Genomic DNA, 63,737 nt, shown 5'->3' on the forward strand with positions numbered 1-63,737 from the left:
AGAGAGATTCTTCTAGAGAGGCCATGGAATTTTCTAGTCTTTGCAGGTCCTCATCGATGACAGCCTGTAGGTGGGTTAGGCCCTTTTGTTGGGATACCAAGGAAGCCGCTCCTGTTGCTGTACCGGCTATTCCCAGACCGAGTAGAGCTGCTATTGTCACTGCTGTTAGAATCTCCCTTTTTTGACGTTTGTCGTTGTCTTCTCCCCAGTAGTAGAACATCTCGTCTTCTGGATGGTATTGGACCCTGGGAACATTTACAATCTGAACACAAAGATCAGCAGAGGTATTAAAGCGTTCAAGGGATACACAAGGTGTTACTCCTAACTGATGGCAAATCCACATTGCAGGTGCAGCTGGGATAGCCCATTTGTACCTTTTATTGACCCTGATGGTTTTTGTGCAAACTTCCTTTCCCCATTCGAATAGTGAGGTGTTACCAAAACATACTCCCTGACCCCTTACCTGAGTTAGGGTAATTCCTTTCTGCGGTGTGTTCCACCGGCATTGTGTTGGATTATTGCTTAAAGAATAGCCAAAAGAGGCATTGAGGGCAACACCCTCATAAAAAGGAGGATTCTTATCATAGCATAACCAACAATTTTCTGTGAGATTTGGGCTTGACTGATTCAGGGACGTAAAGGATGCATTTAGCACATCGAGGAACAATTGCTCCGATGGGTGGTCAAAGTTTACATCTGGTTTATTTGTGGGGCTCACGTGTTTTATTGTTTGGGGCTTTTTGGGAGGAGGCACGCTTTCCTTTTTCTGCTGATTGTCACTCTTAATTGATGCATTAGGGCAAATTGCTGTACTGCTCTTTACTTCCTGCTTTTTGATAAAGAATAGTCCTCCCCTATCCTGGCCTGGCTCCCAAAATCTTAGGCCCCAAGTTTTGCCAATGATCCATCCTGGGTCGTCCTCTCTGGTCACATTTAATGTGTGGTACTTACACCAGTTTTTGGGTCCGCCATAGACTGACGCAACTCTCCACCTTTTGTTGCAAAGTTTAGGAGGAGGGGTGCATCCATGAGGTCCTCGGCCCATTTTCAAAAATCTATCCGATCCTGATCCTGGTGCCCAATCTGTAGCTATAGTCTCACACCCCCAATGACCGCAAAAGTGATGCTTGGGAAGATTACAGTAGGGTTTTCCTGGATTAGAGCTGGGGCAAACGTAGAAGCTCGTCTCTTGGTGATGTGGTTTGACTGGGATTAATTCACACAAGTTAACATGAAATGTAGGGGGTCCTGTGGTAATCCTCTTCTGTATTACCTTTTGATCCTCCCACCTCATCAGCACCCATTCCCACGGTTGGTGTTTGTATGTGGCATTGGACAGTCTTACCATACCCAAAATCAGAATCACACAGAGACACTGTAACCCTCCCTTTCGAGGGCCTCCTTGCTGTTGCCTGGATCTTGCTGGTGTGACTCTTTCCAGCACAGGTGGTGGTGAAGTGTTTTTCGGGTTGTCATCATCCTCTGCCACCGGGAAGTACACGTTACGAGGGCATCCAATCAAGAGGTCCTTGCCGCTCGGCGCCATCTTTATGCAAGTACGGAGGTGGAGGCTTTGTCCAGGTCTCTTCCGAACCCCCCACCGCCGCCACATTCCTCGCCTCCCGAATCAGCTCGTCCCAGGGGGATTTCGCTGGCACCTGTTCCTCCGTCGGTGGGTCCGGAGGTTTGGGAGGGTTTGCGGAGGGACATTTCCCTCCTGATCTTTTGTCTCAGCGGGACCGCTCCCCCCCGGGGGGTCCGGAGTCTGCTTGACGTCCCCGACTCCCGCTCTTGGAGTGACTAACAGATATTCCTTAGCCACCTTCCAAGTTTCTTTTTCCTGCATAGCTGTTTTCAGAGCCTGCTCGACTCTGCCCCAAGCCTTTAGATGTTTTGCACACCCAGCAGATTTCGTTTCCTCTGCTAGTGCTCAGGTGCACTTATCCCACACCTCTGGGTGGAGAATCCCCACCGGCTGGTCAATGACCCCAATTTGTAAAAGTCTTGCAATAGCAAGAGTAAAATCCCTAACCTTACAATTTATATGCCACTGATTACGCAACTGCAATACGACCTTCACAAGAGCCTCCATGGTCCTGGGGTCCCTGGGGAGCATCCCCCCCTCTTCGTAAACTCCGCCTGCCAAGCGGATCCCGCAGCTCTGACAGCCGTTCCTGGAGCACAGGTGTTCTCCTGGGTTTCGGCACCACTTGTTGCCCTTGTGGGGGCAAGCAGTGACCTGGTTCAGGAACGAGACGGTGACCTGTTCCTGGCCACTCGTGACCACAGCTCACACACACCGATGCGGTGGAGAACAAATGGCGTTTATTCGTGTACAGTGCTGGATTATATAGTGTGAAGATAAACATCATTTCTGTCTGCTTACATCACCACTAAACATTATGGGTTATAGCAGTAAGGAGAGGGGGCCCTGTCTTTCCGTACATCCCGTTATCTTCCGGACGCCAGACCCTAGCTGCCCACACACCTTCTCAACAGACAACTGAGAAGGCAGAGGTTCTGGTGGTGGACGAGGAGCAGGTGGCAGAATAGGGAAGAGATCCTCTACAGGATGAATGCCATTCACTACAACCACTGCCTGATTAGGAGCGTCCATCCTCAGCACTGCCTCACCGGCCAGAGGATCCGCTACCGTCAGGGCACCCTTGCAGCTCGCCCTGCCGCTTGAGCTCGGCACCAGAGCTGCCGCTGCCGCTAGTCCTGGCTGGCTACCCTGTGCAGAACCAGGCAGTGTGCTCGGGAAGCAGGGCAAACCCCCTCCCCCTCCCATGCTCGGTACCGCCACTTCCGCCACCGTAAAGTTCAGGCTGACTCGCAGCGGGGGATGGGAGTCCCCATCGCCGCTCTCCGCATCCTCCCCAGCAGGACACACTCCAAATGCAGGCTCTCTATCTACAGCCTCAGCCTGCCCGTACACACTGCCCGTGCTGGGACACCAAAGCACGGCCGTTCCTTCCGCAGCCGCCAGCTCATCCCCCACATAGGGAGCGGCTGCGCTCAGCCAGAGGGTGGCCCCCACGGCCTCAGCCCACCACGGGGGGCAGCGCTGCCTCCGCCTGGCGCCACCTTCGAAACGCTGCCTGGAGCCACGGGTGCAGGGGAGGCCACCGGCACGGCCGGAGCCGGCTGCGTTTCCACCGCCCGCGGATTCCCATCAAGAGGGGAACACTCACACGGCTGTGCCTGCTCCGCTCTCCCCCACCCCTCCAGCTCGCCCCAGGCAGGGCCGCTCGGCACCGAGCTGTGGGTCAGCTCGAGGCGTGGCCGCTTCAGGGGCGGGAGTCCCATAGCATCTTCAGCCACCTCAGAAACTTGCTTCTCGCCGCTTCCTTCTCCCCACTCCGCCACCCAGGAGGGGAGCGGCTCACTTCCCCAAGCCTTCCAACTCTCCATGCCAGCTTCACTAAGAAGCACCATTTCCCCTAAGCTCTAATTCTGTATTTTTCTCCAATTCAGTCCATGCACAATCAACCATCTCGTTCCCCGTACGGGCCACCAAAATGCTGTCGTGGTTCTTTTAAAAAGAGACGACAGAGATTAAACTCTCAAAATCAAATTGGAGAGAAAATACAGAATTATATTTAGAGAGAGAAAACAGCAATGGACATTACAAAAGCAATTACGATAGCAAACCCCCTTGAGGTTTCCCCCACCCCCAAAAAACTAAATCTACACTCCCCAGTGCTCCAATCCCTGCCCCCACAAAGCCTCCGCCATCCAAGAGGCTTCCTGCTTACATGTTCCGGATAAATTGGCTCCTGCCACACACTCAGGGCAGGAGGAGGAGGAAAGGAGAACGAACTGACCTTGTTGTCAGTCTATAAAGAGATAGCAGAATTATGGCATTGAATAACAATCTTCTAGTCCCAGAAAAAAAAATTTTAAACCTATAGCCTCAACCTGGGACAGCCTGCTGCAAGTGCTCCTGGCAACAACCTGAGTGCAGGCAAATCCATCTATCCAGCTGAACACAATTATTCTTTTGGAAAGGTCAAGTGCTGCAAGAGACAACAAAAGGCAGACTGCAAGCAGCACTTGGATGCTTCTCACAGTTACCTGTGCTGGGCTTCCAGCTTCTGCCGGCACCGGACAGCTGCTTCCTTTGGACAGTCTGCTCAAAGCCTGCCTTGGCCTGCTGTCTTGGGATCTAATTCAAATTCCCAGAGACTCTAATAAATTTGATAGACCAAATAACAATTTGTAAAGTGCCCTCCCCTTTTCCCACTCCTTTCCCAAAGACAGGGATTAGAAATAGGGAGAGAGAGAGATAAACACACCCGAATAAAATCAATATCACTCGATTTGGAAGTTAAAAGGAAAAGTTTAACAATAACTTAGAAAGGTATTGGGGGGAGGGAAGTTTACAAAGGATAGAGAAGGGAAAACAGCAAAATACAAAAAGGGATAAATACAACCTGAGTGTGTGATGGTGGTTTTGTCTGCCTTGTGGCTGCCACGTAGTGTGCTGTATGCAGGCAGAGCTGTGTGTAGTGTGGTGTGCGTCAAAAGAGCGAGCAAAGAGAGAAGAGAGGAACAGGAAGCCCCTCTCCTTTGTAGGACAGGGAGTGGGGGGGAGTGGGCTAACCATCACCTGGAGTGTGGCCCACCCCTGGGGAGGGGCCAAGACCCCTAGGGTCAGGTTCAGGGTTACTCCCCCTGACGTGCTAACCCTATACACCTGCACAGCACCATCACCGCACACCACTGAGGGCTTGTACTCTCCAAGCACCTGAAGAGGACCAAGAGAAAGAGAATGAACCATTTCTTGGTAATCTAGCCCTGTGACTCACCGCCTCTCTCCCCTCCCTGTAGGCAGTGACCAAGCCCAGGCAACACAAGAGATTGGGGTGCCCGTGCCCCAGCAGGTGCCCTTGCCCGGGGGTGCCTCTGCATGCAGTGGCTGCGGCTGTGCAGGGTGGGCGCTGGGCTGCGCAACCTGGGGTTCAGTGCCTGACCCACACGGCACCGTTCGCCAGCTACCTGCTCTGCGGGAAGCACGGCAGCAGCTGTGAGTGGGGCTCAGCAGGGGGCACTGCTGGGCTGGCAGTGCCAGGGTGGCAGTGCCCATGGGCAGCAGGAGCCGCCTGCCCGCCCTGCTGCCTGCGCTGTGCTCGGCACCTGTGCGCGTGGCCCTGGCAGGGGCTGCGAGCATTGGGCTGTGCCCTGTCTGCTCCCTGCTGCCCCCAGCAGAGGCTGTTGCTGTGTTCTGGCCCTAGCAGTGCTGCTGAGTTGGGGCCAAGGGCAGCACACAGGGCTCACAACCCTGTCTGCAGGGCTCTACTGGCATCTGCCCCTCCGGGCCAACCTCTGGGCTCCTCCAGGGAGTGCCTGTGGCCTGCTTCCCATCCACATGGCTGCTGTCTCCTCTGGGGGGTTGCAGTGGTGCTGTGAGTGGGATGGCATCTGGCAGGGTGATGTGTGCTGGTCCCTGTGTACCCAGGGTGCCCCAGAGCTGTGCTGCAGCACAGAGCTCATAGGGAGCACTGAGCGTGGCAGAGCTGTGTGGGAGCAGAAATCCCTCCCGTGCTCTGTCCTGCTTTCACCTCTGCTGGCCTTGTCCCTGACTTCCTGTCCTCTGCTCTCCTGCTCCAGGTCACCGAGAAGGCTTCTGCATGCTCTGCACTATGCAGACCCACGTGGGGCAGGCCTTTGCCAGCAGCGGCCAGGCCATAAAGCCAGAGGCCATCATCCGGAACCTCAGGAGTAAGGGTGGCTGCCCTGCCTTGCCCTGCTCTGCCCTACCTTGCCTTGCCTTACCCTGCCATGCTCTGCTCTGCCCTGCCCTGCAGCAGCCACGCAGGGGACCAGGGACCGCTGCTGGAGCAGACCCTTTGGGATGGGGCAGACCTTGGCAGAGAGGTCTGCTGAGGTGACTCAGAGCCTACCGGGGGCTGGGGGCTCCATGGGCTGTGGAAGGGCTTCTCCCGTGGCCAGCATGGGCCTGAGCCCAGGGTTGGGCTGAGGGGGCTCAGAGCCTGGAGCCCAGCTTGAGGGGGCAGGAGCTGCATCTGTTGCAGCAGCTGCTGAGGCTGCCTCTCCTGCAGACATTGCCCAGCACTTCAGCCTCCGGAGGCAGGAGGATGCCCACGAGTTCCTGCACTGCGCCATCAATGCCATGCAGCAGGCCTGCAGGAACGGCTGTGCCCAGTATGTGGGGCCCTGCTGCTCTGCGCCCTCACCAGTGCCCTGTGCCCGTGGGAGGGGTGAAGGTGTTCCCCAGGCTGAACTGCTAGGGGGAGGCACTGGCTGCAGGGGCCTCATTGCACAGCCCAGCTCTCTGCCCCTCTGAGCCACAGGCCACCTTCTCCCTTTTGCTGGCCTCTGCGCCCCAGCAGAGCTGTGGTGCTGTCCCCACGTCCTGAGGCTGCTCTGGCTCTGGCTCCTGTGCCAGCTGCCCAGGAAGCCAGGGCTGCAGCTGGCTCAGGTCCAGCTCTGGGGCTGTGGGGGAGCAGCTTTCCTCTGGGCGCTGTGCTGCCTCTGCCAAGGCCAGCTCTGAGCTGCAGCCAGCAGCTTCTGCTCCTTCTGGGAGCCTGGTGCCAGCCCTTGAGCGATGGCCCTGGCATAGCAGCCTGGCCTTTCCCTCTGCCTCTGGAGCTCTGCAGCTGTCTGCTGGCCAGAGCACACCAGGGAGCTGTGCTGAGGACACGGAGGGGTGGCTGCTGTGGAGGGGCTGTGTGAGACCTGCTGCTCCTGTCCCTAGGCTGGATGGGCAGAGCCAGGCCCCGATGCTGGTCCAGCAGATCTTTAGTGGTTCCCTGCGGTCCCGTGGTAAGTGCTGGTGCCAGCTGCTGGGCCTGTGGCTCTCAGGGCTGCCTCTCTTCTGGGAGCGCTGCTGAGTGTGTGCAAACCATCCCCAGCTGCAGCTGCTGGCTCTGGTGGTCCCTGCAGACCCTGAGCCCTGCTGTGGGGATGGAAACATCTGTTGGCTGTGGCTCCCCACTTCACTGCCAGCAGCAAAGCAGCCCCTGCTGCCAGCTGCCTAGCAGCACTGCCTGTGCCAGGGCATGGTGGAGTTGGCAGCCTTCCTCCTGGCCAGGCTGTGAACCCTGGTGCTGATGTCCCAGAGCCCAAACGCAGAGAGGGGGTAGCCTGCAGCCGCCTGGGCTGTACTGTGCTGTGCTGGGGAGGGTGCGTGCAGAGGCCATGCCAGGCTGTGGCCACTGCTCTTTCTTTTGCAGTGGTGTGCTTGCAGTGCCAGAACACCTCAGACACCTACGAGCCTTACCTGGACCTGGCGCTGGAGACTGGGGTAGGGCGGCAGGGTGGGGGCTGGGCAGGGGCTCTGCTGGGGCTGCTCCTGCAGCTGGACCATGGCTACTCTCAGGGCTCCTGCAGCTGCCAGTGCCAAGGCACAGCACGGGCGAGAGGGAAGCAGCTGCCACTGTTGCACTGCCTTCTCTGCCTGGTGGGGCAGTGGCAGCTGGGGGCCCTGCAGCCGCCCCTCGTGGGGCTGGGCAGTGCCCAGCTGGTGGCACTCAGGGTTTTGCTGCACTCTGTGGCCCTGTGCCTGTGCTCTGCATGATCTCTTGGGACTGTGGCGTGGGCAGGCAGCCAGTGCCCTGAGCTCTGCTCTGCCCTTGCAGGAGGCCACAAGCATGGTGCAGGCGCTGGAGCAGTTTGTGCAGCCAGAGCGGCTGTGCAGGGAGAATGCCTACATGTGTGCCAGGTGAGTGCGGGGCTGCGGGCACCAGGGGCCCAGCTGTGCTGCTGGCAGGCAGCTGAGGGGTGGCACAGCTTGCAGAGCTGGAGCTCTCCCTGTGCAGGTGCCGGCAGAAGGTGTCTGCCAGCAAAGGCTTCAGCATCCACCAAGCTGCCAAGGTCCTCACAGTGGCACTAAAGCGCTTTGCCCCTTTTCGGGGAGGGAAGATCACAAAGGTGAGTGCTTGGCAAGCCAGGGCTGAGGCTGTCTCCTGGCCCAAGCTCCTGCTGCCCAGAGCAGGCTGGCAGGGCTCCTGTGCCCAGCCTGAGCTCTGCCACAGTCCTGCAGCCCTTGCCCAGCTGTGCGGTGCAGGGGCAGTTTGGCTTCTCCTGCCACCTTCCTCAGCACCACCTCTGCCCAAAGAGGGTGCGTGCCCTTCCCCTGGGAGGTGGCACTGCTAGGCCAGCTGAGCTGCTCTGTCTGCACTGAGGCCATGCCCTGTGCAGGCTCCTGAGCCAGCCTCTCCCTGCAGGCTGTGGCGTACCCCATGCTGCTGAACATCCGCCCCTACCTGTCTGTGCCGCGCGGGGACCCCCTCCTCTACAGCCTCTATGCAGTGCTGGTGCACTCTGGGCACAGCTGCCATGCAGGGCACTACTACTGCTACATGAAGGTGAGCCCAGGCTGCTGTCATGGCACCCCTCAGGGCTGGGGGGTGCTGGTGGGTCCCTGGAGGGCACAGCAAGGAGGCTGCTCAGCAGAGGTGCGTGGCGGGGGGCACAGGCCGTGCCCTGCCGCAGGAAGCGTGGAGGTGCCACTCTGGCAGAGCCCCCTTGCCTGGCCTGGGCCTCCTCTGGGCTCTGGGCAGAGGAGCTCTGCCCGTGCTTGCTGCCACGAAGGTCCCCGGGCACAGCCCAGCCCCCTTCTCTCTGCTCCTCCCGCAGGCCAGCAGTGGGCAGTGGTACCCGCAAGCAGCCCTACCTGCTCTTCTACCAGAGGTGAGAGTGCCTCTGCCTGCTGCCCCTCTGTCTCCTGCTGCCAGCAGCTGGGACAGGGCTGGCGGGACAGGGCTGGTAGCACAGGGCTGCTTGCGGGAAAGAGCTTAGCCCAGGTAGCCCCAATGCCCTCTGCATGCCCTGGCTCGGAGGAGGGTGGCAGGGAGAGGGCCAGCCCCTTGGCATGGCTTTACTCTGCACCAAGACCACCTCACCCCTGCAGCTTCTGGCTCCTCTTTCTCCTGCCCGTCTCTGGCAGTGGCTCAAGCCCTGGCACTTAACACCAGCCCTTCTCTGCCTTCCCCAGGGTGCCCAGCCCCAGGAGGAGCTGGCAGGGGCCCACTGCCAAGGCTGCCTCCAGCCTGCCCAGCTGCACTGGCAGTGTCCACAGCAAGGACAGGAAATCTATCACCAAGGAGCCCCTGTCCTCAGCAGGGATGGGCCAGATGAGTCCTGAAGGCTGCTCTTGGCCGGTGCCCCCGGGTGCTGGGACCTGCTGCCCCTCTGCCTGCTGTGTCAGTGAGGGGCTGGGCAGGCCAGGGTTGCCATGCCCTTGGCTCCTGCACTTCTCCATCAACCTCTTCCTTTGTCTAGGGCCCAGGGCTGCTGCCGGGGAGAATCCGCCTGGGCTGGAGGAGGCTGGAGTCCCTGTGGCCCACAGCCTGTTTGGGATGGAGCCAGAGCTGTGCAGTGGAAGCACCACCCTGCCAAAGCTGCCTGCTGGGTCACCAGCACCCAGCAGAGAGGGCTCAGGAGCTGTGTGCCAGGACTACTGGGCACAGCTGCAGGGCCTGACACGCAGCAGCAAATCCTCCATCGCCAGGCTGACCCTTCTGGCACAGCAGAACGTGGCCTTGGCCAGCAGCATCATGTCCCTGGTGGAGGCACGAGTGGCCAAGGTTTGGACCTTCCACTGCCTGCTGCTGGGGGAGCAGCTGGACAGCAACCTGGGGTGGCCTCGAGGGCCAGCAGGGGCTGGGGAGATGTCGTGCTGAGAGCAGAGCAGGGCAGAGCAGGGCAGCAGTGGCTGAGGGGTGGCTTCCAGCCTGCCCTGAGCTGTGCGGTGTCAGAGCTGTCTGCAAGCCTGTCCCAGGGGCTGGCTCTGCCTGCAAGAGAAAACCTCAACGGTCCAGCTGCACTGCAGTGCTGACTCTGTGCTGCCTGAGGAGCTGAGCTCTGCAGCAGGGAGCAGTGCTGAGATCCTCTTCCTGTGCCGTGGCTGCCAGCAGCTTCCTTCCCAGGCTCTGCTGCTTCCCTGCCTGACTGCTGCGCAGGCTGAGGCACAGTGGCAGTGACACCTGGCACAGAGCCTTGGCTGCTCCAGGGTCCCCTTCTGCTCTGAGCTGAGCTTCCCTCTGCCAGATCGCCTTTTGGCACCAGCAGGAAACCCAAGGCCAGCGACTTGGTGTTTGTAGTGGAACCCAAAAGAGGGCTCTGGGCCTGCCACTCTCTCTCTTTAAAATTCTTCAGCTGTGCCTCTGCTGTGCTAAACCTCTCCCTTTCTTCTCCCTGCAGGCTCCCCCAGCACAGAAGCTCCCTGCTCTCTACCTGATGGATTCCATCCTCAAGAACGTGGGAGGAGAATACCTGAAGGCCTTTGCACCAAATCTGGTGGAAACCTTTGTGTCTGCCTTCCAGAAGGTCTCTGCACTGCCAGAGGAGTTGGGTGAAGAGAGTCTGTGCCTGGGGAATGAACTCTGTGCCCAGGGCTGGGTGCTCTTGGCTGCTGAACCATCCCCATTGGTTGGCTTTGCTAAATCCCAGTCCTGGCTCTGGGCTGTGGGAGGTTGTCCCTGTTGCTAATGTGAGGAAACAAAGTGGGCACTGACCCTACGAGGAGCTTTGGTCTGTGGCTCATAGATGGCTCTGCTGCTGCAGCAGAATGGGTGTAATGCTGGCTAACAGCCCTGGGCTGGCATCTGGTGGGAGAAAGTCCTGCAGGGGCTGAAGATCTGAGCCCAAGCCCTGGGCTCATTTCTTGTGCCCAGAGGCTGTGGCTTCACAAGAGCTTTGTCACTGTACTTTCTGCAGGGAAACCAGGCAAGGGAGAGGAGAATTTGGTCATGGGCAAGTGGTCAGGAAGTGCTCCTAGGGTGGTGATGAAGAGTAGTAGAGCCTGGCAAGGGCCTGGGAAGAGCAGTTGCAGAGCTGAGCCTCTCTGTCTGATGCCAGGGGCATGGGGGTGTGAGCTGCACTGCTGCTAAAGGCTGCAGAGCCAGGCCAGGCTGTGCAAATGGCCAAGTGCTGAGAGAGACAGGAAAGAAAGGAAACCTTCACGCTGACAGCAGAGCTTCAGGCACTGCTGCAGTGAGCTGAAGGAGCCCTGGGGCTGTTTTGGTGTTTCAGGTGGACAGAGTCGCTTGGCAGAGTTTGTTCCTCCTGCGCTCGACATGGCACAGTACTTTCCCTCTGGAGGAGCTGCATGCACTGGATGTCAGAGTGCAGGCACTGGATCCTGCTTGGCCAGTGAGACCTCTGCCTGCAGATGGGAATGCTTCTGGCAGCCCTGGGAGTCCTCAGCCTGCAGCTGCCTGGGTCAGCTTGCTGGCTGCTCCATGGCCACAGGTGTTAGGCTGAGGGTTGGGCTTGCTGCCCTGGGGGTTCTTTGCAGCCCAAAGAGTTCCCTGGTTCCCTGACTCCATCAGGAGTTGCAGCGTAAGAGGTTTTGTTCTGTTTGCAGCCAGAGGAGTCCAGTGCAGCTCCCTCTGCCACCTCTGGTGCCTCTGCCGCAGCTGCTGCTGCAATGCCCCAGACACCGAGCCAGGAGCAGCTGCTGAGGCACCAACTGCTTGTGAAGGAGAAGCAGGTGCTGAAGCTTCGGCAGAAGCTGTCCAAGCTGGAGCAGGCTGGAGCACAGCTGCTGAGTAGGACAGGTGGGGACCCTGCTCTGGTGAGGCTCAGCTTCTGTGGGGCAGTCCTTGGGTGTCCTGGTGACTGCCAGCATCACTTGGCATGGAGCAAGGCGAGTCCAGCTGGGGAGCTTGGGCAGCATTTGCTAATGGAAAAGCCTTGAGAGCTGCACTGCAAATGGAGGCCAAAGCAGGGGGATTTGTTGGGGTTTTCTTCTGAGCTTCCCTCACAATGATCCCTGCCTCTGCTCTTGCTGCTGCTCAGGCAGGAGAGATGACCTCCATGCAGGCAGAAGCACAGGGCAGAGAGGAAGGGAGAGCAAGGGGCAGCGAGCAGCCTGCTGAGGCACAGCTGCCACCTGCCCACCCTGCGCAGGGACTGCAGGGGAGAGCACTCAAGAGGAGAGTGAGAAGTTTGTTTCCCCTTTCATCACCTCCTAAAATGAGAAGGGTCCATCAGGGAGGCCCTGAGCAGTGCCAGGTGGAAGCAGACAGCCAAGCAGCAGCAGCAGCTGGCAGCAGGAGCTGATGTCCTCTCTCTGTGGAGTGGTTTCTGAAGCTGTGAGGTTATGCCCTTACTGCCAGGCTCAGCATTCTTGTTCTGAAGAAACACAGACAGTTGGAGATCTCTTGATGGTGCCTGCTCTGCAGGAGAGGTGGCTCTGAACCACAGGCCCTGCCACTGTCTGACCCCGGCATAAGGAACGGGATGGCTGCAGTGTGTTGTGCTCTGCAACGAGGCAGTTGGGCATATTCTGGGTTAGATTTGGCAACCTTTGGGTGCCTGTGAGGGACAAAAAGGTGTTTCTGATCCTTGAGTGGCTTAGCTCTAGGTCATTTATTCTTTCTGTCTAAACACATGAATGGCTGCTGTGCTGCAGTGATGTTGTCAGTGGTGCTGAGCAGACCTGCATGAACCTAGTTGCCAACTCACCGTTTTGGGGGGAAAAAAGTTGGGTTTTGGCATATTCAAATAAAGCAAATACAAACTATGTTAAATGTGTGGAAGTTTTACTGAGAAGACATTGGAATTTGCTATGAAAGAAACCCCTGGTTTAGGTTTGCTCTTGAAGTCCCTTGGGTGGGCATTGCTCTCAGTCAGGGCCTTATTTGGCTGCAAGGTCCAACACCTTCTCCAAGGCTGGACTCCAGCTGTGACCGTTTGCACATCCTGGTAAGCACGCAGGGTGCTGGGTGTGGAGAGGCAGGAGCCTGCCTGACAGTGAGCAGTTGGTATGGAGAGAGGCAGGGAAGTGCCTAGAGCAGAGCTAGACCAAGGGCAGGGCCCCGTGGCCTGCAGGCTGCTGAGCAGAGGGGAGCTGTCCAGCCTTAGCAGCAGGCTGAGTGCAGGCCTTGATGCGCAGCCCAGAGGAGGGATTGATTTCTTGTGGAGTAGGAGCTGATGGAAATAAAGATGCCACTGGCACTTGATCTGGACAGCCCTGGCAGTGGCCTGGCTCTTCACAGCTGGCACTCTGCAGTCCCTGGAGGGGTGCTTTGGGCTCTTGGCCACCTGTGCAGCACAGCAGCTCCTCTGCAAGGGCAGAGCACCCTTTTCTCTCCAGCATGGTGCTGCTTGTGATCTTGGGGCAAGCGGAGCTCCATCTGCCACACTGCCATGGGTGCAGCCAGGGGTGCCAGGGTCTTCTGCTGGGCCTCCCCAGGCAGTGCCCAGGTCTGTTGTGGGGTGAGGCATGCAGATGTGAGCTCAGGCCTGTCCGCTAGGGAAGGAACAGTGCAAGCAGTGGAGTGCCACTGAAATACCACTGCAGAGGTAGCTTCAGCTTCTCCTGTGCTCTGGGCACCTCACTTGTGCAGCCAAGAGCTTACCTGTTTCTAGAGATGCATTTTTAGTGCAAGCTACAGTCCAGCACAGCAAGACAGGACACAAACCCCTCTGTGCCCTGCAGTCTGACAGACCTCACAGACATACAAATGCCACAGAGCTTTTCCTGAAGCCTATTTTTACAGAGGGCTGGAATCAGTGACAATTTGAATGCCCTTGCACAAGAGTTGCTTTCCCACCTGCTTTCCAACTTGCAGCAGTTCCCTTGCAGCTCTGCTGCTCACCTCTGTGCTTTCCCCATGCAGGAAGAGCCACTCTGACAGTGGGGAGACAGGAGGAACTCTTTGCTTCCAATGCCAATCACTCTCTCTGGCAACCCAGGGAACCACCAACCGCTGGGCCAGGCCTCCCCTGGGGGCATACAGGGATACTGGGCCTGCTCTGGGTAGGGGGCATTGAGGCCCGATCTGGCCTCACTGGTCGTGCTCGGAGTGGGACACTGTGGCCTAGTGGGCCTCGTGCAATGGAGAGAGATTTGGCTGGTGGAGGCCTACCGAGGCCTGTCTTGAGGCTTAGCCAGGGGAGGGCTAGGCCAGGATCGGTTCTGAATCTGTACATATGCTTCTGCCTTGGTACCTTGTGTCATTTTTTTGCTTTTGTAAATGGCATTTAACCTCTAGTTCTGTGCAAGTGTCTTTATTTACTCCTTTGGGGTAAATCCTTTCCGGCCTCAGCCCAGAGCTCTTTCCAGCTCACACCAAGGCACGTGCTCGCCATGTGATTTGGAGGGCAAGAGGCCTATCGACTGCACCAGTGAAACACATAAAACACGTAGAAGAAGTCTGAACCTTATTAGAGGCCGCGGAGTTACCACAGAGGGCGGCCGTGATGTGTTGCAAGGGGCATCAAGGAGGTAACGGCGACCAGGAACCTGGAAATAAATTGGCTGATGGAGAAGCTAAAATGGCTGCAGAGCAGCCTGGGACAGAGGCTTTAGCGCTCATTCCCACGGGCAACATTCAGCTCCCCGAAGCGAAACCAGAATCAGTTAAATATTGCAGGGAGGACCTTAAGCTGATTTCTGATTGAAAAGCACAGGAAGGATCAAATGGGTGGACGCATATTCCTGATGGCTGAATTGTGGTACCATATTAATAACACTGTGGAAGGTAAGCAGGGAAGAAGAGACTCAGAGCCACTGGGGAGCAGATGCCCTCTGTCAATTCCGAAGCAGAAGGACGGAAAGCTGCATTCTTCACACCACAGTTACACGAGTCTCTCAGCAATGTGAAACGCGTTTGAGGAGCAGTCCAAACACCTCTCTTAGGATACGCGTGGGAACAACAGGGAAGGGCAACTTTGCGGGGCAGGAGTGACAAAGAAAATTCTCAGGACTCCCCAGGGAAGGGGGCACAGGTATTTCTTGGTCTTGGCTGACACGTCCTCGGGATGGCCAGACTCTTGCCCCTGCGGGAGCCATGAAGCCTGGGAAGTCACTAAGGCTCTATTGAAGGAGAGCCTAGCACCGTTTGGAGTGCGAGCAATTGTATCACCTGACAGGGGAACACGATTTTCTTCCAAAACGGTCCAGCAAATTAGCACAGATGTGGGCATTGACTGGCAGCTGCATGCTCCCTGTCAGCCACAGGCTAGCGGCTGGGTGAAGAGAAAGAAAAGAACCACCTGGCAAGGCAAGAAATAGCGACACGAAGTCAAGAACTTAATCTCCATCGGTACAAGGTACTCCCCTTAGCTCTGCTGAGAATCCGAACCCAACCATGAACTAGAGCAGGAGATCTCTCACAAGCAGGGGAACAGCCTTTGGGTCAACACATAACAGAAGTACAGAAGCAGGCAAGATCGACTGGGGGAAAAAAAAAAAAAAGAGTGCTACCCAGGCAAGTCAGGGCTTGGATCGTCCTGCGCCTCCCGCTGAGTATGGGGACTGGCTACATGGTAAAGACTTGTGAGGAGGAAGGAGAAGTGAAAGGGACCGTACCAGATGACCACCCGCACTGCAGTAAAGGTCAGCAAACAGCCCAAGTGGAGAGACTTCAGAGAGGCTGGAGAGCTGGGCAGGGAGAAATTTAATGAAATCCAACAGTCTGGCACTTGGAGAAGCTCCTTGTGCAGAGAGCTTCCAAGCCCAGCTGGCCATTGCTCCGCTGGGCAAGCCGCTGGGCTTGCCCCGCTTGAGCAGGAGGCTGGACTGGTTGACCTCCAGAGGTCCCTTCCAAGCCTCACGACGCTGGGAGTCCAAGGCACAAGGCGCCGGTGGCGCAGCTGTTGCCCGGCGAGGGCCATCGGAGCCCGCCGAGGCCACCAGGAACCCGTCCGAGAGGCGCCGACTCCGCCTGAGGAAGCAGCAGTGCCCCCGGGGCTGGAGGGCCGCGGGCTCGTCACGGAAGGCGTCGGCAAGCCCGGGACCGCCGGCACGACGCGCCCGGGGCTGCCGGCGCCGCTGCCGCCCTGCCCCTCAGCGCCCTCCTCCGCAGGTCCTGGCCGGACCACAAGCAACGCGGCTGTGAGCGCTGTCTTCAGAGCGGCGCCGTACAGCGGACAGGACCCGGCCGGGCCGGGCCGGGCCGCCGAGGCTCATGCGGGCTGCGGGCGGCGGCGAGAGCGGGGAGGCGGCAACGGCCCTCGGCGGGCCGGCAGCCCGCGGCGAGTCGCTGACGGCGCTAAGCCTTTGCAGGTTGGCGGCGGCGCTCGGGGAGGGCACGGAGCGGCGGCGGGAGCTGGAGCAGCGGGCGGCGCGGAGCCGGGCCCCGCTGCGGCGCTGCTGAGTGCAGGGTGCTCTGTGACATCACAGTGCCCGGGGACATAGCAGAGCTGCAGCAAGGGCACCACTCCGGCAGTGCTAGTGAGCAGCAGCAGTGGCAGCTGCATTGGTAGTGAGCACAACATGGTGAAGGCTCAGCGAGCCGTGTCCTTCGCCCTTCTCCTGCTCTTGGTGCCCCTGTTAGGCTGGGAGGTTGAGGCTGTGCCTTGGCAAAGTGAGGGATCAGGTAGGTGGGCGGGCGACGGCAGTTCACCCGGTCCCCTGGCCTTCACTGCCCTGCCTATCAGGAGAGCCTTGAAGGGTCTCCTGGGAGCTCCCTGGTTGCCTTTGCCCACAGCTGGGGCTGCAGGCGGCACAGACGCAGCCTCACCGCTGCCTCCCGGGGCTGGCACTCACCCTGGTGTCGGGGGGGGGTGGGTGGGTGCGTGCGTGTGTGTGTGCGTGTGTGTGTGTATGGCTTTGGGCTGCCTTTGAGATCTGTCAGCTCAAAGCCCAAATGCGACCGAGGTGACCCCGCTGTGTGTGTGCGCTGGGTCAGGGTGCTCCCTTCAGTGTCCTGCTGTTGGCTCAGGACAGTGTCTGCCACAGCCTCTGAGGTGAGACGCTGCTGTTTAGTTGCAGATGCAGGCATGGGGAGGGCATCCGCATCTCCTCAGCTGGGTCCTGTGCCAGAGCCCACCTGGCATCCCAGGGGTAAGTGGTCCCTCTTGACTTCCCACGGCAGAGTGAGCTTCAGCTTCCTCCTTGGGCCAAAGCTAACATGGGACTTTCCCTTCAGGCCCTCAGAGAGCCAAGTCCGTGGCTGCAAAAGCAAAGTCCTACCAGCACACATCAGAAATCCTAAAGGCAATCCTGAAGGACCTGGAGGGATCAGCCTACGGTGAGTGTCAGCGGTGCAGTGCAGAGCTGTGCAGTGACTCTTGGCTGCTTCAGCTCTCTGATGCCAGCTGTGCTTTAAGAACGTGCCTGTACCGTTCCTCTCGCTCTGGGGCACTCTGGGCTCTTCACTGCCACTTGGGAAAGTGCCTAGAATGTGGCTGCCAGACCTGGCACTTCAGCCTAGCCTGTGTGTCTCTTGCTCTTCCCGTGTGGTAGAGCTGCCACGATGTGAAGTGCTTCTCCAAAGGGTGCTTTCCCCAGCTCACCCTCTCCTTGTCCTCTCTGCGGGCAGTAATTTATCTCCATCTGCCAGCTGGCCAAAAGCACCAAACCGGGTGGAAACAAATCGCCGCAACCTCCTGGTCTCAACAGCTCAGGAGCTGCTGTCTCCTGGTAAACTGGGCAGTGCCTCCTGCTTCCATGCCCCTCCCTGAGTGGCTTGGTGTTTGGACTAGTGAGTGGGAGGCCCCCAAAGGCCTGGGCTCTGTTTCTAAGCCTCCCTGGTGTGCTTCGAGAAGCCTTGCTCCCTGCAGACTGCCTGTGCCTGCAGAGGAACGGTGCCTTGCAGTGACGCTGACAGATTTGCTCCCTACAGAGCTGGGCCCTGAGACCAAGGAGAAAGAGACGCTCCAGGAAGAAGGCCACAGACCCGAGGTGCCAGTCTCTGCCCAGAAAACAGGGGCAGGTAATTGCTGTCTTTTGGTCATCCAGGTCATCAGTCCCAGGGTACCTGCAGGCTCCCTTCTCCTCCTCCTGTGCCCACTGCTGGACAGCATCAGAGCAGGCTGCCAGCAGTGCGCAGGACACGCTAACGCAGAACTCTTCCTCCAGGTGAGGCTGGCAGGAGAAGCACAAACCCTGGGGATGCTCAGGATTTCCAGAAGTACTGCATAGAAGGTGTCGTGGCCGTCCTGGGCTCCGTACTCTTTGGGATGCTGCTGTGCTGTGCTCTCTGTGTGTGGAAGAGGAGGAGAGAGTGAGTTGCCGGGGTGTGCTGTGCTACACACCTGCACTAGGTGGCTGCTGTTGGCCATGAAGCAGGCAGGGCTGGGCCACCTGGGAGAGCCCACTGAGTTCCTGGGCAAACTCTGCTGAGGTTTCTGCTCGAAGATATTGCAAATGGCCTCTCAGCCTCTGGGCTTTCTTTTCTGAAACCCCTTCTCACTGTGGCACGTTGAGGCGCCAGTGGCTCGCACGTCCTGCCCAGCTTTGGGGCCCTGGGTTAGCCAGGCTCAGGCAGCCTTCATGGCACGGGCAGAGCCGGCAGGCTGGGATGGTCAGGGCCAGGAGGTGGCCATGGGCAGGCGAGCAGAGCCCAGGCAAGGGCTGCAGGCTGCCCTCTTTCCTGCACGGAGCTCTCCATGCCCCAGCTCCCACACGCAGCTGGCTGCCCTGCACTGTCTCGGCCAGCTGGCCCCACGGTCTCTTCTCTCCACAGGCGCCGCTCTGCAGCAGTGTGAGCCTCCCGGAGCAGCACCGCAGCTGCCCCCCACACCCGGAGGGAGGGAGGGAGGGAGGGACGGACGGACGGACGGACGGATGGGGCACGTCTTCAGGATGCATCCAGAGGCTCCTTTCTGACCACTGCCTCCCGTTTGTCAGCAATAAATACAGAGCAGCAGCAGTTGTCTGAGTCGTAGTGGCAGCAAACCCAGGGAACCACCAACCGCTGGGCCAGGCCTCCCCTGGGGGCATACAGGGATACTGGGCCTGCTCTGGGTAGGGGGCATTGAGGCCTGATCTGGCCTCACTGGTCGTGCTCGGAGTGGGACACTGTGGCCTAGTGGGCCTCGTGCAATGGAGAGAGATTTGGCTGGTGGAGGCCTACCGAGGCCCTGGGGGTTCTTTGCAGCCCAAAGAGTTCCCTGGTTCCCTGACTCCATCAGGAGTTGCAGCGTAAGAGGTTTTGTTCTGTTTGCAGCCAGAGGAGTCCAGTGCAGCTCCCTCTGCCACCTCTGGTGCCTCTGCCGCAGCTGCTGCTGCAATGCCCCAGACACCGAGCCAGGAGCAGCTGCTGAGGCACCAACTGCTTGTGAAGGAGAAGCAGGTGCTGAAGCTTCGGCAGAAGCTGTCCAAGCTGGAGCAGGCTGGAGCACAGCTGGTGAGTAGGACAGGTGGGGACCCTGCTCTGGTGAGGCTCAGCTTCTGTGGGGCAGTCCTTGGGTGTCCTGGTGACTGCCAGCATCACTTGGCATGGAGCAAGGCGAGTCCAGCTGGGGAGCTTGGGCAGCATTTGCTAATGGAAAAGCCTTGAGAGCTGCACTGCAAATGGAGGCCAAAGCAGGGGGATTTGTTGGGGTTTTCTTCTGAGCTTCCCTCACAATGATCCCTGCCTCTGCTCTTGCTGCTGCTCAGGCAGGAGAGATGACCTCCATGCAGGCAGAAGCACAGGGCAGAGAGGAAGGGAGAGCAAGGGGCAGCGAGCAGCCTGCTGAGGCACAGCTGCCACCTGCCCACCCTGCGCAGGGACTGCAGGGGAGAGCACTCAAGAGGAGAGTGAGAAGTTTGTTTCCCCTTTCATCACCTCCTAAAATGAGAAGGGTCCATCAGGGAGGCCCTGAGCAGTGCCAGGTGGAAGCAGACAGCCAAGCAGCAGCAGCAGCTGGCAGCAGGAGCTGATGTCCTCTCTCTGTGGAGTGGTTTCTGAAGCTGTGAGGTTATGCCCTTACTGCCAGGCTCAGCATTCTTGTTCTGAAGAAACACAGACAGTTGGAGATCTCTTGATGGTGCCTGCTCTGCAGGAGAGGTGGCTCTGAACCACAGGCTCTGCCACTGTCTGACCCCGGCGTAAGGAACGGGATGGCTGCAGTGTGTTGTGCTCTGCAACGAGGCAGTTGGGCATATTCTGGGTTAGATTTGGCAACCTTTGGGTGCCTGTGAGGGACAAAAAGGTGTTTCTGATCCTTGAGTGGCTTAGCTCTAGGTCATTTATTCTTTCTGTCTAAACACATGAATGGCTGCTGTGCTGCAGTGATGTTGTCAGTGGTGCTGAGCAGACCTGCATGAACCTAGTTGCCAACTCACCGTTTTGGGGGGAAAAAAGTTGGGTTTTGGCATATTCAAATAAAGCAAATACAAACTATGTTAAATGTGTGGAAGTTTTACTGAGAAGACATTGGAATTTGCTATGAAAGAAACCCCTGGTTTAGGTTTGCTCTTGAAGTCCCTTGGGTGGGCATTGCTCTCAGTCAGGGCCTTATTTGGCTGCAAGGTCCAACACCTTCTCCAAGGCTGGACTCCAGCTGTGACCGTTTGCACATCCTGGTAAGCACGCAGGGTGCTGGGTGTGGAGAGGCAGGAGCCTGCCTGACAGTGAGCAGTTGGTATGGAGAGAGGCAGGGAAGTGCCTAGAGCAGAGCTAGACCAAGGGCAGGGCCCCGTGGCCTGCAGGCTGCTGAGCAGAGGGGAGCTGTCCAGCCTTAGCAGCAGGCTGAGTGCAGGCCTTGATGCGCAGCCCAGAGGAGGGATTGATTTCTTGTGGAGTAGGAGCTGATGGAAATAAAGATGCCACTGGCACTTGATCTGGACAGCCCTGGCAGTGGCCTGGCTCTTCACAGCTGGCACTCTGCAGTCCCTGGAGGGGTGCTTTGGGCTCTTGGCCACCTGTGCAGCACAGCAGCTCCTCTGCAAGGGCAGAGCACCCTTTTCTCTCCAGCATGGTGCTGCTTGTGATCTTGGGGCAAGCGGAGCTCCATCTGCCACACTGCCATGGGTGCAGCCAGGGGTGCCAGGGTCTTCTGCTGGGCCTCCCCAGGCAGTGCCCAGGTCTGTTGTGGGGTGAGGCATGCAGATGTGAGCTCAGGCCTGTCCGCTAGGGAAGGAACAGTGCAAGCAGTGGAGTGCCACTGAAATACCACTGCAGAGGTAGCTTCAGCTTCTCCTGTGCTCTGGGCACCTCACTTGTGCAGCCAAGAGCTTACCTGTTTCTAGAGATGCATTTTTAGTGCAAGCTACAGTCCAGCACAGCAAGACAGGACACAAACCCCTCTGTGCCCTGCAGTCTGACAGACCTCACAGACATACAAATGCCACAGAGCTTTTCCTGAAGCCTATTTTTACAGAGGGCTGGAATCAGTGACAATTTGAATGCCCTTGCACAAGAGTTGCTTTCCCACCTGCTTTCCAACTTGCAGCAGTTCCCTTGCAGCTCTGCTGCTCACCTCTGTGCTTTCCCCATGCAGGAAGAGCCACTCTGACAGTGGGGAGACAGGAGGAACTCTTTGCTTCCAATGCCAATCACTCTCTCTGGCAACCCAGGGAACCACCAACCGCTGGGCCAGGCCTCCCCTGGGGGCATACAGGGATACTGGGCCTGCTCTGGGTAGGGGGCATTGAGGCCCGATCTGGCCTCACTGGTCGTGCTCGGAGTGGGACACTGTGGCCTAGTGGGCCTCGTGCAATGGAGAGAGATTTGGCTGGTGGAGGCCTACCGAGGCCTGTCTTGAGGCTTAGCCAGGGGAGGGCTAGGCCAGGATCGGTTCTGAATCTGTACATATGCTTCTGCCTTGGTACCTTGTGTCATTTTTTTGCTTTTGTAAATGGCATTTAACCTCTAGTTCTGTGCAAGTGTCTTTATTTACTCCTTTGGGGTAAATCCTTTCCGGCCTCAGCCCAGAGCTCTTTCCAGCTCACACCAAGGCACGTGCTCGCCATGTGATTTGGAGGGCAAGAGGCCTATCGACTGCACCAGTGAAACACATAAAACACGTAGAAGAAGTCTGAACCTTATTAGAGGCCGCGGAGTTACCACAGAGGGCGGCCGTGATGTGTTGCAAGGGGCATCAAGGAGGTAACGGCGACCAGGAACCTGGAAATAAATTGGCTGATGGAGAAGCTAAAATGGCTGCAGAGCAGCCTGGGACAGAGGCTTTAGCGCTCATTCCCACGGGCAACATTCAGCTCCCCGAAGCGAAACCAGAATCAGTTAAATATTGCAGGGAGGACCTTAAGCTGATTTCTGATTGAAAAGCACAGGAAGGATCAAATGGGTGGACGCATATTCCTGATGGCTGAATTGTGGTACCATATTAATAACACTGTGGAAGGTAAGCAGGGAAGAAGAGACTCAGAGCCACTGGGGAGCAGATGCCCTCTGTCAATTCCGAAGCAGAAGGACGGAAAGCTGCATTCTTCACACCACAGTTACACGAGTCTCTCAGCAATGTGAAACGCGTTTGAGGAGCAGTCCAAACACCTCTCTTAGGATACGCGTGGGAACAACAGGGAAGGGCAACTTTGCGGGGCAGGAGTGACAAAGAAAATTCTCAGGACTCCCCAGGGAAGGGGGCACAGGTATTTCTTGGTCTTGGCTGACACGTCCTCGGGATGGCCAGACTCTTGCCCCTGCGGGAGCCATGAAGCCTGGGAAGTCACTAAGGCTCTATTGAAGGAGAGCCTAGCACCGTTTGGAGTGCGAGCAATTGTATCACCTGACAGGGGAACACGATTTTCTTCCAAAACGGTCCAGCAAATTAGCACAGATGTGGGCATTGACTGGCAGCTGCATGCTCCCTGTCAGCCACAGGCTAGCGGCTGGGTGAAGAGAAAGAAAAGAACCACCTGGCAAGGCAAGAAATAGCGACACGAAGTCAAGAACTTAATCTCCATCGGTACAAGGTACTCCCCTTAGCTCTGCTGAGAATCCGAACCCAACCATGAACTAGAGCAGGAGATCTCTCACAAGCAGGGGAACAGCCTTTGGGTCAACACATAACAGAAGTACAGAAGCAGGCAAGATCGACTGGGGGAAAAAAAAAAAAAAGAGTGCTACCCAGGCAAGTCAGGGCTTGGATCGTCCTGCGCCTCCCGCTGAGTATGGGGACTGGCTACATGGTAAAGACTTGTGAGGAGGAAGGAGAAGTGAAAGGGACCGTACCAGATGACCACCCGCACTGCAGTAAAGGTCAGCAAACAGCCCAAGTGGAGAGACTTCAGAGAGGCTGGAGAGCTGGGCAGGGAGAAATTTAATGAAATCCAACAGTCTGGCACTTGGAGAAGCTCCTTGTGCAGAGAGCTTCCAAGCCCAGCTGGCCATTGCTCCGCTGGGCAAGCCGCTGGGCTTGCCCCGCTTGAGCAGGAGGCTGGACTGGTTGACCTCCAGAGGTCCCTTCCAAGCCTCACGACGCTGGGAGTCCAAGGCACAAGGCGCCGGTGGCGCAGCTGTTGCCCGGCGAGGGCCATCGGAGCCCGCCGAGGCCACCAGGAACCCGTCCGAGAGGCGCCGACTCCGCCTGAGGAAGCAGCAGTGCCCCCGGGGCTGGAGGGCCGCGGGCTCGTCACGGAAGGCGTCGGCAAGCCCGGGACCGCCGGCACGACGCGCCCGGGGCTGCCGGCGCCGCTGCCGCCCTGCCCCTCAGCGCCCTCCTCCGCAGGTCCTGGCCGGACCACAAGCAACGCGGCTGTGAGCGCTGTCTTCAGAGCGGCGCCGTACAGCGGACAGGACCCGGCCGGGCCGGGCCGGGCCGCCGAGGCTCATGCGGGCTGCGGGCGGCGGCGAGAGCGGGGAGGCGGCAACGGCCCTCGGCGGGCCGGCAGCCCGCGGCGAGTCGCTGACGGCGCTAAGCCTTTGCAGGTTGGCGGCGGCGCTCGGGGAGGGCACGGAGCGGCGGCGGGAGCTGGAGCAGCGGGCGGCGCGGAGCCGGGCCCCGCTGCGGCGCTGCTGAGTGCAGGGTGCTCTGTGACATCACAGTGCCCGGGGACATAGCAGAGCTGCAGCAAGGGCACCACTCCGGCAGTGCTAGTGAGCAGCAGCAGTGGCAGCTGCATTGGTAGTGAGCACAACATGGTGAAGGCTCAGCGAGCCGTGTCCTTCGCCCTCCTCCTGCTCTTGGTGCCCCTGTTAGGCTGGGAGGTTGAGGCTGTGCCTTGGCAAAGTGAGGGATCAGGTAGGTGGGCGGGCGACGGCAGTTCACCCGGTCCCCTGGCCTTCACTGCCCTGCCTATCAGGAGAGCCTTGAAGGGTCTCCTGGGAGCTCCCTGGTTGCCTTTGCCCACAGCTGGGGCTGCAGGCGGCACAGACGCAGCCTCACAGCTGCCTTCCGGGGCTGGCACTCACACAGGTGTCGGCGGGGGGTGGGTGGGTGCGTGCGTGTGTGTGTGCGTGTGTGTGTGTATGGCTTTGGGCTGCCTTTGAGATCTGTCAGCTCAAAGCCCAAATGCGACCGAGGTGACCCCGCTGTGTGTGTGCGCTGGGTCAGGGTGCTCCCTTCAGTGTCCTGCTGTTGGCTCAGGACAGTGTCTGCCACAGCCTCTGAGGTGAGACGCTGCTGTTTAGTTGCAGATGCAGGCATGGGGAGGGCATCCGCATCTCCTCAGCTGGGTCCTGTGCCAGAGCCCACCTGGCATCCCAGGGGTAAGTGGTCCCTCTTGACTTCCCACGGCAGAGTGAGCTTCAGCTTCCTCCTTGGGCCAAAGCTAACATGGGACTTTCCCTTCAGGCCCTCAGAGAGCCAAGTCCGTGGCTGCAAAAGCAAAGTCCTACCAGCACACATCAGAAATCCTAAAGGCAATCCTGAAGGACCTGGAGGGATCAGCCTACGGTGAGTGTCAGCGGTGCAGTGCAGAGCTGTGCAGTGACTCTCGGCTGCTTCAGCTCTCTGATGCCAGCTGTGCTTTAGAGAACGTGCCTGTACCGTTCCTCTCGCTCTGGGGCACTCTGGGCTCTTCACTGCCACTTGGGAAAGTGCCTAGAATGTGGCTGCCAGACCTGGCACTTCAGCCTAGCCTGTGTGTCTCTTGCTCTTCCCGTGTGGTAGAGCTGCCACGATGTGAAGTGCTTCTCCAAAGGGTGCTTTCCCCAGCTCACCCTCTCCTTGTCCTCTCTGCGGGCAGTAATTTATCTCCATCTGCCAGCTGGCCAAAAGCACCAAACCGGGTGGAAACAAATCGCCGCAACCTCCTGGTCTCAACAGCTCAGGAGCTGCTGTCTCCTGGTAAACTGGGCAGTGCCTCCTGCTTCCATGCCCCTCCCTGAGTGGCTTGGTGTTTGGACTAGTGAGCGGGAGGCCCCCAAAGGCCTGGGCTCTGTTTCTAAGCCTCCCTGGTGTGCTTCGAGAAGCCTTGCTCCCTGCAGACTGCCTGTGCCTGCAGAGGAACGGTGCCTTGCAGTGACGCTGACAGATTTGCTCCCTACAGAGCTGGGCCCTGAGACCAAGGAGAAAGAGACGCTCCAGGAAGAAGGCCACAGACCCGAGGTGCCAGTCTCTGCCCAGAAAACAGGGGCAGGTAATTGCTGTCTTTTGGTCATCCAGGTCATCAGTCCCAGGGTACCTGCAGGCTCCCTTCTCCTCCTCCTGTGCCCACTGCTGGACAGCATCAGAGCAGGCTGCCAGCAGTGCGCAGGACACGCTAACGCAGAACTCTTCCTCCAGGTGAGGCTGGCAGGAGAAGCACAAACCCTGGGGATGCTCAGGATTTCCAGAAGTACTGCATAGAAGGTGTCGTGGCCGTCCTGGGCTCCGTACTCTTTGGGATGCTGCTGTGCTGTGCTCTCTGTGTGTGGAAGAGGAGGAGAGAGTGAGTTGCCGGGGTGTGCTGTGCTACACACCTGCACTAGGTGGCTGCTGTTGGCCATGAAGCAGGCAGGGCTGGGCCACCTGGGAGAGCCCACTGAGTTCCTGGGCAAACTCTGCTGAGGTTTCTGCTCGAAGATATTGCAAATGGCCTCTCAGCCTCTGGGCTTTCTTTTCTGAAACCCCTTCTCACTGTGGCACGTTGAGGCGCCAGTGGCTCGCACGTCCTGCCCAGCTTTGGGGCCCTGGGTTAGCCAGGCTCAGGCAGCCTTCATGGCACGGGCAGAGCCGGCAGGCTGGGATGGTCAGGGCCAGGAGGTGGCCATGGGCAGGCGAGCAGAGCCCAGGCAAGGGCTGCAGGCTGCCCTCTTTCCTGCACGGAGCTCTCCATGCCCCAGCTCCCACACGCAGCTGGCTGCCCTGCACTGTCTCGGCCAGCTGGCCCCACGGTCTCTTCTCTCCACAGGCGCCGCTCTGCAGCAGTGTGAGCCTCCCGGAGCAGCACCGCAGCTGCCCCCCACACCCGGAGGGAGGGAGGGAGGGAGGGACGGACGGACGGACGGACGGATGGGGCACGTCTTCAGGATGCATCCAGAGGCTCCTTTCTGACCACTGCCTCCCGTTTGTCAGCAATAAATACAGAGCAGCAGCAGTTGTCTGAGTCGTAGTGGCAGCAAACCCAGGGAACCACCAACCGCTGGGCCAGGCCTCCCCTGGGGGCATACAGGGATACTGGGCCTGCTCTGGGTAGGGGGCATTGAGGCCTGATCTGGCCTCACTGGTCGTGCTCGGAGTGGGACACTGTGGCCTAGTGGGCCTCGTGCAATGGAGAGAGATTTGGCTGGTGGAGGCCTACCGAGGCCCTGGGGGTTCTTTGCAGCCCAAAGAGTTCCCTGGTTCCCTGACTCCATCAGGAGTTGCAGCGTAAGAGGTTTTGTTCTGTTTGCAGCCAGAGGAGTCCAGTGCAGCTCCCTCTGCCACCTCTGGTGCCTCTGCCGCAGCTGCTGCTGCAATGCCCCAGACACCGAGCCAGGAGCAGCTGCTGAGGCACCAACTGCTTGTGAAGGAGAAGCAGGTGCTGAAGCTTCGGCAGAAGCTGTCCAAGCTGGAGCAGGCTGGAGCACAGCTGGTGAGTAGGACAGGTGGGGACCCTGCTCTGGTGAGGCTCAGCTTCTGTGGGGCAGTCCTTGGGTGTCCTGGTGACTGCCAGCATCACTTGGCATGGAGCAAGGCGAGTCCAGCTGGGGAGCTTGGGCAGCATTTGCTAATGGAAAAGCCTTGAGAGCTGCACTGCAAATGGAGGCCAAAGCAGGGGGATTTGTTGGGGTTTTCTTCTGAGCTTCCCTCACAATGATCCCTGCCTCTGCTCTTGCTGCTGCTCAGGCAGGAGAGATGACCTCCATGCAGGCAGAAGCACAGGGCAGAGAGGAAGGGAGAGCAAGGGGCAGCGAGCAGCCTGCTGAGGCACAGCTGCCACCTGCCCACCCTGCGCAGGGACTGCAGGGGAGAGCACTCAAGAGGAGAGTGAGAAGTTTGTTTCCCCTTTCATCACCTCCTAAAATGAGAAGGGTCCATCAGGGAGGCCCTGAGCAGTGCCAGGTGGAAGCAGACAGCCAAGCAGCAGCAGCAGCTGGCAGCAGGAGCTGATGTCCTCTCTCTGTGGAGTGGTTTCTGAAGCTGTGAGGTTATGCCCTTACTGCCAGGCTCAGCATTCTTGTTCTGAAGAAACACAGACAGTTGGAGATCTCTTGATGGTGCCTGCTCTGCAGGAGAGGTGGCTCTGAACCACAGGCTCTGCCACTGTCTGACCCCGGCGTAAGGAACGGGATGGCTGCAGTGTGTTGTGCTCTGCAACGAGGCAGTTGGGCATATTCTGGGTTAGATTTGGCAACCTTTGGGTGCCTGTGAGGGACAAAAAGGTGTTTCTGATCCTTGAGTGGCTTAGCTCTAGGTCATTTATTCTTTCTGTCTAAACACATGAATGGCTGCTGTGCTGCAGTGATGTTGTCAGTGGTGCTGAGCAGACCTGCATGAACCTAGTTGCCAACTCACCGTTTTGGGGGGAAAAAAGTTGGGTTTTGGCATATTCAAATAAAGCAAATACAAACTATGTTAAATGTGTGGAAGTTTTACTGAGAAGACATTGGAATTTGCTATGAAAGAAACCCCTGGTTTAGGTTTGCTCTTGAAGTCCCTTGGGTGGGCATTGCTCTCAGTCAGGGCCTTATTTGGCTGCAAGGTCCAACACCTTCTCCAAGGCTGGACTCCAGCTGTGACCGTTTGCACATCCTGGTAAGCACGCAGGGTGCTGGGTGTGGAGAGGCAGGAGCCTGCCTGACAGTGAGCAGTTGGTATGGAGAGAGGCAGGGAAGTGCCTAGAGCAGAGCTAGACCAAGGGCAGGGCCCCGTGGCCTGCAGGCTGCTGAGCAGAGGGGAGCTGTCCAGCCTTAGCAGCAGGCTGAGTGCAGGCCTTGATGCGCAGCCCAGAGGAGGGATTGATTTCTTGTGGAGTAGGAGCTGATGGAAATAAAGATGCCACTGGCACTTGATCTGGACAGCCCTGGCAGTGGCCTGGCTCTTCACAGCTGGCACTCTGCAGTCCCTGGAGGGGTGCTTTGGGCTCTTGGCCACCTGTGCAGCACAGCAGCTCCTCTGCAAGGGCAGAGCACCCTTTTCTCTCCAGCATGGTGCTGCTTGTGATCTTGGGGCAAGCGGAGCTCCATCTGCCACACTGCCATGGGTGCAGCCAGGGGTGCCAGGGTCTTCTGCTGGGCCTCCCCAGGCAGTGCCCAGGTCTGTTGTGGGGTGAGGCATGCAGATGTGAGCTCAGGCCTGTCCGCTAGGGAAGGAACAGTGCAAGCAGTGGAGTGCCACTGAAATACCACTGCAGAGGTAGCTTCAGCTTCTCCTGTGCTCTGGGCACCTCACTTGTGCAGCCAAGAGCTTACCTGTTTCTAGAGATGCATTTTTAGTGCAAGCTACAGTCCAGCACAGCAAGACAGGACACAAACCCCTCTGTGCCCTGCAGTCTGACAGACCTCACAGACATACAAATGCCACAGAGCTTTTCCTGAAGCCTATTTTTACAGAGGGCTGGAATCAGTGACAATTTGAATGCCCTTGCACAAGAGTTGCTTTCCCACCTGCTTTCCAACTTGCAGCAGTTCCCTTGCAGCTCTGCTGCTCACCTCTGTGCTTTCCCCATGCAGGAAGAGCCACTCTGACAGTGGGGAGACAGGAGGAACTCTTTGCTTCCAATGCCAATCACTCTCTCTGGCAACCCAGGGAACCACCAACCGCTGGGCCAGGCCTCCCCTGGGGGCATACAGGGATACTGGGCCTGCTCTGGGTAGGGGGCATTGAGGCCCGATCTGGCCTCACTGGTCGTGCTCGGAGTGGGACACTGTGGCCTAGTGGGCCTCGTGCAATGGAGAGAGATTTGGCTGGTGGAGGCCTACCGAGGCCTGTCTTGAGGCTTAGCCAGGGGAGGGCTAGGCCAGGATCGGTTCTGAATCTGTACATATGCTTCTGCCTTGGTACCTTGTGTCATTTTTTTGCTTTTGTAAATGGCATTTAACCTCTAGTTCTGTGCAAGTGTCTTTATTTACTCCTTTGGGGTAAATCCTTTCCGGCCTCAGCCCAGAGCTCTTTCCAGCTCACACCAAGGCACGTGCTCGCCATGTGATTTGGAGGGCAAGAGGCCTATCGACTGCACCAGTGAAACACATAAAACACGTAGAAGAAGTCTGAACCTTATTAGAGGCCGCGGAGTTACCACAGAGGGCGGCCGTGATGTGTTGCAAGGGGCATCAAGGAGGTAACGGCGACCAGGAACCTGGAAATAAATTGGCTGATGGAGAAGCTAAAATGGCTGCAGAGCAGCCTGGGACAGAGGCTTTAGCGCTCATTCCCACGGGCAACATTCAGCTCCCCGAAGCGAAACCAGAATCAGTTAAATATTGCAGGGAGGACCTTAAGCTGATTTCTGATTGAAAAGCACAGGAAGGATCAAATGGGTGGACGCATATTCCTGATGGCTGAATTGTGGTACCATATTAATAACACTGTGGAAGGTAAGCAGGGAAGAAGAGACTCAGAGCCACTGGGGAGCAGATGCCCTCTGTCAATTCCGAAGCAGAAGGACGGAAAGCTGCATTCTTCACACCACAGTTACACGAGTCTCTCAGCAATGTGAAACGCGTTTGAGGAGCAGTCCAAACACCTCTCTTAGGATACGCGTGGGAACAACAGGGAAGGGCAACTTTGCGGGGCAGGAGTGACAAAGAAAATTCTCAGGACTCCCCAGGGAAGGGGGCACAGGTATTTCTTGGTCTTGGCTGACACGTCCTCGGGATGGCCAGACTCTTGCCCCTGCGGGAGCCATGAAGCCTGGGAAGTCACTAAGGCTCTATTGAAGGAGAGCCTAGCACCGTTTGGAGTGCGAGCAATTGTATCACCTGACAGGGGAACACGATTTTCTTCCAAAACGGTCCAGCAAATTAGCACAGATGTGGGCATTGACTGGCAGCTGCATGCTCCCTGTCAGCCACAGGCTAGCGGCTGGGTGAAGAGAAAGAAAAGAACCACCTGGCAAGGCAAGAAATAGCGACACGAAGTCAAGAACTTAATCTCCATCGGTACAAGGTACTCCCCTTAGCTCTGCTGAGAATCCGAACCCAACCATGAACTAGAGCAGGAGATCTCTCACAAGCAGGGGAACAGCCTTTGGGTCAACACATAACAGAAGTACAGAAGCAGGCAAGATCGACTGGGGGAAAAAAAAAAAAAAGAGTGCTACCCAGGCAAGTCAGGGCTTGGATCGTCCTGCGCCTCCCGCTGAGTATGGGGACTGGCTACATGGTAAAGACTTGTGAGGAGGAAGGAGAAGTGAAAGGGACCGTACCAGATGACCACCCGCACTGCAGTAAAGGTCAGCAAACAGCCCAAGTGGAGAGACTTCAGAGAGGCTGGAGAGCTGGGCAGGGAGAAATTTAATGAAATCCAACAGTCTGGCACTTGGAGAAGCTCCTTGTGCAGAGAGCTTCCAAGCCCAGCTGGCCATTGCTCCGCTGGGCAAGCCGCTGGGCTTGCCCCGCTTGAGCAGGAGGCTGGACTGGTTGACCTCCAGAGGTCCCTTCCAAGCCTCACGACGCTGGGAGTCCAAGGCACAAGGCGCCGGTGGCGCAGCTGTTGCCCGGCGAGGGCCATCGGAGCCCGCCGAGGCCACCAGGAACCCGTCCGAGAGGCGCCGACTCCGCCTGAGGAAGCAGCAGTGCCCCCGGGGCTGGAGGGCCGCGGGCTCGTCACGGAAGGCGTCGGCAAGCCCGGGACCGCCGGCACGACGCGCCCGGTGCTGCCGGCGCCGCTGCCGCCCTGCCCCTCAGCGCCCTCCTCCGCAGGTCCTGGCCGGACCACAAGCAACGCGGCTGTGAGCGCTGTCTTCAGAGCGGCGCCGTACAGCGGACAGGACCCGGCCGGGCCGGGCCGGGCCGCCGAGGCTCATGCGGGCTGCGGGCGGCGGCGAGAGCGGGGAGGCGGCAACGGCCCTCGGCGGGCCGGCAGCCCGCGGCGAGTCGCTGACGGCGCTAAGCCTTTGCAGGTTGGCGGCGGCGCTCGGGGAGGGCACGGAGCGGCGGCGGGAGCTGGAGCAGCGGGCGGCGCGGAGCCGGGCCCCGCTGCGGCGCTGCTGAGTGCAGGGTGCTCTGTGACATCACAGTGCCCGGGGACATAGCAGAGCTGCAGCAAGGGCACCACTCCGGCAGTGCTAGTGAGCAGCAGCAGTGGCAGCTGCATTGGTAGTGAGCACAACATGGTGAAGGCTCAGCGAGCCGTGTCCTTCGCCCTCCTCCTGCTCTTGGTGCCCCTGTTAGGCTGGGAGGTTGAGGCTGTGCCTTGGCAAAGTGAGGGATCAGGTAGGTGGGCGGGCGACGGCAGTTCACCCGGTCCCCTGGCCTTCACTGCCCTGCCTATCAGGAGAGCCTTGAAGGGTCTCCTGGGAGCTCCCTGGTTGCCTTTGCCCACAGCTGGGGCTGCAGGCGGCACAGATGCAGCCTCACAGCTGCCTTCCGGGGCTGGCACTCACACAGGTGTCGGCGGGGGGTGGGTGGGTGCGTGCGTGTGTGTGTGCGTGTGTGTGTGTATGGCTTTGGGCTGCCTTTGAGATCTGTCAGCTCAAAGCCCAAATGCGACCGAGGTGACCCCGCTGTGTGTGTGCGCTGGGTCAGGGTGCTCCCTTCAGTGTCCTGCTGTTGGCTCAGGACAGTGTCTGCCACAGCCTCTGAGGTGAGACGCTGCTGTTTAGTTGCAGATGCAGGCATGGGGAGGGCATCCGCATCTCCTCAGCTGGGTCCTGTGCCAGAGCCCACCTGGCATCCCAGAGGTAAGTGGTCCCTCTTGACTTCCCACGGCAGAGTGAGCTTCAGCTTCCTCCTTGGGCCAAAGCTAACATGGGACTTTCCCTTCAGGCCCTCAGAGAGCCAAGTCCGTGGCTGCAAAAGCAAAGTCCTACCAGCACACATCAGAAATCCTAAAGGCAATCCTGAAGGACCTGGAGGGATCAGCCTACGGTGAGTGTCAGCGGTGCAGTGCAGAGCTGTGCAGTGACTCTCGGCTGCTTCAGCTCTCTGATGCCAGCTGTGCTTTAAGAACGTGCCTGTACCGTTCCTCTCGCTCTGGGGCACTCTGGGCTCTTCACTGCCACTTGGGAAAGTGCCTAGAATGTGGCTGCCAGACCTGGCACTTCAGCCTAGCCTGTGTGTCTCTTGCTCTTCCCGTGTGGTAGAGCTGCCACGATGTGAAGTGCTTCTCCAAAGGGTGCTTTCCCCAGCTCACCCTCTCCTTGTCCTCTCTGCGGGCAGTAATTTATCTCCATCTGCCAGCTGGCCAAAAGCACCAAACCGGGTGGAAACAAATCGCCGCAACCTCCTGGTCTCAACAGCTCAGGAGCTGCTGTCTCCTGGTAAACTGGGCAGTGCCTCCTGCTTCCATGCCCCTCCCTGAGTGGCTTGGTGTTTGGACTAGTGAGCGGGAGGCCCCCAAAGGCCTGGGCTCTGTTTCTAAGCCTCCCTGGTGTGCTTCGAGAAGCCTTGCTCCCTGCAGACTGCCTGTGCCTGCAGAGGAACGGTGCCTTGCAGTGACGCTGACAGATTTGCTCCCTACAGAGCTGGGCCCTGAGACCAAGGAGAAAGAGACGCTCCAGGAAGAAGGCCACAGACCCGAGGTGCCAGTCTCTGCCCAGAAAACAGGGGCAGGTAATTGCTGTCTTTTGGTCATCCAGGTCATCAGTCCCAGGGTACCTGCAGGCTCCCTTCTCCTCCTCCTGTGCCCACTGCTGGACAGCATCAGAGCAGGCTGCCAGCAGTGCGCAGGACACGCTAACGCAGAACTCTTCCTCCAGGTGAGGCTGGCAGGAGAAGCACAAACCCTGGGGATGCTCAGGATTTCCAGAAGTACTGCATAGAAGGTGTCGTGGCCGTCCTGGGCTCCGTACTCTTTGGGATGCTGCTGTGCTGTGCTCTCTGTGTGTGGAAGAGGAGGAGAGAGTGAGTTGCCGGGGTGTGCTGTGCTACACACCTGCACTAGGTGGCTGCTGTTGGCCATGAAGCAGGCAGGGCTGGGCCACCTGGGAGAGCCCACTGAGTTCCTGGGCAAACTCTGCTGAGGTTTCTGCTCGAAGATATTGCAAATGGCCTCTCAGCCTCTGGGCTTTCTTTTCTGAAACCCCTTCTCACTGTGGCACGTTGAGGCGCCAGTGGCTCGCACGTCCTGCCCAGCTTTGGGGCCCTGGGTTAGCCAGGCTCAGGCAGCCTTCATGGCACGGGCAGAGCCGGCAGGCTGGGATGGTCAGGGCCAGGAGGTGGCCATGGGCAGGCGAGCAGAGCCCAGGCAAGGGCTGCAGGCTGCCCTCTTTCCTGCACGGAGCTCTCCATGCCCCAGCTCCCACACGCAGCTGGCTGCCCTGCACTGTCTCGGCCAGCTGGCCCCACGGTCTCTTCTCTCCACAGGCGCCGCTCTGCAGCAGTGTGAGCCTCCCGGAGCAGCACCGCAGCTGCCCCCCACACCCGGAGGGAGGGAGGGAGGGAGGGAGGGACGGATGGACGGACAGACGGATGGGGCACGTCTTCAGGATGCATCCAGAGGCTCCTTTCTGACCACTGCCTCCCGTTTGTCAGCAATAAATACAGAGCAGCAGCAGTTGTCTGAGTCGTAGTGGCAGCAAACCCAGGGAACCACCAACCGCTGGGCCAGGCCTCCCCTGGGGGCATACAGGGATACTGGGCCTGCTCTGGGTAGGGGGCATTGAGGCCCGATCTGGCCTCACTGGTCGTGCTCGGAGTGGGACACTGTGGCCTAGTGGGCCTCGTGCAATGGAGAGAGATTTGGCTGGTGGAGGCCTACCGAGGCCTGTCTTGAGGCTTAGCCAGGGGAGGGCTAGGCCAGGATCGGTTCTGAATCTGTACATATGCTTCTGCCTTGGTACCTTGTGTCATTTTTTTGCTTTTGTAAATGGCATTTAACCTCTAGTTCTGTGCAAGTGTCTTTATTTACTCCTTTGGGGTAAATCCTTTCCGGCCTCAGCCCAGAGCTCTTTCCAGCTCACACCAAGGCACGTGCTCGCCATGTGATTTGGAGGGCAAGAGGCCTATCGACTGCACCAGTGAAACACATAAAACACGTAGAAGAAGTCTGAACCTTATTAGAGGCCGCGGAGTTACCACAGAGGGCGGCCGTGATGTGTTGCAAGGGGCATCAAGGAGGTAACGGCGACCAGGAACCTGGAAATAAATTGGCTGATGGAGAAGCTAAAATGGCTGCAGAGCAGCCTGGGACAGAGGCTTTAGCGCTCATTCCCACGGGCAACATTCAGCTCCCCGAAGCGAAACCAGAATCAGTTAAATATTGCAGGGAGGACCTTAAGCTGATTTCTGATTGAAAAGCACAGGAAGGATCAAATGGGTGGACGCATATTCCTGATGGCTGAATTGTGGTACCATATTAATAACACTGTGGAAGGTAAGCAGGGAAGAAGAGACTCAGAGCCACTGGGGAGCAGATGCCCTCTGTCAATTCCGAAGCAGAAGGACGGAAAGCTGCATTCTTCACACCACAGTTACACGAGTCTCTCAGCAATGTGAAACGCGTTTGAGGAGCAGTCCAAACACCTCTCTTAGGATACGCGTGGGAACAACAGGGAAGGGCAACTTTGCGGGGCAGGAGTGACAAAGAAAATTCTCAGGACTCCCCAGGGAAGGGGGCACAGGTATTTCTTGGTCTTGGCTGACACGTCCTCGGGATGGCCAGACTCTTGCCCCTGCGGGAGCCATGAAGCCTGGGAAGTCACTAAGGCTCTATTGAAGGAGAGCCTAGCACCGTTTGGAGTGCGAGCAATTGTATCACCTGACAGGGGAACACGATTTTCTTCCAAAACGGTCCAGCAAATTAGCACAGATGTGGGCATTGACTGGCAGCTGCATGCTCCCTGTCAGCCACAGGCTAGCGGCTGGGTGAAGAGAAAGAAAAGAACCACCTGGCAAGGCAAGAAATAGCGACACGAAGTCAAGAACTTAATCTCCATCGGTACAAGGTACTCCCCTTAGCTCTGCTGAGAATCCGAACCCAACCATGAACTAGAGCAGGAGATCTCTCACAAGCAGGGGAACAGCCTTTGGGTCAACACATAACAGAAGTACAGAAGCAGGCAAGATCGACTGGGGGAAAAAAAAAAAAAAAGAGTGCTACCCAGGCAAGTCAGGGCTTGGATCGTCCTGCGCCTCCCGCTGAGTATGGGGACTGGCTACATGGTAAAGACTTGTGAGGAGGAAGGAGAAGTGAAAGGGACCGTACCAGATGACCACCCGCACTGCAGTAAAGGTCAGCAAACAGCCCAAGTGGAGAGACTTCAGAGAGGCTGGAGAGCTGGGCAGGGAGAAATTTAATGAAATCCAACAGTCTGGCACTTGGAGAAGCTCCTTGTGCAGAGAGCTTCCAAGCCCAGCTGGCCATTGCTCCGCTGGGCAAGCCGCTGGGCTTGCCCCGCTTGAGCAGGAGGCTGGACTGGTTGACCTCCAGAGGTCCCTTCCAAGCCTCACGACGCTGGGAGTCCAAGGCACAAGGCGCCGGTGGCGCAGCTGTTGCCCGGCGAGGGCCATCGGAGCCCGCCGAGGCCACCAGGAACCCGTCCGAGAGGCGCCGACTCCGCCTGAGGAAGCAGCAGTGCCCCCGGGGCTGGAGGGCCGCGGGCTCGTCACGGAAGGCGTCGGCAAGCCCGGGACCGCCGGCACGACGCGCCCGGGGCTGCCGGCGCCGCTGCCGCCCTGCCCCTCAGCGCCCTCCTCCGCAGGTCCTGGCCGGACCACAAGCAACGCGGCTGTGAGCGCTGTCTTCAGAGCGGCGCCGTACAGCGGACAGGACCCGGCCGGGCCGGGCCGGGCCGCCGAGGCTCATGCGGGCTGCGGGCGGCGGCGAGAGCGGGGAGGCGGCAACGGCCCTCGGCGGGCCGGCAGCCCGCGGCGAGTCGCTGACGGCGCTAAGCCTTTGCAGGTTGGCGGCGGCGCTCGGGGAGGGCACGGAGCGGCGGCGGGAGCTGGAGCAGCGGGCGGCGCGGAGCCGGGCCCCGCTGCGGCGCTGCTGAGTGCAGGGTGCTCTGTGACATCACAGTGCCCGGGGACATAGCAGAGCTGCAGCAAGGGCACCACTCCGGCAGTGCTAGTGAGCAGCAGCAGTGGCAGCTGCATTGGTAGTGAGCACAACATGGTGAAGGCTCAGCGAGCCGTGTCCTTCGCCCTCCTCCTGCTCTTGGTGCCCCTGTTAGGCTGGGAGGTTGAGGCTGTGCCTTGGCAAAGTGAGGGATCAGGTAGGTGGGCGGGCGACGGCAGTTCACCCGGTCCCCTGGCCTTCACTGCCCTGCCTATCAGGAGAGCCTTGAAGGGTCTCCTGGGAGCTCCCTGGTTGCCTTTGCCCACAGCTGGGGCTGCAGGCGGCACAGACGCAGCCTCACAGCTGCCTTCCGGGGCTGGCACTCACACAGGTGTCGGCGGGGGGTGGGTGGGTGCGTGCGTGTGTGTGTGCGTGTGTGTGTGTATGGCTTTGGGCTGCCTTTGAGATCTGTCAGCTCAAAGCCCAAATGCGACCGAGGTGACCCCGCTGTGTGTGTGCGCTGGGTCAGGGTGCTCCCTTCAGTGTCCTGCTGTTGGCTCAGGACAGTGTCTGCCACAGCCTCTGAGGTGAGACGCTGCTGTTTAGTTGCAGATGCAGGCATGGGGAGGGCATCCGCATCTCCTCAGCTGGGTCCTGTGCCAGAGCCCACCTGGCATCCCAGGGGTAAGTGGTCCCTCTTGACTTCCCACGGCAGAGTGAGCTTCAGCTTCCTCCTTGGGCCAAAGCTAACATGGGACTTTCCCTTCAGGCCCTCAGAGAGCCAAGTCCGTGGCTGCAAAAGCAAAGTCCTACCAGCACACATCAGAAATCCTAAAGGCAATCCTGAAGGACCTGGAGGGATCAGCCTACGGTGAGTGTCAGCGGTGCAGTGCAGAGCTGTGCAGTGACTCTCGGCTGCTTCAGCTCTCTGATGCCAGCTGTGCTTTAGAGAACGTGCCTGTACCGTTCCTCTCGCTCTGGGGCACTCTGGGCTCTTCACTGCCACTTGGGAAAGTGCCTAGAATGTGGCTGCCAGACCTGGCACTTCAGCCTAGCCTGTGTGTCTCTTGCTCTTCCCGTGTGGTAGAGCTGCCACGATGTGAAGTGCTTCTCCAAAGGGTGCTTTCCCCAGCTCACCCTCTCCTTGTCCTCTCTGCGGGCAGTAATTTATCTCCATCTGCCAGCTGGCCAAAAGCACCAAACCGGGTGGAAACAAATCGCCGCAACCTCCTGGTCTCAACAGCTCAGGAGCTGCTGTCTCCTGGTAAACTGGGCAGTGCCTCCTGCTTCCATGCCCCTCCCTGAGTGGCTTGGTGTTTGGACTAGTGAGCGGGAGGCCCCCAAAGGCCTGGGCTCTGTTTCTAAGCCTCCCTGGTGTGCTTCGAGAAGCCTTGCTCCCTGCAGACTGCCTGTGCCTGCAGAGGAACGGTGCCTTGCAGTGACGCTGACAGATTTGCTCCCTACAGAGCTGGGCCCTGAGACCAAGGAGAAAGAGACGCTCCAGGAAGAAGGCCACAGACCCGAGGTGCCAGTCTCTGCCCAGAAAACAGGGGCAGGTAATTGCTGTCTTTTGGTCATCCAGGTCATCAGTCCCAGGGTACCTGCAGGCTCCCTTCTCCTCCTCCTGTGCCCACTGCTGGACAGCATCAGAGCAGGCTGCCAGCAGTGCGCAGGACACGCTAACGCAGAACTCTTCCTCCAGGTGAGGCTGGCAGGAGAAGCACAAACCCTGGGGATGCTCAGGATTTCCAGAAGTACTGCATAGAAGGTGTCGTGGCCGTCCTGGGCTCCGTACTCTTTGGGATGCTGCTGTGCTGTGCTCTCTGTGTGTGGAAGAGGAGGAGAGAGTGAGTTGCCGGGGTGTGCTGTGCTACACACCTGCACTAGGTGGCTGCTGTTGGCCATGAAGCAGGCAGGGCTGGGCCACCTGGGAGAGCCCACTGAGTTCCTGGGCAAACTCTGCTGAGGTTTCTGCTCGAAGATATTGCAAATGGCCTCTCAGCCTCTGGGCTTTCTTTTCTGAAACCCCTTCTCACTGTGGCACGTTGAGGCGCCAGTGGCTCGCACGTCCTGCCCAGCTTTGGGGCCCTGGGTTAGCCAGGCTCAGGCAGCCTTCATGGCACGGGCAGAGCCGGCAGGCTGGGATGGTCAGGGCCAGGAGGTGGCCATGGGCAGGCGAGCAGAGCCCAGGCAAGGGCTGCAGGCTGCCCTCTTTCCTGCACGGAGCTCTCCATGCCCCAGCTCCCACACGCAGCTGGCTGCCCTGCACTGTCTCGGCCAGCTGGCCCCACGGTCTCTTCTCTCCACAGGCGCCGCTCTGCAGCAGTGTGAGCCTCCCGGAGCAGCACCGCAGCTGCCCCCCACACCCGGAGGGAGGGAGGGAGGGAGGGAGGGACGGATGGACGGACGGACGGATGGGGCACGTCTTCAGGATGCATCCAGAGGCTCCTTTCTGACCACTGCCTCCCGTTTGTCAGCAATAAATACAGAGCAGCAGCAGTTGTCTGAGTCGTAGTGGCAGCAAACCCAGGGAACCACCAACCGCTGGGCCAGGCCTCCCCTGGGGGCATACAGGGATACTGGGCCTGCTCTGGGTAGGGGGCATTGAGGCCCGATCTGGCCTCACTGGTCGTGCTCGGAGTGGGACACTGTGGCCTAGTGGGCCTCGTGCAATGGAGAGAGATTTGGCTGGTGGAGGCCTACCGAGGCCTGTCTTGAGGCTTAGCCAGGGGAGGGCTAGGCCAGGATCGGTTCTGAATCTGTACATATGCTTCTGCCTTGGTACCTTGTGTCATTTTTTTGCTTTTGTAAATGGCATTTAACCTCTAGTTCTGTGCAAGTGTCTTTATTTACTCCTTTGGGGTAAATCCTTTCCGGCCTCAGCCCAGAGCTCTTTCCAGCTCACACCAAGGCACGTGCTCGCCATGTGATTTGGAGGGCAAGAGGCCTATCGACTGCACCAGTGAAACACATAAAACACGTAGAAGAAGTCTGAACCTTATTAGAGGCCGCGGAGTTACCACAGAGGGCGGCCGTGATGTGTTGCAAGGGGCATCAAGGAGGTAACGGCGACCAGGAACCTGGAAATAAATTGGCTGATGGAGAAGCTAAAATGGCTGCAGAGCAGCCTGGGACAGAGGCTTTAGCGCTCATTCCCACGGGCAACATTCAGCTCCCCGAAGCGAAACCAGAATCAGTTAAATATTGCAGGGAGGACCTTAAGCTGATTTCTGATTGAAAAGCACAGGAAGGATCAAATGGGTGGACGCATATTCCTGATGGCTGAATTGTGGTACCATATTAATACACTGTGGAAGGTAAGCAGGGAAGAAGAGACTCAGAGCCACTGGGGAGCAGATGCCCTCTGTCAATTCCGAAGCAGAAGGACAGAAAGCTGCATTCTTCACACCACAGTTACACGAGTCTCTCAGCAATGTGAAACGCCTTTGAGGAGCAGTCCAAACACCTCTCTTAGGATACGCGTGGGAACAACAGGGAAGGGCAACTTTGCGGGGCAGGAGTGACAAAGAAAATTCTCAGGACTCCCCAGGGAAGGGGGCACAGGTATTTCTTGGTCTTGGCTGACACGTCCTCGGGATGGCCAGACTCTTGCCCCTGCGGGAGCCATGAAGCCTGGGAAGTCACTAAGGCTCTATTGAAGGAGAGCCTAGCACCGTTTGGAGTGCGAGCAATTGTATCACCTGACAGGGGAACACGATTTTCTTCCAAAACGGTCCAGCAAATTAGCACAGATGTGGGCATTGACTGGCAGCTGCATGCTCCCTGTCAGCCACAGGCTAGCGGCTGGGTGAAGAGAAAGAAAAGAACCACCTGGCAAGGCAAGAAATAGCGACACGAAGTCAAGAACTTAATCTCCATCGGTACAAGGTACTCCCCTTAGCTCTGCTGAGAATCCGAACCCAACCATGAACTAGAGCAGGAGATCTCTCACAAGCAGGGGAACAGCCTTTGGGTCAACACATAACAGAAGTACAGAAGCAGGCAAGATCGACTGGGGGAAAAAAAAAAAAAAAGAGTGCTACCCAGACAAGTCAGGGCTTGGATCGTCCTGCGCCTCCCGCTGAGTATGGGGACTGGCTACATGGTAAAGACTTGTGAGGAGGAAGGAGAAGTGAAAGGGACCGTACCAGATGACCACCCGCACTGCAGTAAAGGTCAGCAAACAGCCCAAGTGGAGAGACTTCAGAGAGGCTGGAGAGCTGGGCAGGGAGAAATTTAATGAAATCCAACAGTCTGGCACTTGGAGAAGCTCCTTGTGCAGAGAGCTTCCAAGCCCAGCTGGCCATTGCTCCGCTGGGCAAGCCGCTGGGCTTGCCCCGCTTGAGCAGGAGGCTGGACTGGTTGATCTCCAGAGGTCCCTTCCAAGCCTCACGACGCTGGGAGTCCAAGGCACAAGGCGCCGGTGGCGCAGCTGTTGCCCGGCGAGGGCCATCGGAGCCCGCCGAGGCCACCAGGAACCCGTCCGAGAGGCGCCGACTCCGCCTGAGGAAGCAGCAGTGCCCCCGGGGCTGGAGGGCCGCGGGCTCGTCACGGAAGGCGTCGGCAAGCCCGGGACCGCCGGCACGACGCGCCCGGTGCTGCCGGCGCCGCTGCCGCCCTGCCCCTCAGCGCCCTCCTCCGCAGGTCCTGGCCGGACCACAAGCAACGCGGCTGTGAGCGCTGTCTTCAGAGCGGCGCCGTACAGCGGACAGGACCCGGCCGGGCCGGGCCGGGCCGCCGAGGCTCATGCGGGCTGCGGGCGGCGGCGAGAGCGGGGAGGCGGCAACGGTCCTCGGCGGGCCGGCAGCCCGCGGCGAGTCGCTGACGGCGCTAAGCCTTTGCAGGTTGGCGGCGGCGCTCGGGGAGGGCACGGAGCGGCGGCGGGAGCTGGAGCAGCGGGCGGCGCGGAGCCGGGCCCCGCTGCGGCGCTGCTGAGTGCAGGGTGCTCTGTGACATCACAGTGCCCGGGGACATAGCAGAGCTGCAGCAAGGGCACCACTCCGGCAGTGCTAGTGAGCAGCAGCAGTGGCAGCTGCATTGGTAGTGAGCACAACATGGTGAAGGCTCAGCGAGCCGTGTCCTTCGCCCTTCTCCTGCTCTTGGTGCCCCTGTTAGGCTGGGAGGTTGAGGCTGTGCCTTGGCAAAGTGAGGGATCAGGTAGGTGGGGCGGGCGACGGCAGTTCACCCGGTCCCCTGGCCTTCACTGCCCTGCCTATCAGGAGAGCCTTGAAGGGTCTCCTGGGAGCTCCCTGGTTGCCTTTGCCCACAGCTGGGGCTGCAGGCGGCACAGACGCAGCCTCACAGCTGTCTTCCGGGGCTGGCACTCACACAGGTGTCGGCGGGGGGTGGGTGGGTGCGTGCGTGTGTGTGTGCGTGTGTGTGTGTATGGCTTTGGGCTGCCTTTGAGATCTGTCAGCTCAAAGCCCAAATGCGACCGAGGTGACCCCGCTGTGTGTGTGCGCTGGGTCAGGGTGCTCCCTTCAGTGTCCTGCTGTTGGCTCAGGACAGTGTCTGCCACAGCCTCTGAGGTGAGACGCTGCTGTTTAGTTGCAGATGCAGGCATGGGGAGGGCATCCACATCTCCTCAGCTGGGTCCTGTGCCAGAGCCCACCTGGCATCCCAGGGGTAAGTGGTCCCTCTTGACTTCCCACGGCAGAGTGAGCTTCAGCTTCCTCCTTGGGCCAAAGCTAACATGGGACTTTCCCTTCAGGCCCTCAGAGAGCCAAGTCCGTGGCTGCAAAAGCAAAGTCCTACCAGCACACATCAGAAATCCTAAAGGCAATCCTGAAGGACCTGGAGGGATCAGCCTACGGTGAGTGTCAGCGGTGCAGTGCAGAGCTGTGCAGTGACTCTCGGCTGCTTCAGCTCTCTGATGCCAGCTGTGCTTTAGAGAACGTGCCTGTACCGTTCCTCTCGCTCTGAGGCACTCTGGGCTCTTCACTGCCACTTGGGAAAGTGCCTAGAATGTGGCTGCCAGACCTGGCACTTCAGCCTAGCCTGTGTGTCTCTTGCTCTTCCCGTGTGGTAGAGCTGCCACGATGTGAAGTGCTTCTCCAAAGGGTGCTTTCCCCAGCTCACCCTCTCCTTGTCCTCTCTGCGGGCAGTAATTTATCTCCATCTGCCAGCTGGCCAAAAGCACCAAACCGGGTGGAAACAAATCGCCGCAACCTCCTGGTCTCAACAGCTCAGGAGCTGCTGTCTCCTGGTAAACTGGGCAGTGCCTCCTGCTTCCATGCCCCTCCCTGAGTGGCTTGGTGTTTGGACTAGTGAGTGGGAGGCCCCCAAAGGCCTGGGCTCTGTTTCTAAGCCTCCCTGGTGTGCTTCGAGAAGCCTTGCTCCCTGCAGACTGCCTGTGCCTGCAGAGGAACGGTGCCTTGCAGTGACGCTGACAGATTTGCTCCCTACAGAGCTGGGCCCTGAGACCAAGGAGAAAGAGACGCTCCAGGAAGAAGGCCACAGACCCGAGGTGCCAGTCTCTGCCCAGAAAACAGGGGCAGGTAATTGCTGTCTTTTGGTCATCCAGGTCATCAGTCCCAGGGTACCTGCAGGCTCCCTTCTCCTCCTCCTGTGCCCACTGCTGGACAGCATCAGAGCAGGCTGCCAGCAGTGCGCAGGACACGCTAACGCAGAACTCTTCCTCCAGGTGAGGCTGGCAGGAGAAGCACAAACCCTGGGGATGCTCAGGATTTCCAGAAGTACTGCATAGAAGGTGTCGTGGCCGTCCTGGGCTCCGTACTCTTTGGGATGCTGCTGTGCTGTGCTCTCTGTGTGTGGAAGAGGAGGAGAGAGTGAGTTGCCGGGGTGTGCTGTGCTACACACCTGCACTAGGTGGCTGCTGTTGGCCATGAAGCAGGCAGGGCTGGGCCACCTGGGAGAGCCCACTGAGTTCCTGGGCAAACTCTGCTGAGGTTTCTGCTCGAAGATATTGCAAATGGCCTCTCAGCCTCTGGGCTTTCTTTTCTGAAACCCCTTCTCACTGTGGCACGTTGAGGCGCCAGTGGCTCGCACGTCCTGCCCAGCTTTGGGGCCCTGGGTTAGCCAGGCTCAGGCAGCCTTCATGGCACGGGCAGAGCCGGCAGGCTGGGATGGTCAGGGCCAGGAGGTGGCCATGGGCAGGCGAGCAGAGCCCAGGCAAGGGCTGCAGGCTGCCCTCTTTCCTGCACGGAGCTCTCCATGCCCCAGCTCCCACACGCAGCTGGCTGCCCTGCACTGTCTCGGCCAGCTGGCCCCACGGTCTCTTCTCTCCACAGGCGCCGCTCTGCAGCAGTGTGAGCCCGGAGCAGCACCGCAGCTGCCCCCCACACCCGGAGGGAGGGAGGGAGGGAGGGACGGATGGACGGACGGACGGATGGGGCACGTCTTCAGGATGCATCCAGAGGCTCCTTTCTGACCACTGCCTCCCGTTTGTCAGCAATAAATACAGAGCAGCAGCAGTTGTCTGAGTCGTAGTGGCAGCAAACCCAGGGAACCACCAACCGCTGGGCCAGGCCTCCCCTGGGGGCATACAGGGATACTGGGCCTGCTCTGGGTAGGGGGCATTGAGGCCTGATCTGGCCTCACTGGTCGTGCTCGGAGTGGGACACTGTGGCCTAGTGGGCCTCGTGCAATGGAGAGAGATTTGGCTGGTGGAGGCCTACCGAGGCCCTGGGGGTTCTTTGCAGCCCAAAGAGTTCCCTGGTTCCCTGACTCCATCAGGAGTTGCAGCGTAAGAGGTTTTGTTCTGTTTGCAGCCAGAGGAGTCCAGTGCAGCTCCCTCTGCCACCTCTGGTGCCTCTGCCGCAGCTGCTGCTGCAATGCCCCAGACACCGAGCCAGGAGCAGCTGCTGAGGCACCAACTGCTTGTGAAGGAGAAGCAGGTGCTGAAGCTTCGGCAGAAGCTGTCCAAGCTGGAGCAGGCTGGAGCACAGCTGGTGAGTAGGACAGGTGGGGACCCTGCTCTGGTGAGGCTCAGCTTCTGTGGGGCAGTCCTTGGGTGTCCTGGTGACTGCCAGCATCACTTGGCATGGAGCAAGGCGAGTCCAGCTGGGGAGCTTGGGCAGCATTTGCTAATGGAAAAGCCTTGAGAGCTGCACTGCAAATGGAGGCCAAAGCAGGGGGATTTGTTGGGGTTTTCTTCTGAGCTTCCCTCACAATGATCCCTGCCTCTGCTCTTGCTGCTGCTCAGGCAGGAGAGATGACCTCCATGCAGGCAGAAGCACAGGGCAGAGAGGAAGGGAGAGCAAGGGGCAGCGAGCAGCCTGCTGAGGCACAGCTGCCACCTGCCCACCCTGCGCAGGGACTGCAGGGGAGAGCACTCAAGAGGAGAGTGAGAAGTTTGTTTCCCCTTTCATCACCTCCTAAAATGAGAAGGGTCCATCAGGGAGGCCCTGAGCAGTGCCAGGTGGAAGCAGACAGCCAAGCAGCAGCAGCAGCTGGCAGCAGGAGCTGATGTCCTCTCTCTGTGGAGTGGTTTCTGAAGCTGTGAGGTTATGCCCTTACTGCCAGGCTCAGCATTCTTGTTCTGAAGAAACACAGACAGTTGGAGATCTCTTGATGGTGCCTGCTCTGCAGGAGAGGTGGCTCTGAACCACAGGCTCTGCCACTGTCTGACCCCGGCGTAAGGAACGGGATGGCTGCAGTGTGTTGTGCTCTGCAACGAGGCAGTTGGGCATATTCTGGGTTAGATTTGGCAACCTTTGGGTGCCTGTGAGGGACAAAAAGGTGTTTCTGATCCTTGAGTGGCTTAGCTCTAGGTCATTTATTCTTTCTGTCTAAACACATGAATGGCTGCTGTGCTGCAGTGATGTTGTCAGTGGTGCTGAGCAGACCTGCATGAACCTAGTTGCCAACTCACCGTTTTGGGGGGAAAAAAGTTGGGTTTTGGCATATTCAAATAAAGCAAATACAAACTATGTTAAATGTGTGGAAGTTTTACTGAGAAGACATTGGAATTTGCTATGAAAGAAACCCCTGGTTTAGGTTTGCTCTTGAAGTCCCTTGGGTGGGCATTGCTCTCAGTCAGGGCCTTATTTGGCTGCAAGGTCCAACACCTTCTCCAAGGCTGGACTCCAGCTGTGACCGTTTGCACATCCTGGTAAGCACGCAGGGTGCTGGGTGTGGAGAGGCAGGAGCCTGCCTGACAGTGAGCAGTTGGTATGGAGAGAGGCAGGGAAGTGCCTAGAGCAGAGCTAGACCAAGGGCAGGGCCCCGTGGCCTGCAGGCTGCTGAGCAGAGGGGAGCTGTCCAGCCTTAGCAGCAGGCTGAGTGCAGGCCTTGATGCGCAGCCCAGAGGAGGGATTGATTTCTTGTGGAGTAGGAGCTGATGGAAATAAAGATGCCACTGGCACTTGATCTGGACAGCCCTGGCAGTGGCCTGGCTCTTCACAGCTGGCACTCTGCAGTCCCTGGAGGGGTGCTTTGGGCTCTTGGCCACCTGTGCAGCACAGCAGCTCCTCTGCAAGGGCAGAGCACCCTTTTCTCTCCAGCATGGTGCTGCTTGTGATCTTGGGGCAAGCGGAGCTCCATCTGCCACACTGCCATGGGTGCAGCCAGGGGTGCCAGGGTCTTCTGCTGGGCCTCCCCAGGCAGTGCCCAGGTCTGTTGTGGGGTGAGGCATGCAGATGTGAGCTCAGGCCTGTCCGCTAGGGAAGGAACAGTGCAAGCAGTGGAGTGCCACTGAAATACCACTGCAGAGGTAGCTTCAGCTTCTCCTGTGCTCTGGGCACCTCACTTGTGCAGCCAAGAGCTTACCTGTTTCTAGAGATGCATTTTTAGTGCAAGCTACAGTCCAGCACAGCAAGACAGGACACAAACCCCTCTGTGCCCTGCAGTCTGACAGACCTCACAGACATACAAATGCCACAGAGCTTTTCCTGAAGCCTATTTTTACAGAGGGCTGGAATCAGTGACAATTTGAATGCCCTTGCACAAGAGTTGCTTTCCCACCTGCTTTCCAACTTGCAGCAGTTCCCTTGCAGCTCTGCTGCTCACCTCTGTGCTTTCCCCATGCAGGAAGAGCCACTCTGACAGTGGGGAGACAGGAGGAACTCTTTGCTTCCAATGCCAATCACTCTCTCTGGCAACCCAGGGAACCACCAACCGCTGGGCCAGGCCTCCCCTGGGGGCATACAGGGATACTGGGCCTGCTCTGGGTAGGGGGCATTGAGGCCCGATCTGGCCTCACTGGTCGTGCTCGGAGTGGGACACTGTGGCCTAGTGGGCCTCGTGCAATGGAGAGAGATTTGGCTGGTGGAGGCCTACCGAGGCCTGTCTTGAGGCTTAGCCAGGGGAGGGCTAGGCCAGGATCGGTTCTGAATCTGTACATATGCTTCTGCCTTGGTACCTTGTGTCATTTTTTTGCTTTTGTAAATGGCATTTAACCTCTAGTTCTGTGCAAGTGTCTTTATTTACTCCTTTGGGGTAAATCCTTTCCGGCCTCAGCCCAGAGCTCTTTCCAGCTCACACCAAGGCACGTGCTCACCATGTGATTTGGAGGGCAAGAGGCCTATCGACTGCACCAGTGAAACACATAAAACACGTAGAAGAAGTCTGAACCTTATTAGAGGCCGCGGAGTTACCACAGAGGGCGGCCGTGATGTGTTGCAAGGGGCATCAAGGAGGTAACGGCGACCAGGAACCTGGAAATAAATTGGCTGATGGAGAAGCTAAAATGGCTGCAGAGCAGCCTGGGACAGAGGCTTTAGCGCTCATTCCCACGGGCAACATTCAGCTCCCCGAAGCGAAACCAGAATCAGTTAAATATTGCAGGGAGGACCTTAAGCTGATTTCTGATTGAAAAGCACAGGAAGGATCAAATGGGTGGACGCATATTCCTGATGGCTGAATTGTGGTACCATATTAATACACTGTGGAAGGTAAGCAGGGAAGAAGAGACTCAGAGCCACTGGGGAGCAGATGCCCTCTGTCAATTCCGAAGCAGAAGGACGGAAAGCTGCATTCTTCACACCACAGTTACACGAGTCTCTCAGCAATGTGAAACGCCTTTGAGGAGCAGTCCAAACACCTCTCTTAGGATACGCGTGGGAACAACAGGGAAGGGCAACTTTGCGGGGCAGGAGTGACAAAGAAAATTCTCAGGACTCCCCAGGGAAGGGGGCACAGGTATTTCTTGGTCTTGGCTGACACGTCCTCGGGATGGCCAGACTCTTGCCCCTGCGGGAGCCATGAAGCCTGGGAAGTCACTAAGGCTCTATTGAAGGAGAGCCTAGCACCGTTTGGAGTGCGAGCAATTGTATCACCTGACAGGGGAACACGATTTTCTTCCAAAACGGTCCAGCAAATTAGCACAGATGTGGGCATTGACTGGCAGCTGCATGCTCCCTGTCAGCCACAGGCTAGCGGCTGGGTGAAGAGAAAGAAAAGAACCACCTGGCAAGGCAAGAAATAGCGACACGAAGTCAAGAACTTAATCTCCATCGGTACAAGGTACTCCCCTTAGCTCTGCTGAGAATCCGAACCCAACCATGAACTAGAGCAGGAGATCTCTCACAAGCAGGGGAACAGCCTTTGGGTCAACACATAACAGAAGTACAGAAGCAGGCAAGATCGACTGGGGGAAAAAAAAAAAAAAAGAGTGCTACCCAGGCAAGTCAGGGCTTGGATCGTCCTGCGCCTCCCGCTGAGTATGGGGACTGGCTACATGGTAAAGACTTGTGAGGAGGAAGGAGAAGTGAAAGGGACCGTACCAGATGACCACCCGCACTGCAGTAAAGGTCAGCAAACAGCCCAAGTGGAGAGACTTCAGAGAGGCTGGAGAGCTGGGCAGGGAGAAATTTAATGAAATCCAACAGTCTGGCACTTGGAGAAGCTCCTTGTGCAGAGAGCTTCCAAGCCCAGCTGGCCATTGCTCCGCTGGGCTTGCCCCGCTTGAGCAGGAGGCTGGACTGGTTGACCTCCAGAGGTCCCTTCCAAGCCTCACGACGCTGGGAGTCCAAGGCACAAGGCGCCGGTGGCGCAGCTGTTGCCTGGCGAGGGCCATCGGAGCCCGCCGAGGCCACCAGGAACCCGTCCGAGAGGCGCCGACTCCGCCTGAGGGGAGTGCGTGGGGAAGCTTTGCGCTACCCTAACGCACAGCCTTTGTTTTCAGTCTTCTCTTTTTAGATCCTGTTCTATTACAGATTCATTACTAGTTCGAAGAAAAGGTTGGGTTTTCCTTATCAGTTCCAAAAATGGGAGGTGTCTCTTCCACACATGTCTCTTTTTGCCCGGTGGTCCCTCTGGTGGTCTTCAGTGATGCAGTAAGAGGTCTTCCCCAAGTGACCTTTCCACGAACTCCAAACTAGTAGTGTCCTTTGTATGGCTCTTCCTCTGTTTGCTCATGCACAGAGGCTGTCTCTTCCATCTGCCTCCCTCCTCCACCAACCTTTCTAGTTTCTAATTATTTATAACTCTGTTATCTTAAGCCAAGTGCATACTTTTGTGATGGTTGTGCAAGGAGGAGTGCAGCTCCTTTCAAAGATCCCCTTCCCCCCCTCTCTGTGGCCTCTTGCAATGAATTGATCAGATCAAACATATTTCTCACAATCCCCCATTTGCTTTTTGATCAGATTAATTCATGTCCTAGCTTCAAATCTGGCAATTAATTGCTCTAGAGAGTTTAACTCTCCATCTTTTATCCTTTCTTTAGTCGCTTGAATAATCATTTTAGGTTGGGGTTTGGTTCTTTCTTCTGGGTTATGGGGTACAACAGCTACCTGCATTCCTTGCACAACCATCGTGATCAGTCTTACAAAACATGGAATGACACAGGGTACAATTAATACTACAATCAGTACTCCCCCTCCCACTAAAGACAATTTAGTAAACCAATCACCCCCACTTATCCCACCAACTCCCTAAGTTTATCCCATTCCAGGTTTGTACCAGGACATGAGCAATTTTCTTCATCTCTTTTACCAGTTGGTTAACAGCATTTCCTTCATCATCTATTTCCAGACAGCAGTTGGTTAGGTTGAATTTCCCACACACACATCCTTCTTGAGCTAGTAAATAGCCTAATGCTAATCTATTTGATCTATTGCAGGTCTCATTTGGGTATTTTGCTTCGCTACCAGGTTCAAGGCATCTCCAGTTTTGTTTACTACTAGTTCTACTACTGCTTGCAGTCTAATTATTCTATTAAGCATATAGATTGGGGTTCCATAACCCCAAGATCCATCTTCTGCCCATGTTGCAGGATCATAATAGGCAATGATCCTTTCGGGAGGCCACTCCTTGTCTCTCCAGTTTCCTATTTGGAGATCCCTCCTGGCCCTTCTTAACTCATCAGTCTCAGTGTACAGCTGAACGCCTAATCTTTCTCCCTTGGAGATAGGTAACAGGAAGAAGCTGGGCCTGATTGTCCCCAATACACATGATCCTACCCAATTTTTGGGTAGGTGAGCATAGGCTACTCTCCCACATATCCAATAATATCCACCCATGGATGGCCACCCTTTTATGATTGTGCTACCATTAGTCCAATTTCTCAATTTGGATGGCATCTCCAGAGGAGTGCCCCAACTTTCCCATGGATTTTTAGCTTTATTCCACTCATAACCCCCTTCACATTCCAAATTCCCCACAAATTGACCATCACCCAGTCTCTGCCAGCAACTCCTTCCAATTTTACTGGTTTGTAGGACCCACTGCTGCTTTCTATTACCTCTCTCCACTTTCCAGGTGTTAGGATCAGAGATGTTGGCTTCCACTGATTCCCAGGGCCATTGATCTCCTTGATTGGTACCTCCACAGACAGAACAATTGGTTACATTCAATGATTTTGCAATGTTCTCAGCCAAATTTACAAAAAGATTTTTAGCAACTGTTGGAATCCCATACCTAACTCCTGATTCTGTTTCATGACAAAATGAATGAAATACCAAATGTTGTGATTTTCCCTACGATACTGGCGGCTTTGGCCAGGATCCTCTGGGCAAAATGTATTTTCCTTGCCCACCCCATGTTCCCACCATTTGAAGCACCGTCGTTGTCAGTAGCCTGGCAAGCATCAGAAGTTACCCAAAGGGGTTGGCTGCAGTCAGTGGCCATTTGGCTTCTTCCTGACAATTTTCCTTTCCCATCATTTGCCCTTATTTCTACCCACTATAGATAGGGAACTTCCTTTGGATCATAACAAGTGATTTTTCCCTTCTCATTACACCTGGCATATTCTGTTTGGTTTTGATAGCAAGGATCTAACTTTTGTCCTTTGCACTCATAAATTGTACAGTACACCAGTGTTTGAGAAACAATTTTGCCCCTCCGAGTTGCAGTGATGCAGTCACTGCAATTCTGGGCATGTCCCATGGCTAGGAGACTTAACCCAAATATGCACAGGAGAGGTGCGGTCAGGGCCGTGTTACTCGGCGATCACAGCCCAGAGGGGTTGCAGCCCTCGGCAGACCTTCTTCAGCCACAGCACTGGTTCCCACTCTGGTCCTGCCCTCTTTTTATTTCCTTGGGTGCCTCTCACTGCCCTTTTTGCTTTTCCTGAAATATGTGTCACAAATTAAATTAAAAGAAAACAAACAACCAAACCAAACAAACAAACAAACAAAACCAAACAAAAACTCTTCCCCACTAAACAACCCCCCTGTTTTTAACAATTTCAACACCTGTTGCCAGTTTTGAGTATTGGTTATGAAGTCCCAATTAGTCCCCTAGGAGTGATAAGTTTTTAGACATTCCACCAGTGCTTATCTTATTGCCTCCTTAGTGTCACTTTTGTTTCTCCTGGGTCCGAAGTCACTTGCCACTCCTGGACAGGTGCTTTTACTTGCGAGGCATGTGTCCGTCCTTTTTCTGCTGTGCTGATGGCCATTTCTGTGGTGAACAACACAAGAAAAGGGCCTTCCCACATAGTTAACAGAGTTTCTTCTTTCCAAGTCTTTATCAGTACCTTATCACCAGGTTTAATTTTATGGATTGCAAACCCCAGAGGTGGAGTTTGATCTAGCATCCCCATCTCCCGTAATTCATCTTGCCTGTTGAAGATTTCTATGACATACTTCTATATGTTCTTATCCTCTATCAGTTTGTTACCCATGGCCATCCCAGCCCAATGTGGCATTCCCTATAGCATTTCATAGGGGAAAGTCCTGTGCTGCTCTGTGGCTTCGTCCTTAGGTTTAATAATGCTATAGGCAGACATTTAATCCATGGTAATTGAGTTTCCAACATTAATTTTGCTAATTGTTGTTTTAGTGTTTAATTTTAGTGTTTGTGCAACCTTCCCTGAACTCTGGGGGTGCCACGGAGCGTGATATTCCCATGAAATACCTAAGGTTTCTGATAGTTTCCTAATTATTTTTGAGGTAAAATGTGTCACTTGATCAGAATCAATATGTTGCACTACCCCATACCTTGGTATTGTATTTTCCAATAATACCTTTATCACCATATGTGCAGTTGCTCTGCTCACTGGGTAAGTTTCCACACATTGGGTTATATAACTAGTAAGTATTTTACCCTTTTGCTATATCCTTCTACCCACTGTCTACAATACTCAAGAAGTCCCAATAACTGTCTGACTTCCTTCTTATTTTCTGGAGTCTTAATCCCCAAGATCCCAGATATTCTTTCAGGGTCTAGTTTCTTTTTCCCCTTTGCTCAACCAATGTCCTAAATACTTTACTTCTTGATCCACAAATTGTAGCTTCTGTTTGATACCTTAAGTCCTTTTGCTCCAAAAAAAAAAAAATAGAGTCTATATGGTGGCTTCTCGGACTGCCTCTTCAGTTTTTCCTGCTATCAATAAGTCATCCACATACTGCAACAATTTTGTCCCCTCTGGAAACACCATCTGCTCTAATAATCTCTCCAATGTTTGACCAAATAAGTAAATAAGTTGAGGAACTCTGTAAATCCCTGAGGTAATACCATCCACCTCAATTGTTGTCTTCTCCCTGCCTCTGGATCTTCCCATTCAAAAGCAAAGTAATCCCTTGATTCTTCCTTTAGTGGACAAGCCCAGAAGGCATCCCTTAGGTCTATTACACTGTACCACTGAAATTCTGGAGGCAAATAGTTTAATAGGGCATGAGGGATTGCTACCACAGGGAGTTTAGTGACTATCCTCTGATTTACCACTCTGAGATCCTGTACCATCCTAAAGGAGCCATCTGGCTTCTTAACTGGTAAGACTGGAGTGTTGTGTGGGGACATACAAGGTGCCAAGAGCCCCTGTTGTAACAATCTATCTACAATTGGTTTGAGTCCTTTACGTCCCTCTTGGGAAATTTGATATTGCTTTATTCTGATTGGACATTGAGAATCCCTTCTATGTATTTCGATGGGATCCATCTCTGTTTTCCCCATCTCCTGACCATCAGACCACACAGAGGGGTTTAATATGTTCTCCATCCCTTTGCCTTAGGGTGCACATCCTCACCTGGAATTTATTTCCCTCGCTCTGAATCCCCAGTTTTCTTGTCCTAGTAGGTTATGCTCTGCCTCCAGTAATAATAACAAATCATTCAGACAAATTTTATCTTCTGCTTCTATTTCTTTTAATGGTGGTCTTCTCAGCTCCTGTGTCCACTAAAAACTCCACTTCCTCCTTATGGGGACCTATTAATAATTTTATCAAGGGCTCTGTAGATGGTGGGGTCCCCAAAAGATATAGCTCCTGACTCCTCTAATCTTCCTTGAATAATTTCTCACCCTGTGTCATTTTGTGGCAATATTTCTGGATATGTCCCCTCTTGTTGCAATAATAACACACAGGAGGTTCTCTTTCTCTTGCACTCTGATTCTCCAGAGGCCCCTTGGGCCCTGTCCCTTTTAATTCTTTAGTTGTAGCTTGTACTTTCCAACCCTTCCTTACTGCTGCTACAGGGATCTTAGCTCTTGCTTTCTGTTTTTCTGCGTCCCTTCGGACCTATTCTTTCTGGGCTTCTCTAACTCCTCTAATCCCTCTCCTGCCGATTTTCCAATTTTTCAAGTTTCCTTCTAATGACTTCCCAAGCTTTGGCCACAAGTTGTGTCCTTAGGAGAGTAACCCCTGCCACTGAATTAGGATCTATTCCTGAATACATTCGTAAACTCTTAGTCTTTCCATCCATAATGTTGGAGACTCATCTTTTCCTTGTTCTTCCTCAAAGGCCTTGTTTATATTCTGTCCTCAGGGGACCACTTCCTTTGTTCCTTGTATAATTAGGGTTCTTAGGTCTCTCATACTCTGCCTTCCAAAGGGTTGCTGATGATCCCAATGGGGATCCACATTTGGCCATTTCTGATCTCTGTCAGGGGCCATTCTGATTCTGGTGTTCCCATGTTCTCATTCCTGCTTGTCTCGTCATCCCTTTCTCTTCGATGGTAAATAGGATACCCAAAATTGACTGTATTTCCTCCCACGTGTATGTGCTGGGACCTAAAAATTGATCTAGTCTTTCAGCCACCCCTAAGGGATCATCCAATATCGTTCCCATTTCCTTCTTAAAATTTCTTACATCAGTCATACTCAATGGTACGGCCACGAATCCTATCCCTCCTTGATTGCCCCCTAAAGGGACTTCCCTTAGTGGATACAGGTCAGCTCCTACATTCTTCCTTGTACTATTCCTCATTCTAGTGGGCGGCACTGGGGCTGGAGCCACCACAAAAGGGGAAGCTGAAGAGAGAGAGGCTGAAGCGGCTGCGGCAGCAAGGGGGAGAGGCGGGGAGGGGCTGAAGCAGCAGCAGCGAGGTGGGGGGGGGGGCTGGATTGGGCAGTAAGTCATCTAAGGGCTCCCATTCCTCCCTCTTCTCCCTTCTGTCTCTTTCTGCTTTTAGAGCATACAGCGCTATAACCTTTCTGCTGATAGTTCCCAGAGGTCAGCATATTCACCCTCCTCCAGGCTACATATTTTCTTGTTGCTCACATATTCTACCAGGGCTTGACAAACCCTCCAAAGTCCTCAAATGACCCAAACATAGGCCAATAAACATGTGGATGTATTGGTTCCTTTGGCCTTATTATCATACAATAATGGACTAATTTCGGTTTTGTTTTCCCTTTTCTGGGGCCCCTATCATTCCAATATTTAATCATTAAACCCAACAGGCTATCTGGGGAAATAATCTGGTAACTTTGATTCGCTCCCTCTGTTAGGGTCTTGGGTCCTTAGTATAGTTTGACCCATCTTTCCTGACTGCCTAAAGAGTGTCTTGCAGGAGGTTAAATGACCCTCTTTTAACCCACCCACGAATCCTATAGGAATTGCTTTGGTCCTTCACTGGCCAAGTCTCTCACGGGAGTTTGGAACCGCGAAGACCTCCACACTCACTTTGGAGTCAGACACCGTCTCAAACAGGCTCTTCCACACCAGGCAGTCGAATCCCACCCAACCGAAGGGCTTCCGCAATACTCACGACACTGTCGTCTTCGCTCAGGTCCATGCGCACAGAATTAAGGGCTTAAAAATGGCTGCAGCCTCATCAGGGAGCTAAAAAAAAAATGGATTGGTTGATCCCCGCTGAGTTTAGGATATCACCAGCCCTGACCGGCCCTTCCCAGGGAGCCACCAAGAGGTGGGGCACCCCTCCTGTAGGTGAACCTTCAGGATCTAGTGGTATCCCAGACGAGCCCCCAGTTTATCATAAATGAAAGGCATAAACTTGCGTTCATGCAAAATAAGGCTTTAATAGAGTCACAGGAATCAAGCAATGCACAGGCCTGGGTACGCAGGGAGGCTCTGCTCTGCCCCAACGCACAGCCTTTGTTTTCAGTCTTCTCTTTTTAGATCCTGTTCTATTACAGATTCATTACTAATTCAAAGAAAAGTTTGGGTTTTCCTTATCAGTTCCAAGAACGTGAGGTGTCTCTTCCACACGTCTCTTTTTACCCGGTGGTCCCTCTGGTGGTCTTCAGTGATGAAGTAAGAGGTCTTCCTCAAGTGTCCTTTCCATGAACTCCAAACTAGTAGTGTCCTTTGTATGGCTCTTCCTCTGTTTGCTCATGCACAGAGGCTGTCTCTTCCACCTGCCTCCCTCCTCCACCAACCTTTCTAGTTTCTAATTATTTATTACTCTATTATCTTAAGCCAACTGCCTACTTTTGTGATGGTTGTGCAAGGAGGAGTGCAGCTCCATTCAGAGTCCCCCTTCCCCCCGTCTGTGGCCTCTTGCCACAAATTGATCGGATCAAACAAGTTTTTCTCACATGGAGCACAGGAAAGCTGTCTGGGGACTGTAGGAGTGAAAAAGTCAGTGCAGTATGCAAAAATGATAAGGAGGACACAGGCAAATAAAGACCTGTCAGCATCACTTCCATCCCTGGAAAGGTCATGGAGCAGCTTCTCCTCAATTCTGTTCTTAGGCATATCAAGGCCAAGATGATCATTAGGAGCAGCCAACGTGGTTTTACCCAGGGGCAGTCATGTTTGACCAACCTGGTAGCCTTTGATGAGGACATCATCAGGTGGACAGATGATGGCAGAGCAGTGGATGTGGTTTATCTTGGTTTCAGTAAAGCATTTGGCACTGTCTGCCACAGCATCCCCACAGCTCAACTGAGGCAGTGTGGTCTGGGTGAACCAGGGAGTGAGCTGTATGGGGACTGATTGAAGGAAAGAAGACAGAGTTGTGGTCAATGGGATGGAGTCTAGTTGGAGGTCTGTAGCTAGTGGGGTCCCTCAGGGGTCAGTACTGGGACCAGCTCTGTTCAATATTTTCATCTATGATCTGGCTGAGGGCACAGAGACACTGTCAGCAAGTTTGCTGATGGCACCAAGCTGGATGGAGTGGCTGAGACACTGCAGGGTTGTGCTGCCATTCATCCAGACAGACAGGCTGAGAGCTGGACAGGGAGAAATGGAATGAACTTCAACAAGGGCAAGGGGAGAGTCTGGCACCTGGGAAAGAACAATTGCAGGGAGCACCAGAGGTTGGGGACTGAGCTGTTGGAAAGCAGTGAAGGGGAAAAGGATCTGGGGGTGCTGGTGTGTGGGAGGTTGACCATGAGCCAGCAGTGTGCTTTGGTGGCCAGGAGGGCCAAGGATATCCTGGGGTGGATTAGAAAGGCTGTGGTGAGTAGGTCAGGAGAGGTTCTCCTGCCCCTCTACTCTGCCCTGGTGAAGCCACATCTGAAGTACTGTGTCCAGTTCTGGGGCACTCAGTTCAAGAGAGACATAAAACTGCTTGAGAGAGTTCAGCATAGAGCCACAAAGATGATGAAAGGAGTGGAAGGGCTGGGAGGAGCCTGAGAGGTGAACTCATCAATGTTCATAAAGATGTAAAGAGTGAGTGCCAGGAGGATGGAGCCAGGCTCTGCTGGGTGATGCCCAATGACAGCACAAGGGGCAAGGAGTGGAAGCTGAGGCATAGGAAGTTCCATGGAAACACAGAATCATAGAATCCAGTCAGGGTTGGAAGGGACCACAAGGATCATCTAGTTCCAACCCCCTGCCATAGGCAGAGACTCCCTACCCTAGATCAGGTTGCCCAGAGCCCCATTCAGCCTGGCCTTAAACACCTTCAGGGACAAGGCCTCAACCACCTCCCTGGGCAACCCATTCCAGCCTCTCACCACTCTCATGCTCAACAACTTCCTCCTCACCTCCAGCCTCACTCTCCCCACCTCCAGCTTTGCTCCATTCCCCCCAGTCCTGTTACTCCCTGATAACCTGAAAAGTCCCTCCCCAGCTGTTTTGTAGCCTCCTTCAGATACTGAAAGGCCACAATAAGGTCACCTCAGAGCCTCTTCTTCTCCAGACTGAACAGCTCCAACTCTTTCCGTCTGTCCTCATAGCAGAGCTGCTCCAGCCCTCTGACCACCCCAGTGGTCCTACTCTGGACATGCTCCAGCACATTCACATCCTTCTTGTAATGGGGGCTCCAGAACTGCATGCAGTACTCCAGGTGAGGTCTCGCCAGAGCAGAGTAGAGGGGGAGAATTACCTCCTTCGACCTGCTGGCCACACTTCTGATGCAGCCCAGGATCTGGTTGGCCCTCCAGGCTGCAGATGCACACTGCTGGCTCCTGTTGAGCTTCTAACCCACCAGCACCTCCAAGTCCCTCTCCTCAGGGATGCTCTCCAGCCAGTCACTGCCCAGCCTGTATCTGTGCTTGTCATTGCCCTGACCCAGATGAGGAGGAACTCTTTCAATGAGGGTGACAGAACACTGGAACAGGCTGCCCAGGGGCATTGTGGAGTCTCCCTCTCTGGAGGTATTCAAAACCTGCCTGGATGTGTTCCTGCATGATCTGCTCTAGGTGGTCCTGCTGTGGCAGGGGGTTGGACTGGATGAGCTCCCTCCCAGCCCTTGACATTCTGTGACTCTGAAATTCCCACGCCAGAACTGAATGTGATAGGCCTGACTTGTGAGTCTCTTTTTGAGCCTCTCCTTCAACCTCATCCATAGAGCAAAGGAATTTTGTGGGTAGCCTCCTTCCTTTATCTTTCACACTAGAAATGTCCACACTGCTGCTATTCAGCCCAGAATGGTCTCTGCTTGAAAACTGCTTCTGTGCAACTCTAAACAGTGACATGAATGTGCTAGGCCTGAACTGTAAATCTCATTTTGAGCATGTCCTTCAGTCTCATGGTAGACACTTGCCTTAATCTTCTACCCTCTAGTCGCCCGCATGCCTGCTGTGAGACTGCTGTTGGACTACTGGAATGTAAGAGCCACCTGCAAGAGGCTACCCCCAAATTGCTTTGTTCTCTGCACCAGTTTCAAGGACAGCTCCAGAAAGGGATTTCCATTTCAGCCCTTGCACTGCCAGTTCAGGAGAGGGAACTTTTCTCTGAAGTGATGCACAGAGCAAAACAATTTCAGGGATCAGGTTTGGGGTTATGGTTAGGGGGTTCATGGGTTAGGGTTTATGGGGTTAGTGAGTTAGAAAGAGTTAGGGGTTAGGAGGCCAGTGGGCTAGGGTTAGGGTTGCAGCTTATAGTTAGGGATCAGGGATTAAGGTAAGGCTGTTAGGCTTAGGGTAAGGGGTTTGGGTTAGGGTTAGTGTTACGGTACCAGGTTTAGGGGGTTAGGGAGTTAGGGTTAATGGGTTAGGTTCTTCGGGTTAGGGTTTTAGGAGTTAGGGGGTTACAGGGTTAGAGTTTAGAGTTTAGGGTTAAGGTACTAGGTTTAGGGAGTTAGGTTAGGAGTTAGCATTAGGGGTTGAGGTTAGCATTAGGGGTTAGGGTTTAGGGTTAGGTTCACAGGGTTAGCATTAGAGTTTACGGTTAGGGGCTAGGGGTTAGGACTAGGGATTAAGGAGGCTGACAGTGGATTTGGTTGGCTGAGGGGAACACACTGTGAACTGAGAGGGGGCGTGGGGGGGCTGAGAGGGTATTTAGGGGGCATTTGGTGGACTGAGAGGGTGTTGGGAGGTGAGGAGTAAAGGGCATTAGTGGGGGCTCAGAGGGGTTTGGAGGGTCTGAGATGGGGCTTGGGTGGTTTTATGCAGCACTTGGAAGATTGAGACAGGGTTTTGGAGGGCTTTAAGGGGCACTTAGGGAGCTGTGAGGGGTGTTGAAGGTTTGCGGGGGTGCTTTATGGGGAACTTAGGAGGCTGATGGGAGGTTGGGGGGGCACTTCTGGGGCTAGGAGGGTATTAGGATGCCAAAGGTGGCTCTTGGGGGGCAGTTGGGGGGACTTTTAGAGGGCACTTGAAGGGCTGAGGTTGGGGGGGCTTAAAAGGGGCACTTGGGGGGGGCTAAGGGTGTATTTTGGGGGCACTTTGTGTGTGTATACCCCCAGGTCTTCACCTGCTGCCTGAACGGGTCCCTGCCGTGCAATGGGGACTAGGAGTGAGGTGGATGCCCTACAGGGGGCAACTGGAAGCACTAGGAGGTGGCTGCTGCCTTCTAGGGCATCTTTTCTAACCTCTCCTTCCCTTCATACCCTCCCAGAGTCCCCAGACGGCGCTTGACCCCCCCTCAGCCCTCACAGAGACACCTCAAGGCTGTCCTTCCCATATCCCCAGGTAGGGGAGAGGACAGGACCCGGGCTTAAATTATCTGGGGGTGGTGGAGACCTCTCCTAAACCTCCTCTTGGGAATGTGTGTAGGGAATGCCCTACACGAGTGCCTTGAACTGCCTGTGCCTTGAGGAAACACTCCCCACACTCCAACCCCTTCCCGCCCTCCTCCCCGCAGCCGTTTTGAGGCAAAAAGTGCCAAACTAAACATTTTTTTCCACTGCCTACCAGTTCCGGAAGCTCTTTAGGGTAGTCCCTCTCTCTATCGCGATAGAAACATCTATCTGGCGTGAGGAAGGTGTATAAGGGGAGGGGGATGGACGCTGTAAGGTTAACCTCTCCTGAGTCGTTTCCTCTGTGGGCAGGAAACTCCCAGCATGCACCGCGCGGGGCAGGATGGGGCAGGAGAAGGGGAGGAAACTCCGCGCCGCTGCCGCCTGCGCAGTGCCTCCGCCCGCCCCCTCCTCCCTCCCCGCCCTCCCCTCCCTCCCCGCCCTCCCCTCCCCCTCCCCGCGCCTCTTCCGGTTCCTCTCGGTACGGCGCTTCGAGTTCGTGCTGGCAGCCGCGGCCCTTTAACGGCAGCTCCCTGAGGGGTAAGCGAGGAGGGAAGGCAGGCGGAGAGGCAGGGAAAGGTTTGTGCTCCTGCCAGAGCTTCTTTCTCTTTCATCTGAGCGGTGAGAGAGGTCCCGGGGAAGCGCAGCAGAGACTTGGGGCTCTCGCAGGTACAAAAAGGGCAGCGGCGCTCAGACGTGTGCTCCTGCTCGCCTAAGTCTCCGCTATGGGCGTGGGATTGCTGTGTCGCCTCCCTTCTCTGCGCCCCGGGTGAGTGCTCTTTCTCCACAGCGTCACCTGTCTTCTCTGTCCCCCGGCCCCGAGTGAGGGCTCTCCCTCCACAGCATCGTCTCCTTGTGTCCACACAGAGTGAGGACGGGGATGAGTAGTGGGGCCTAAGCCCAGCCAGGTGCTGAGGAACGTGGCCAGGCACTCCCGGGACCACTTGAACCGGAAGGTGGGGCGAGGCACTTCCTCCCTCTGGCCCTCCCTGCTGTCCTTCCGTCCCTTCGTGCTCTCCTCCTCCCTCTCACCCTCCCCCCTCTCCCAGGATTATTTTTAGCCCTTCCAGTTGGTCCAGTTCCTGCTTGTCAAAGACCAGAAGAGATTCCCCATTAAGAGGGCGGTAAAGGACTGGGAGAGGACCGCCCGCCCCCCCCCAGGGGATCTCCCCCACCGTCCTAACCCTTTGAGAACACCATCCAGCAGGTCTTTTGCCTGGAGCTGGTGGAGGTGGACTGCAAGTACCACATCTCCATCCTCACCAACAGCTTGCTCAACGCCTAGGGGAAGAGCTTTTTTGGGGAGGAGGGGGGATTTGTTTTGGGAGACTTCCACCAGGGATTATTTTTTTGGGAGGGGAGCTGCTCCTCCCTGCTGACTGCTCTGTGTTCCACCCACCCCAGCGACAGCAAGAGGACCAAGCTGGGGCAGCTGATGGTCATCCTCAGCTTCATCTTCATGAAGGGAAACTCAGCCAAAGACTGTGAGTGCCCCACCCGCTCCACTGCGTCCCCCCTCCCCCACTGCTAAACTCCACCGCATCTCTAAACCCCCACACTGCCACCTAAACACTTACAACACCCCAGAACTCCTCACACTGTACTGCTGAACTCCCACATTGCACTTTGAATCCCCACACAGCCACCTCAAGCATCTCCATGCCCTCCAAACCCTACACTGCACCTCTAAACCCCACTTTCTGTGTTTGCCCCACTCACATTTCCATCTAAACCCCCACACTGTTGGGAATGGTAGGACTTTTAGTGCTGACATACTAGAACATAAGCCATGGGTTCAGAATGTATAAAGGGGAAAAGTACTGAGTTAAGGGTCAAAATGACCTTAAGCAATGTTGCATCAGAGAGAGTTTCGTGGAATATGAGCCTGTGGTTTGTTAACCTTTGCTTATCTAGTTGCTAATGCACGAGGTCTGTCTTGATGAGGTATGTACTGAGGTCTGCCTTAATGACCAATTAGGATTTAGCATCATCTTTTAGCTTGTATGTTAGGGTATATAACCAAGTGCTGAAAGTACAATAAACGGAGCTATCAAGCTGCTTTCCCCATCTCTCCAATCACGGCAAATGGTGACCCTGATGTGATACGGGAAAGGAGACCGCCTAAGCTAGGCATCTGGTGGCCGGCCATCAGCCCCTTGGAACTCAGAATGAGCTGCTGAAAGGAAGCAGGATTGGGCTGGACCAGTTGCCTTTCCAGGGAGGAGGAAAGGTGAGCCAAGGGGAACTATGGGAAATCAAGTCTCCCTAACAGAAAGAAATGTTTATCAACTTATGAAATAGCTTCTTAAAAAGCATGGCAAAGCTCTTTCTGGCCATGACTTGAAAACACCGGAGGTCTGGCAGAAGCAGGAGAAGATTTATGAGGTAAACAGAAGGCTGTATCTGGTAGAGCCATAAATCTAACGCTGAAGTATGAGAAGGGAGAGGAAAGAAATAGCCGTAAGGAAACGTCTCCAAAACTTTTGTCTCTGTGAGAGATGGACACTGAAACTTTAAAAAGTATTTTTGCTGTGCAAAAGTCTGATTTTAAAATCACCTGGAATGTGGTGAGAAACTGTCCTGGGGGTTAGGGTGGATCCCTCCTCTGGGAGAATGAACTCACCACAACACAGATTTTTTTTTTTGAAAGTCAGGGAAAGATGAAATTGTATTTCTTTAGTGTAACAGTATAAAGAGAGATACACCACTAGAGAAAAAAAAAAAAAAAGGGAAATGGGGGAGGGGTCAAGTGGCGGCGGAGCAGCAGAAGCCAGCAAAAGGGGAAGAACAAGCTGTGCTTCTAGGCGTTAAGCTCTTGATGCTCCAGTGAAATTACATTAACTTAGCTATTGTTGCCATTATATGGCCTATCCCTGGAGTGTTCACCTCTCCCCTATGAGCTAAAGAAAAAAATCAGCTCAAACGGCCGCAGAAAAGCTCTGAGAGACGACAGAAACCAGGGCTCCAAAGGCTTGTAAGTTAGCTTCAAGGGACGACGGGGCGAGTAATGGAAAGCTAGCAGCTAACAGCCGGCAAAGGTGTTTGAAGAGTTTTTGGTAAGCTGAAAGCTGTAAAAGTGCTGAGAAGTGATTAACTGCCATCTGAGGCGTCTGCGGCTCGAATCCGAGAAAGCTCACTTTTCGGCTACAAGATGGAGCACTGGGAGAACGGAGAGGCGAGACAGAAGCAGCGAATCTGCTTAGCCGTACCACCTGTGCTTGGGACGCCACGGCAGTCATCGGACCCATGAGAGTGGCGTCCCCCGCGGGATGCGCCCGCAGCGCGCCGCCCCCGCTGCCAGCTGGAGCAGTGTGCGCCCATTCCCCTCGCCTCCCTCCTTTCTTCTTTCTTTTTTTTGTGCAGTTTCTGTGGAGAAGTCCCTCGCTCTTAAAGGAACAGACTGAATTTGTGATAGCTAGTTTGTGAATTAAAATCCTGCTAATGTTTCTAGTTTTGATTGTAATAGATCTTAAAGTTTAAGAGTTCACTGGGTAAGATGTTGATTGTAATAGAATAAGTTTTAGAATAATTTTAGCAGGATAACTGTGATAAGACTGAACTAATTAAAATAGAGTAAGTTAAGTACTTGATAGCTGAACCTGTTCAATAGTTAATATAATAGAATATTATGATAAGAGTTGTTTGTAAGTGTATAAATTGTGATTTAAGGTTCTTTTCTTTTCTGGATATCAGAGTGTTTTCCAAGGAGCTCCATGGATGCAATATTTTCTTGATTTTCTTTGTTTTTCCTCAGTAATAATTTAGTGGTTTAATTTCCTTTAATTAATACATTTTTAAAGTTGATAAATACTATAGTTAAGGTTAAGAGTTTGTAATAGGGATATTATAGGATATAGGGATATTGTAGGATTTTTTTTCTTAGGTCTTTTTTCTGCATATCAAGATAGCATTATGGGATAAGGTTCACGGGGAAAAAAAAAGAAAAAAAAAAAGAGAGAGAAGAGGAAAATTCAAAAATCCACTAGTCAGCCTAGGGAATGAATGTGCTTAGTTTTGTTTGATGGATATCAGCTTGTTATGCTCAGAAGTTTTTGGAAGTGAGCAGAAGTCTTGCTCAGATGGCTGTGTATATGAGATATCATTGGTGGATAGGTTTTGGTCATGCTTTGAGTTAGGTATTTCATTTGATCTGTTATTAGGGCAAAACCCACTCACTGGCAAAGATGGCGAACAGCTGTTTGTTAGCAATGTTTAAAGTGCTGTGTTGGTTATCTGTTTGCAAAGGGCCCCACAAAAGATGAGAAACACTCCTCATTTTAAAGCAAAAAGAGGAATTGTGGGAATTAGGGCTCCTAAAATTTATACACAGGCATTCTTCTGTGATTGTGACAGTTGTCTGGATTTTTGTTTTTTTAATAGCCATTCACTGCTGCTTTCTTAGCACCAGAGGTAGCAGCAAGAAAAAAAGTTTTGGGGTTTGAGCAGAATTGAACAGAACTGAATAGTTTGACAAAATAAGGAGAGCAAGCAGGATTGAGTAACTGAACTGATAAGGAGGCACAGATGCAGAAAAGTAGCCTTGGGAGGCTGGCAGAGAGGAAGCTGAGAAGGGTTATATTGTTCCTTCCACGAATCTGTGGAATTCCCCTATCTTTGTTGTTAAAAAACAATCAGGCAAGTGGTGCTTGCTCCATGATCTCAGGAAAATTAATGATGTGGTAGAACCTGTGGGGGCTTTGCAACCTGGC

General features: G+C 55.8%; 3 protein-coding genes and 1 long non-coding RNA gene across 10 annotated transcripts; 3 read left to right on the forward strand and 1 right to left on the reverse strand.

Annotated features, from left to right (window-relative positions):
• Positions 1-15,573: 15,573 nt before the first annotated feature.
• On the forward strand, positions 15,574-20,033 carry LOC135190089 (uncharacterized). 4 transcript variants are annotated; one of them, XR_010308424.1, is made up of 7 exons: positions 16,045-16,298; positions 16,688-16,765; positions 16,851-16,952; positions 17,547-17,636; positions 17,783-17,927; positions 18,873-19,052; positions 19,418-20,033. XR_010308424.1 is itself a non-coding variant. In XM_064171011.1 (6 exons), the coding sequence occupies exons 2-6, from the start codon at positions 16,702-16,704 to the stop codon at positions 18,967-18,969; spliced, it is 498 nt and encodes a 165-aa protein (XP_064027081.1). In that variant the 5' UTR covers positions 15,574-15,985; positions 16,688-16,701; the 3' UTR covers positions 18,970-20,033. The 4 variants fall into 4 exon arrangements, 3 of the variants coding, with proteins under 3 accessions (XP_064027081.1, XP_064027079.1, XP_064027080.1); XM_064171011.1 differs by lacking the exon at positions 16,045-16,298 and adding an exon at positions 15,574-15,985 and having other exon boundaries at positions 18,873-20,033; XM_064171009.1 differs by having other exon boundaries at positions 18,873-20,033.
• Positions 20,034-23,110: 3,077 nt separating this feature from the next.
• LOC135190088 (uncharacterized) lies at positions 23,111-27,571 on the forward strand. Of its 4 annotated transcripts, XR_010308423.1 has the most exons (7): positions 23,612-23,835; positions 24,225-24,302; positions 24,388-24,489; positions 25,085-25,174; positions 25,321-25,465; positions 26,411-26,590; positions 26,956-27,571. XR_010308423.1 is itself a non-coding variant. In XM_064171008.1 (6 exons), the coding sequence occupies exons 2-6, from the start codon at positions 24,239-24,241 to the stop codon at positions 26,505-26,507; spliced, it is 498 nt and encodes a 165-aa protein (XP_064027078.1). In that variant the 5' UTR covers positions 23,111-23,522; positions 24,225-24,238; the 3' UTR covers positions 26,508-27,571. The 4 variants fall into 4 exon arrangements, 3 of the variants coding, with proteins under 3 accessions (XP_064027078.1, XP_064027076.1, XP_064027077.1); XM_064171008.1 differs by lacking the exon at positions 23,612-23,835 and adding an exon at positions 23,111-23,522 and having other exon boundaries at positions 26,411-27,571; XM_064171006.1 differs by having other exon boundaries at positions 26,411-27,571.
• Positions 27,572-30,303: 2,732 nt separating this feature from the next.
• Positions 30,304-33,547, forward strand: LOC135190036 (uncharacterized). The gene is made up of 7 exons (XM_064170924.1): positions 30,304-30,321; positions 30,566-31,060; positions 31,763-31,844; positions 31,926-32,027; positions 32,622-32,711; positions 32,858-33,002; positions 33,465-33,547. Exons 1-7 carry the CDS (start codon positions 30,304-30,306, stop codon positions 33,484-33,486), a joined length of 954 nt encoding a protein of 317 aa, XP_064026994.1. The 3' UTR covers positions 33,487-33,547.
• A 14,303-nt stretch (positions 33,548-47,850) lies between these two features.
• Positions 47,851-59,424, reverse strand: LOC135190257 (uncharacterized). The gene is made up of 2 exons (XR_010308464.1): positions 59,204-59,424; positions 47,851-54,500 (listed from the first exon to the last, which is right to left on the reverse strand). It is a non-coding gene; the product is annotated as an uncharacterized LOC135190257 (long non-coding RNA).
• Positions 59,425-63,737: the final 4,313 nt, after the last annotated feature.

The sequence above is a fragment of the Pogoniulus pusillus genome, chromosome 35, assembly GCF_015220805.1.
Source record: "Pogoniulus pusillus isolate bPogPus1 chromosome 35, bPogPus1.pri, whole genome shotgun sequence".
NCBI classification, from domain to species: Eukaryota; Metazoa; Chordata; class Aves; order Piciformes; family Lybiidae; genus Pogoniulus; species Pogoniulus pusillus.

What these genes read in the sequence shown, in the direction of transcription:
- LOC135190089 (XM_064171009.1), top strand. Translation starts at nt 16,196, where the DNA reads ATGGTGAAGGCTCAGCGAGCCGTGTCCTTCGCCCTTCTCCTGCTCTTG. An exon ending in TTGGCAAAGTGAGGGATCAG is followed by an intron (nt 16,299 to 16,687) that starts GTAGGTGGGCGG and finishes GCTGCTGTTTAG; the next exon opens with TTGCAGATGCAGGCATGGGG. An exon ending in GCCCACCTGGCATCCCAGGG is followed by an intron (nt 16,766 to 16,850) that starts GTAAGTGGTCCC and finishes CTTTCCCTTCAG; the next exon opens with GCCCTCAGAGAGCCAAGTCC.
- LOC135190088 (XM_064171006.1), top strand. Translation starts at nt 23,733, where the DNA reads ATGGTGAAGGCTCAGCGAGCCGTGTCCTTCGCCCTCCTCCTGCTCTTG. An exon ending in GCCCACCTGGCATCCCAGGG is followed by an intron (nt 24,303 to 24,387) that starts GTAAGTGGTCCC and finishes CTTTCCCTTCAG; the next exon opens with GCCCTCAGAGAGCCAAGTCC. An exon ending in TGCCCAGAAAACAGGGGCAG is followed by an intron (nt 25,175 to 25,320) that starts GTAATTGCTGTC and finishes CTCTTCCTCCAG; the next exon opens with GTGAGGCTGGCAGGAGAAGC.
- LOC135190036 (XM_064170924.1), top strand. An exon ending in ACGGCGCTAAGCCTTTGCAG is followed by an intron (nt 31,061 to 31,762) that starts GTTGGCGGCGGC and finishes GCTGCTGTTTAG; the next exon opens with TTGCAGATGCAGGCATGGGG. An exon ending in GTGTGGAAGAGGAGGAGAGA is followed by an intron (nt 33,003 to 33,464) that starts GTGAGTTGCCGG and finishes TTCTCTCCACAG; the next exon opens with GCGCCGCTCTGCAGCAGTGT.